The sequence below is a fragment of the Podarcis vaucheri genome (genome assembly GCF_965113315.1).
Source record: "Podarcis vaucheri genome assembly, chromosome: 10".
Lineage (NCBI taxonomy): Eukaryota > Metazoa > Chordata > Lepidosauria > Squamata > Lacertidae > Podarcis > Podarcis vaucheri.
In genome coordinates this window covers 3,118,616-3,169,449 of record NC_138748.1, presented here as the reverse complement: position 1 = coordinate 3,169,449, position 50,834 = coordinate 3,118,616, and the positions used below count along the sequence as shown (strand labels likewise).

General features: G+C 44.4%; 2 protein-coding genes across 4 annotated transcripts; both read right to left on the bottom strand.

The window, feature by feature from the left end:
• Positions 1-1,219: 1,219 nt before the first annotated feature.
• Positions 1,220-34,142, bottom strand: MCM10 (minichromosome maintenance 10 replication initiation factor). The gene is made up of 20 exons (XM_082240113.1): positions 34,068-34,142; positions 33,140-33,186; positions 32,062-32,379; positions 31,261-31,365; positions 23,742-23,870; positions 22,720-22,891; positions 21,931-22,096; positions 21,207-21,374; positions 19,218-19,334; positions 18,064-18,263; positions 17,471-17,571; positions 14,644-14,748; positions 14,441-14,558; positions 11,072-11,300; positions 9,777-9,915; positions 8,694-8,812; positions 7,038-7,151; positions 3,573-3,718; positions 2,816-2,858; positions 1,220-1,984 (listed from the first exon to the last, which is right to left on the bottom strand). Exons 2-20 carry the CDS (start codon positions 33,144-33,146, stop codon positions 1,901-1,903), a joined length of 2,580 nt encoding a protein of 859 aa, XP_082096239.1. The 5' UTR covers positions 33,147-33,186; positions 34,068-34,142; the 3' UTR covers positions 1,220-1,900.
• Positions 34,143-34,599: 457 nt separating this feature from the next.
• Positions 34,600-50,290, bottom strand: OPTN (optineurin). Of its 3 annotated transcripts, none has more exons than XM_082240130.1 (14): positions 50,150-50,290; positions 49,266-49,442; positions 47,924-48,126; positions 46,802-46,966; positions 46,458-46,534; positions 46,174-46,308; positions 44,604-44,685; positions 43,773-43,888; positions 43,490-43,642; positions 42,793-42,886; positions 39,379-39,537; positions 38,008-38,138; positions 37,745-37,794; positions 34,600-35,809 (listed from the first exon to the last, which is right to left on the bottom strand). In XM_082240130.1, exons 2-14 carry the CDS (start codon positions 49,429-49,431, stop codon positions 35,685-35,687), a joined length of 1,656 nt encoding a protein of 551 aa, XP_082096256.1. In that variant the 5' UTR covers positions 49,432-49,442; positions 50,150-50,290; the 3' UTR covers positions 34,600-35,684. The 3 variants fall into 3 exon arrangements, with proteins under 3 accessions (XP_082096256.1, XP_082096254.1, XP_082096255.1); XM_082240128.1 differs by having other exon boundaries at positions 37,721-37,794; positions 50,150-50,288; XM_082240129.1 differs by having other exon boundaries at positions 37,721-37,794; positions 49,266-49,433; positions 50,150-50,223.
• Positions 50,291-50,834: the final 544 nt, after the last annotated feature.

The following is a 50,834-nucleotide window of genomic DNA, read 5'->3' as shown; positions in this document are numbered from 1 at the left end:
CTGCTAGGTTGGCAGGAGCAGGAACCGAGCAACGGGAGCTCACCCCGTTGCGGGGATTTGAACTGCCAACCTTCTGATCGGCAAGCCCAAGAGTCCTAGTGGTTTAGACCACAGCGCTACCCGCGTCCCATAATTATGGTACAGTGGTGCCTCGCAAGACGAAATTAATTCGTTCCGCGAGTTTTGTCGTCTTGCGATTTTTTTCGTCTTGCGAAGCACGGTGTCGGAAAAGTTTTGGAAAAGCTTCAAAAATCACCAAAGTCTTCAAAAACCTCAAAAAAGGCTACCACACCGTGTGCTATGAGTTGCTCCTTGAAGTCAAGTCGCAACTGTATTAACGGTGTTAAGAAAAAGGAAACAAACTTGCAAGACGTTTCCATCTTGCGAAGCAGCTCAAAAAACAAAAAACCCTTTCGTTTTGGGAGTTTTCTGTCTTGCGAGGTACCACTGTACTTGAGGGCAAAGCAAGTCATTCTGCCTCGTTCAAAACTTCCAAAAGAAAGAGGCAGGGGAAGTAAGAAACTCAAAGCACCTCAACACAGAATTTTATGGGTGTTTATTGTAAAGAATCTATGTTGGGCTGTTTAGGCCCAATGCTGCATATACACCAGACTCCAATACAACCTGGTGACATTTTCAATCACAGCACTGTGGTTAATGGTTAAGATATTTACCGTTTTCAAGAGATTCCAGTAACAATAAGATGCCAAGAAACTGTACGCCACTGGTTCACTAAACAAAATACACTAGTGATTGAAGGAAACACTTTTGATATTCGCAGTACATATGGGCACAATTGAAAGGGAAGCAAATTAATTAGCGATAACTGATGAATAGATAAGAACGTTTCTAAGCCACATCTCAAAGTCCCTCTCTACATAATGTCACAAGGGAAGACAGAAGAGCCAACTTGGCATACATTCAGAAAAAAGTCCTTTGTTTTATGAGGTTTTAGCTCCATTTCACACAGCCGTATCTTCTAATTTGGGGGATTCCATTGTTTCTTGCTGTGTTTAATAAGAAACCTTATAGCCATTTGGAGAGAAGAAATACAGGTTTTTCTGACTGCTTCCACAGAAGATCATGTTTTTGCAGCAGACCGTTCACAGTCTGAAACAGCCTGTACCCCTCTAAACTATTGATAAAAGATTCCAGCCCAAATTTAGAAGAATTTTTAAACGTTAAGCTAGATAAAAAAGTTTTAAAAGCAAAGGCAATAAAAACAAGGTAACTTGCCTCACTAAAAATCACAAACTACTTTCCCCTTCAACAGGAAAATTATTCTAGGTGGGTATTTGTGGAAATTCGTTAGTGTGGAGAGCATATTACAAATATATAAACAGTCACACAGTTTGGTGTAAGTTCTAGAAATAAAAAGGACTATTTAATGCTGATATCGCTCTCTAGACATGGGCCTAGTCTGGTCAATATTTCTTGTGGCACATTGGAGGTAGTGTCAGATAATACAGCTGAATTTGGCTACAGTTACATTAGCAGAAACTGCAGTTTCAAAGAGGCACCCTCTAATTCCTTGGAAAACATGCAACACGCAGTCTAGGAAAATAGCTCTGTCTTCTGACATCAAGTGACAAGCAATTCCTAAAGAATGACGGGTCCACGCATTCAACATTACAGACTGAGCAAAGGCAGCCCAAAGCAAAGGATCATTCAGACTTCATGAAGGAAAGGTGGTTGGGGGTCTCTAGGGCTGAATCCTGGCCACATCCACCTCACTGAACTGGATGGGGCTTACCGTCAGGTAAGTGGGGTTACTACTGCAGTCTGTGTCTTTCAGAAGGAACTCCTCGGTCATTCTGAAACGCAGAGCTACTTGCACCTTACCAGACATGAGAGATAAATTCAAAAGGCAAGTGTAAATGAGAGAAAGAACTTTTCATAGCTATTTTATACTGCTGAGGAATCGCGGTTGTTCTTCCCCTCTTGGTAAAAGAGTTTCTGCACCAATCTTGGGACCTTTCTTCTCCTAGAAAGGAGAAACGTGCAATGAGGTTGTGTCCAATATGGTAGAATAAAAGCCAGCTCAATAAATAATTCTCAATAAATTATCAAGAAGCAAAACACAGGGATACAATCTTCTTCACCTGCTATGCAATCCTCATTCATTTCAGTGAGGCTCACACAGGAGAACACCCCAGGGGATTATAGATATAAGCCAACTAGTATAGGAGGACAATTCCAAAGATGGAACTCCTCTCCCCCTTCCTCAGCTCAGCTCCCAGCCCAGGCCCAATGGAGAGGACTACTCAGCTCTTCCCTCAGGCGTAATCGCTGTGCATATTCCAGGAGTTTTACTTGAAAAGCAGTACATAAAGATAAGGTTCTTAGGATGAGCTGCAGCCTGCAAGGGCCATTGGGGAGGGGGAACTGAAGTGTATGGGGCCATTTCTGGGAGGGTCCCAGCACACAGGGAGGCCTAATCCTTCCCTCCTCAGATGCAATTAGGATTTCCCCCAGCGCCAATCAAGCTTGTAAAGGTTGAGCTCTCAGAAGCATCATTGGGTCCCAGGAGGTTTTTCTAAAAGCTCAGTTGCTCTGGGGCAGGGGCAGGAAGAAGAAACAGATGAGGGAAGGAGGGGAGGGGAAAGGAAAATGGAACGGGTGGCTGTGTGTGGGTGGGTGGGTGGGGTGACTGTCTCTGGCTCCAGCCACACCCGCCACTGGCATGCCACCCCTAAGTATGTTCCTAATGAGGGACCCTTGGGCTGATAAAAGGGACAAAGTGGGACTAAATGGAAAAAAATAAAATAAACCACAGCTTCTTAATGTAGGTAGACAGTCTTGGGTTTACTCTTACCTTGAGCATTCCATCACGTTCCCATTTAAAGAGACCACAATTGCTGAAAAGGGAAGACAGAAAAATCAGGGTTGCTTCAGTAGCTGTTGGTAGCAGTGCTGCACCAAACTGTTTTAAGGTTTCATTTCCTACATGAACGTTACCATTTAAGTGCCCCCCCCCCATTCCACTGCTCTGGGCATTATCTTCATGCCTCTTCATAGCCATTTCTCATTGGAAAGGACTGCCTAGACCACTGGTCTCAAACTTTTCTCTCTGGGTCGCATTGGCAGAATAAAATCTGCTTGCATCACATCCAATGTTTTATTGACAAGAAAGACAGTTGGAAAACACAACTAGGATTGTCCACGGTATCACCTGAGGCTATTGCTCTCATTTTAAAAGGATATCTATCCATATTCTGCATATTAAAAAATTATTTTGATACTACACTATACTGCACTGAAATGTTTAAATGCTTCTTTGATTGTCCTTGAATCTTCCAGCCACTCTTGCCATCCTCTCCTGCCACACCAGGGTGGCATTCCTGAACCCTTTGAGGGCCACTGGTCTAGACAAATGGTGAAGTGAGCTCTTGCCCACCCAACAAAAATAAACAAAATGAATAAACCAGACCACTATTACTTAGCAAGTCTTTTCAGAGTCTACAGCCAGGGATGAGAGATGCACGTTGACAAACCTTTGCAGATAGACTGCAGTAGGGTTGAGAGATTGTGCAACGGTCTGCTTGAGAAGGGGAGAATGCAGCTCCTCTTACCTGCAGTGTTTTTTCGGCAGCTTGTCAAGAGATATGGCTCTATTTCCACACTGACACTTGAAAAATCGCTTTACACCATCATGCCAGTGATAGTCATGATTTTGTTCCACACATGAATCCAGGAGCTTGAAATAGGTATACTTGCACTTGTGTAAAAGGAAGAGAGAGGGAAATAAAGAGTCACACACACTTTCTCCAACTTCTTCAAAGTCACTGTTGTAGTGAAAACCCAGTCCTCTGCTGTGGCAGAAGAGCAAATTACTCTGCAAACCAGAGGGAAGCAGCTATATTGTACACCTGAGAGGACATCCCATTTGAACTCTTTGCTTCTGCTCCCCCAACACTGGTCCCTCTTCCTCTTTAAGACCACCTCTGTCGCCACAGTGTAAATCCGGGCAAAATGCAGATCGCACAATAGCTATCTGCATCAATGGTGAAACTCACCAAAGGATCAGGGCATTTTAATGATGGAAAAGAGGTCCATCTTCTGCAAGTCTTAAATACAAATATGCAGCCACATCACCAGCAATTAATACAATGAAATGCTGTGTGCTGGGTTTGTTGTTCTTACGGCAGCCCTGTTTAGGGAAGCTTTTAATGTTTGATGGATGACTGTATTTTAATATTTTGTTTTTGTTGGAAGCCGCCCAGAATGGCTGGGGAAGCACAGCCAGTTGGGTGGGGTGGGTATGTATGTATGCATGTATAAATACAGTGGTGCCTCGCAAGACGAAATTAATTCGTTCCGCAAATCTCTTCGTCTTGCGGTTTTTTCGTCTTGCGATGCACGGTTTCCCATAGGAATGCATTGAAAATCAATTAATGCGTTCCTAGGGAAACCGCCTTCAGACCAGGTCCGGGGACAGTCTGTCCCTGGACCTCATCTGAAGGCTGGGGGGGGCAAGGGCTTTTCTTCCCACCCCCAGCATTTTAAAAAACCCCGGGACAGCGGAGGACTTCTCCGCTGTCCGGGGCGATCTTAAAATGCTGGCGGGTGGCATTTTAAAATCGCCCCGGACAGCAGAGGACTTCTCCACTGTCCGGGGGGATTTAAAAGCCCCTGGGAAGGCAGGCGGGGGGACAAAGACTTTCGCCCCCTGCCCGCCTTCAGAAGGTGTTCCCGCCCCCCCTCGCTTCGGAACAGCGTTCCGAAGTGGGGCGGCTGGGGCAGGTGTCCCCGCCCCCCTCCTCGCTTCGGAACAGCGTTCCGAAGTGGGGCGGCTGGGGCAGGTGTCCCCGCCCCCCCTCCCCGCTTCGGAACAGCGTTCCGAAGTGGGGCGGCTGGGGCAGGTGTCCCCGCCCCCCCTCCCCGCTTCGGAACAGCATTCCGAAGTGGGACGGCTGGGGCAGGTGTTCCCGCCCCCCCCTCGGAACAGCGTTTTAAAATGCTGGGGGTCGGGAGCGAAGCGCTGCCGACCCCCAGCATTTTAAAATCTCCCCGTGTCCCGGGGAGGTCTTAAAATGCTGGGGGTCGGGAGCGAACGCTGCCGACCCCCAGCATTTTAAAATCTCCCCGGGACACGGGGAGATTTTAAAATGCTGGGGGTCGGCCCCCCAGCATTTTAAAATCTCCCCGGGACAGAGACTTCTCTGCTGTCCCTTGGAGATTTTAAAATGCTGGGGGTCGGCAGCGAACGCTTCGCTCCCGCCCGCCAGCATTTTAAGATCGCCCGGGGCAGGCGGGGGGGGGGGAGGCAGGCGGGGGGGAGCAAAGACTTTTGCCCCCCGCCGGCCTTCAGAAGAGGTCCTCTTCTGAAGGCCGGCTGTGGGCGAAAGTCTTTGCTCCCGACCGCCAGCATTTCCCTATGGGCTTTCGTCTTGCGATGCAAGCCCATAGGGAAATTCGTCTTGCGAAGCGCCTCCAAAACAGAAAACCCTTTCGTCTTGCGGGTTTTCCGTCTTGCGAGGCATTCGTCTTGCGGGGTACCACTGTAAATTATTATTATTATTACTATTTTGTGTTTTTATGCTATGAACTGACCTGGGGAGCTACAGATGAAGGGTGATATGCAAATTTAATAAATAACAACAACATGCTACACTTGGACAGGGATGAGTTGGCCACTGAAAAGTTTGCTCTCTCACTCTGCCTACCTCAAAAGGTTTCACTATTCTGGGTTATTCGGAAAGACAGGATACCAGTGTGAAAAATACAACCTGGATCTGCTTATCATTGTATTCAACAGGACTTGGCTACCAAGCTTTAGATGGTTATGAGGCTGGAAGTGCTGGACTAGGACCTAGGAGAGCAAGGTTCAAAGCCCACTCTGCCATGCCCTGGGCCAGGAACTATGGCTCTGCCTGCCCTCTCTCACAGGGTGGGTGTGAGGCTAAAATGGGAGAGGAGGGATGGTGCACGTCACCTTCAGCTTCTTGGAGGAAAGATGGGGTGAAAATGTAATAATAAATAAGAGTGGGCTTTTAACGGTGAATATTCCTTTTTGGAGAGCGAACTGACCTGTGCATGAGGCCACAAACCGAGGCGGATCCAACAAGGACATTCTCCCTCCCTGGGACTTCATGTGCTACGAGAGGCACAGGAAAGCTAAAGCTTGTTTCTTGGCACCAACCCACTCTGCTAATGCTATTATTTTTTCAAATGCTATGGCACCTCATGGGAGGATCACTTTCCACTGACCTGAGGCTGCCTTCAAAACTCAGGTCACATCCTGATATGCTTGGGAGATGCAGTTTAAGCCCCTAGCAAGATGCGCTGTGTTTTTGCAGGAGCGTGAGTACATGCAGTGCGGAGCGTGGAGTCCTTGACATGCCTTTTTGGGGTTAAGGATGGGAGGATTGCAGTTCACTTCATATTTTGGAACATACCTACCTATTTTGCCTGCCCATCAGACTCATGCATGGATCAGAATATAGATCTTCAGGTTAAGCCACGTAATTGATGAACCGATTCATGCCTGCATCCATACCTGTGACCCTTCAGATGCTGCTGAAATACAACTCCCATCAGCCCCGGCAAGCATGGCCAATGGTGGGGAGGATGGGAGTAAATGCTATCCAATAATATCTGGAGAGCCACAGGTTCCTCATCCCTGGTCCACACTGTACTTCTGAGATGGCCAGGCGGCTTCCTTCTCCTTTCTTTAAACATGTTGAAGCTGTAAAGAGTGCAACTACCTCCTCCGTGACTGTGACAGAAGGGGGGGAAGGGAAGGGAAGAAGTGGTTTTAAAATGCTTATAAGTCTACAAGGGACACTGCCATCTTTTTGACTGCACAATTTCCAGGAAAGGGACTGCATGTATGATGCAGTCATTTCAAAGCAACCCTTTTTCTGTGCAGCCATGGAGGATGCCATTAGCTGTTCTAAGCAGCTGTAATCATGAAAGGAAAAGGCAGCCCTGAATCCCCTCTTGAGCAGATTTCTCGAGGAAAGGTTTCTGAGGATCAAAATGAATTTTTCATCCAACGCTGATCAAGCTGGACTTCAAGGGGCTGCTTCACTCACCGATTTGCACGTTGCAACACGGCATTTCACTTCTCGGATGCTCCGCATTTTATCTTCCATTTGCTCCTTCTTCACCAGGGGCTCAAAATAGCGTTCCTGTAGCTCAGCCTCAAACTGTGGCAGGAGGAGAGATGAAACTTTAATCTAGATGTGTAAACAGCTAATATAAAACTTGTTAACACTGTAAATGAAACTTTAAAAACCCCCACATAGCTGAAAAAAAGGATTTTCAGAAGCAATAAGCAATTAGCAATTAATTTCAATTGAATCCTCATCCTGAAATTATAAAAAGATTTTTTTAAAAAAAATCACACACACAGTTGTATTTTTTAGCTTGTTCAGACCCCTTCTTGATTTTCATCCCTGAAATGCAGCCACTCTTAGAGCCAGTTCAAATATATTATGTAAATCCACTTGATCTTTCATCACTCAAAAGCCCAACATCTGACAATTTGTAACTGAACCATTCTCCCTCAAAAGGCATTGCACCCGAGGAAATCCAAAAAGCTCTAACTGTGGTATCTACTATGCAATGTCTCATTTGGAGGCAGGTTGTAAGTGTTCAACATGTATGGGTACAAAAAGGGTGCGGACACACAAAAGCCCGCAGAAAATTTCCTGATAAAGGCAACTGTATTAATACACACTTAAAAAGGAAAACTGCAGGGTCTGCTGGATGATGCCTAAGGCAGCATGCATTTCCGAAACAACAGAAGGGAACGGATTCAGTGCTGACTCAGAGGAAGAGTGCCATCTACTGAACAAACAGCAAAACCAGAGGCCTTGTGAAAAGACAAGGGTCGGTTGTTAAAGACAAAAAGCATATATTGGGATATTTAATGGTACTCAAAGCCGAATAAAACAAATAATAAAATAAACCAGGCACCTGCTCCTCCCACTGCAAACATCAACAAATAAGACAAACGTCTGATAACAAAAATGAAGTTGTGTAATCATGTAACAGTGGGGGTGGGGAACCTTTTTCAGCCTGTGGGCCATTCTCCCTCACAGGCACACTTGCCCAGGCCAGAGGTAAAAGTGCAGCAACAGGCAACTCACGCCCACCTCGCAAACAAGAGACATGGTCGCAGTTTAAGGACACATTCCATCCAGGCAAAGCCACTGGAGGAGGGGGAAGAGCAGGGCCACGGAGGGGCATAGTCTGGGAAGGGTCCCAAGGGCCAGACCCTCATTTGGCCCCCTGGGTCTGAGGCCCCCGCCCGCTTTGCAGACTTATGAAGAACTCACATTTTTGCCTTTGTCAGAAAAATGTTTCTCTACATTCAGACTCTTCTTTGGTCAGCAACTACATTTCCCAGAAGTCTGCTTGGCCTTTCAATCAATACTTGCCACATTCTTAAAGCAGACTTCTGGGAAACGCAGTTGAGGGGTCAGATGTGAAGCCCACTGCAGTCTCTTCTCCTGCACTGAAAATGGTCAATGCTGAATTTCTGGTAGTGAATTCTGACACACAATGCAGGCCAGCAGATCAGATCAGAGTAATGCCTCTCTTGCAAAACTGTCAGGCATGTCTCTTGAAGATGACACAGTCCTATTTTCTGCTGCTGGGCAGGATCCTTTCCTCTTTACACGCTCCCAATAGCACCCACATGCAGGCATTCCCAGCCAGTTCCCTTGTATGCGGGAGGGGCTTACCTCCTTAAGGACACCCGTGTGTTTGGATCTAGCATTCAAGATCTCTTGAAATTCATCAGACTCCAAGTATGCAAGCTGCTGGCGTAGTTTCTTTCCGGCAGGTTCTGCTGCATCAACATCTACAAAAACAGAAGAGAAGCTTAGCCATTATTTCCAAAGGATATTCTGCTGCAACAGAAACTAAGGTAATGCATTCCGCTGACAGTAGGTGTTGCATAGATAGTGTGCCATACAAACAGATCTTTTACCTGTGCCTCTCTAATGTGCAGAATTTCGATTTGCTTGACAAAAAAAAGGGCACGCCTTTCTCCACCATGCCCTACTTACCAGATTCCTCAGGGTCATCCGGCTGGAAACTTCTGGAGACAAGGGATACCCCAGATGGGCCTTTGGTTGGATCCAACAGGGAAATTATTTCAACAATATACAGTGAATCTATTACATAACCTGCCAAGATCCTTCATTTCCCCAGTCATTCCAAGGAGCAAACTCTTGCTGCTGTGGGGGTATTTTTGGTCATGCATCTCAGCTGCAACTCTCAGGGTAAACTCAATAGGCTTGCCACTTGACAGCCAATGACTGACAACAGAGGAAAAGGGAATGAGGTAAGTGGGTCTGTCAGCTAGTGGTGGGAAATGAATTTCTAAAAATGGATGAGGAAGAGAGAATTCAAAATTTGTATAAATATCTACTGGCAGGAATATTGAAGCCACGGAAAGCAGCAAATTATGTTGAGGGACTTTATACAAATGTTATGAATCAAGTTAGGAGAAGTCAGGAGAGCTATCCTCTTTTGCTACCTCAATTCTGCTCGTATAGAAACCAGTGATTTCCAGCACAGAAATCTCAGGGATTTCCACAGAGCAGGCATGTAGCCCATAACCACACATTTAAGCGAGACAGGAAAGATGGAAGCCCGCTGCCTGTAGCCTGCGCTGTTTTCTGCCTATTGTCTCAGGGAGAAACTTCAAGCCAAACCATTCAGCTTGACACCAGCTGGTTGAAACATTGGGCTGGACCCAAGTGACTTAATTCTGATGCAAGTCTGGCTATCTTTGTAAAAAGTTTCTACACTTTCCATACCTTGGGACAGAGGGATGTTTTTCTCAGCTCTCTCAGAAATCTCCGGAATGTCTAGACTGGATCGTTTCCTTTTTATGCTGTTTGGGTCCACTTTGGCGAGGACCCGGCCTTTTGCACGTAGTTTATTTATAGCTGCCATCTAAAAGCAACAAAAGAAAGACTCAAGACATGTAGCAAAAGTAAGCAATTAAAACCAGTATGAAAAGCGAGCAAGGATTACTGGAGCTGAATGTCAGTTTGCATTTCTTAGTGTAGAAAGTATTGATTTGATGTGTAATTAATTCAAGAGGGTTCTGGGAGCTTCTCTGTGTGAAAGAAACAAGCATAAGGTTCATGATGTTTGGGTTATTCCTTCAGAGAAGCTGAGTACAGCTGCTTTAAACTGGTCCTATTATCTTTCTCTCAAGGCCATGCTGACTATAATAATAGGCCAGAAGGAGTCTAAGTTTCACTTTCTCTTTCTATCTCTTTTCCTTCTGGTGCAGCGTTCTGTACATAGTATGCTTCGTATTAAGGTTTAGTCTTATTATACTGTAAGCTTAAGTTAAGTCTGCTGCAACTGGATTTCTTATGGACAGTTCCAATCCTGAATGTATTGGATTTGTGACCATTATGCTCATTTGCCTTCAGTAGCAGTAAAGCTCTGCTAGATGAAATATAATTGCCTCTGTCTATTTCTTGGGAACCCGGCAATGTGTTTAAGTTTTTACTCTGCTCACTATACACTGGAATCTGCTCTGGATCAATACTGAGTAGACTTTAAATGTCACTGAAGACCATATAACCCCTTCTCACAGCTCTACTGTGCTTGTGGAAACTAGGCCAGTGCTTGTTCTCCATCACACACAAGTATCACACACCCACAAACACCCCATTGCACAGATCAGACGCCTGCCCCCAATCCTGGGAACTGTAGTTTGTTAAGGCTGCTGTGATAAGTTACAAAACTCACAGAATTACTTTCCTGTTTATCAACTAAATTGGCTAAAAGTCTATTATAACTGAACATACAAGGCAAAAGCTACAATCAAAATAATCATTTTAAAAGAATAAAACCCATCCTATTATTGTCTTTTAGCACAGTGTATGTCCAGTCCTGAAAACTCCCACAGTCCTTTGTGCTGGGCTAAAAAGCTGGCAACCTTATCACAAATCTTTGACAACCCAGTGGTTGGTCTCCAAGCCCACCTGGAATGACGAAGTTACAAGCTAATAGCAGCTTGACTGATCCTTGTACTATGACTCTGCCCCCTACCCATGGGGCAGCAGTTAGGGAGAATTTGAGGAGCTGATACCTTTTTAGCTTCTGCCAAGCCATTCAGTTTGGGCACCGGAGGAGGCAAACTATCAAAGAAGAGAACATCGTCTCCTTCAGAGAAGCCTGTGCCAAGTCTAGGAGTTTCGGGGCTTGACAGTTTGGCAGCTTTGGGAAACTCTGCCGCGGGAGTTGGAGAGCGTAGCACCGCTGGTCCTGAAGAAGGTGGCATTGCTGCCACAGCTGCATGACTTGTATTTTGAAGAAACCTTAAACAAAGGGACAAAATCCATTATCATCTTGCTTGGGGAGGTAGTGTAGGAAAACAGGATTCTCTGACCCAAAAATCCTGTTAAGACTCTGTAGAGCAGGGGCTTTTCAGACTGTTGTGGTGAAACCAGGAGCCCTTCAGAAGCTCATCAGGGTTTCTCAGTGAGAAAACCAGTAATGACAGCCAAGCTTTCCTGAAAGACAGCTGGGCCACCTGCGCAAGGTGCATCTGCACTATTAGGCGTGCCGAGTTTGGAGGCCACACTCTTTCAATTCACACATGCTACCGAGTGCTTTGCAATGCATGGAGGTTTCATGGAAGGTGAGTAGGATGTAGAAAAGGTTCACTAAAGGTAGAAAGCTTGGAAACTACAATGCTAGAGGAAGAGGTTTAAATACTCAAGGTCAGGAGACATCTTGCTTTCATACAGCCAAGGAATCTTTTGGCTTAGCCTTCTCCCAACACATGTCTATGGGGGGTGGGGAGTCTCAACCAAGTAGCGCATAAGCCTCAGGCCAGCTTATAGGTTCATGGCATGTAGGCAGAAAACAACAAGACACCCTGCCTGCCTCCTGAGCCAAAGGCGACATGGCGAGAAGCAGGCCTTTCCACCTCCACCACCAACTGCACACTCCTCTCTCCAAAGAATTTCATCTGCAAGGATTAACAACTGACTTTAAGTAGGGAAGCTTTTCCATAGCTTAGGGTCCTGATCCTCGCCCCCCCAATTATGTTTAGCTACACAAGTCTGCTGGAGCTAGCAGGGTAGTAAAAACATAATTAGTGGTTGGCAAGCTCGCCCATCCTGGATTAAGAAAAAGCCCAGATCATGCTTGGATGGCTGTGGAATGGGCCTGGCAGTGCGCCAAGCGCCCCCAAGTGCCACTTGTAAGCCCACCCCCTTCCACGCCCAAACCTGAGTTTGCCAGTAGGTTTCCCTGGGCCCTGGTACTGTTTGGGGCTGCCAGGAATCATGGGAGATAAATTAGCCCCCCCCCCATGTACCAGGCTCTGTGAATTTGTATCAGACTAGTAACTTCTGCAGACCAATTTGCAAAATATAGAACCACTGACTCTACTGTCCACGGTTTTCAGAAGCAAACAAAAACCATTCACCAACGCACAAAGGTTTGGCTTGAGGTGTGTTTTTTTTTTAAAAAAAGCTTTCTACCAGAAGTTTTTCTCTGAAGGTTTTTTACAGATGGCACTTGAGTACAAAAAGGCTGAACAGAATCCATGATGCTAAAGGCTGTTGGGAGAGCATCAGTCTGCTGACATGTTGCCTTCTTGAGGGTCATGCCCCAAAATCAAATTGAGCAGGATAAATGTTAGAGATTTAATAAGGAAAATTATAGCGTACAGTCTATCATTAGTGCCACTGGCCTTTCTGCTAGATAAAGGCTCTTTACTCGAGGAGGAAGCTGAACAGGTGTCAAGAATCATTGCTTTGATAAACGTAGATTGCTTAGAGATGAAAGATGTCAGATCCTCCATCCAAAGTGGAAGTTCTCTGTGAGCTATGGACTGTCAGAGTTCATAAACTGAAGACAAAGAGTGATCTCCAGCTAAGTCTACTGATTTCACTGGGTTGACTCCAAGCACAGTGGTACCTCAGGTTAAGTACTTAATTCGTTCCGGAGGTCCGTACTTAACCTGAATCACCACTTTAGCTAATGGGGCCTCCTGCTGCCGCGCTGCCGGAGCACGATTTCTGTACTCATCCTGAAGCAAAGTTCTTAACCTGAAGCACTATTTCTGGGTTAGCAGCGTCTGTAACCTGAAGCGTATGTAACCCGAGGTACCGCTGTATGACTTTGCTTGATGCCAGTGTGAAATGTAAACGGAAGTAACATAATCATTTTAGGAAGCAGCAGCAGGGATCCTGATTAGGCATTTTTCTCAGCTCCGCAAGTTTATATCATATTCAGGTAGGGATGGAAAAGACTCAGAGTAGCCATGGGATGTCACCTTGTCCCATCCGAGGCCTCTCTCCAAAATGTTGAATCTTGGGCCACACGTCTGAAATGTGGAAATTCACAAGAGCAGTTGTAGACTGGGGTAGGGAACGGAATGTGGCTGCTCAGCTGGATCCTGCGTTTCCCACCTGCAACACCATTAGATCATCAGGTGACCCATCTTTCCATAGCCATGTGCCCAAATAGGCGGGTGCTGAAGTTATTGACCATCAGCTGATCAGCGCTGACTCCCAAGCTCTGCTGTCTGCAGGAGCAGCTGTGCCACGGAGGTCTCCATGGGGAGTCTGCGCTGTGGCCCAGAGGCCTTGAGGTCAGAACCAATCAGCCGATTGGTGGCGCCAGCAAGGCTCCCTTGCCAAAGAGCCCCTGAGAGCACATCTTAAGGCTCCCCTACCTGCCCCACCTCCCAGGCTACATGTGATGACAGGTGTGGGGCAGGTGAGCATGGTTTGGGTAAACAGCCTTGCAGGCCAAACTGGGACACTTGTTGGGTCTCATTAACCCCAATCCCTGTGATACACAATAAAGGGCCAGATGGACAATAGATCTGGCTTGATAGAAGGCAGATTCCTATGATCCAGTTTGGATTTTACTGGAGGCTTTCCCCCCTTTTGTTCATGATATGCTAACTTCAACTTTCCTTGGTATGCTTCCTTAACATGTTAGTTAGTTTGGAAAATGGAAGGATATTTTTTAATGGTTTTATGGGCTTCTGCGCTGGTTCTTTAAAAAATTGGATTGGATTTTATTCTGTGAGTCATCTTGAGACATCTGCATAAAGGGACCAACAAGTTGAGTAAACAGTAAATATAAATAAAAATGTATTATATATGCTAGATATTTAATATTGGATTTGAAATAGCACAGGGTGAGATCCACCTAAGTCTTACTCAGAGCTGACTCACTTGAATTAATAGATGCTGGATAGCTTAGTTGGTAGAGCATGAGTCTCTTAAAGGTCAGGGCTGTGCATTCAAGCCCCACCTTGGGGAAAAGATCCCTGCATCGCAGGGGTTGGACTAGATGGCTCACATGGTCCCTTCCAACTCTACAGTTCTATGATTCGAAGTTACTGAGCGTATCACACCTGCAGTGAATAACACTGAAAAAGAAGCAGTTTGGGCTACTGAACCGTGTCCTCCCATGACCATCATGGTGTTACCTCTTCTGCATCTCTTCAGACCTCCTTTTCCTGGCTTCCAGCATTTGCTGCTTCTGTTGCTTAATCAGTGCTGAAGCAGAGATGGACTGGAATGCTGGATTTTGCTTCCCAGCAGAAACTGAGGAGGACATAAATAAAGTTGTAGGTGAGTCAGATGTTGCTCAGCAGGAGTCAAATAGGTTGCTTTCCCCCCGCAGACATACCTGGTGCTTTGGCTAGGTGTTTATTCAGGTTCCTTGCTCCAAAAGAGGGCATTGACAATAGTTCTTTGAATTCCTCTGAACATGGCAAAGGTTGTTTTGGCAAACCTGAAACAGAACATGCAATGTAACAATGCAGCAGACTCACAGACGAGTCACAGGTGGTTGATGACGCTGAGTCCTGCTTGCCCTTCAAAGAAAATTCAAAACAAATTTCTAGCCCTCAGGAGATATTTAAAACTGGACAAGTGAACCATCCCTACTAAAACTGCAGAAGCCTGTGAGATAGCTAAATAGATCTCCACTGGTTGGCAACTCTGAGGCAATGTAGCCTCAAGGAACACAACTCGTGTGTTGTGACTAGTCAAAATTATACTACTTGAAGCACACACAAAGAAGCCTAAACCTGGGATGAAAGCAGCACACAGATTAAGAACAGCCTAGGCCAGTGGTGGCGAACCTATGGCACGCGTGTCAGAGAGCTCCTAGCCACTCCTCCCCCGGGGGTGGGGTGGGGGGAGAGGAATAGAGGAAGGCTCCTGCAATGGCGTTGTCAAGCCTGCAGCTCTGCCTCCTGTGGGGGTGGGAGGAGGAGGAGGAGGAGGAGGAGAGGAGGGCTTGCAGGGCACCACAACCAAACCAGAGGCTGCCTCTGGACGGGCTCCGCCTCCCCGCCATCAAGTCTGGTTGTGCCCAACCTGCCTTCCTGCTCTGCTCTTGGGCGCATTTAGAGCCACGCGACACTGGCGTGTGAGCGAGGTGTGGAAGCAGGTGTGACTTCTGATGCTCCATGGCTTCTCTCCAGTCTGTTTCTACTCAGGAGTAAGTTGCCTTAAGTTCAACAGGGTTTAACTCCCAGGTCAGTCAGTAAGCATATAAAGATAGCAAGCTAAGAAGGGATTGCTAGGTTTATATGTTCGCTGGGCTGTCCCACAGAAGCCAACAAAGGAATTCATTCCGTGGAGGCTGCAATCAAATGGCAGCTGAAGAAGTGGCAAAAATATTATTATTATTATTATTATTATTATTATTATTATTATTATTATTATTATTATTATTATACTACATTATTTTTAACCCGCCAGCCTGTCTGGGTTTCCCCAGCCACTCGGGGTGGCTTCCAACAGAATTTTAAAAACAGGGGGGGGGGGGGACTTCAAATGCAAAATACTTTCCTGAACAGGGCTGCCTTCAGATGTCTTCTAAAAGTCAAACAGTTGTTTATTTCTTTGACATCTGATGCAAAGAAGGGCTCATAATGAAGCTCAAGCCTTCTTTCTTTGGGGGGAATATATATATTATTTACACACACACATATTTGTATGTGCGTACACAGACAATTATTATTATCCCAAATTAACAACTGGGAGAGGGTGGCTCTTAGTATAGCCCTCCAGTGTACACTAGTGTAGTGGCCAAAATGGTGGAACCTTCTGGGAAAAGTGTATTTCAGAGGTTTGATGGCTCATAACACCAATTTTTTTTTTTTGAATAATACCAGTGCTTTTTTATGTGGGGACACATACCCCTAAACATTTTGTGAATTTAACAGGAGAAGAAATTCACTGTATTTATTTTTCCCGATTTGAACTGATTTTCTTGAGTCAAAATTAGAGTACTCCTAAACATTTTTAAAGGGAAAAAAAAACACTGAGTTATGTCATAAAATTATATATGAATGGAAAGATAACTTAATGAAGAATGTTATGTAATAACTTTTATGAAGGATTATTTATTACACCAGCAGTCATAAAGAAGAAATGTGAAACACACAGAAAAAATGAGATACAGTCATACCTCTAGTTACGTACAGTGGTGCCCCGCAAGACGAATGCCTCCCAAGACAGAAAACTCGCTAGACGAAAGGGTTTTCCGTTTTGGAGGTGCTTCGCAAAACGAATCTCCTATGGGCTTGCTTCGCAAGACGAAAATGTTTTGCGAGTTCCTGTGGTTTTTTTCCCCCTCCCCCCTTTTTCTAAGCCGCTTATCAGCTGATCCGATAAGCTGCTAAAAGCCGCTAATAGCGCTAATCCGCCAATGGCTTGCTTCGTAAGACGAAAAAACCGCTAGACGAAGAGAATCACAGAACGGGTTCTTTTCGTCTTGCGAGGCACCACTGTACCGCTCTGGTTACGCAACTTTCAGGTTATGAACGTGGCAAACCCAGAAGTGTTTACTTCCGGGTTTGCCTGCGCTTTGCGCAGAAGCAATCTACGCACTTTGCGCATGTGCAGTAGCGGTGCTCTACTTACGGACTTTTCAGGGAGCGAACGGCACCCTGGAATGGATCGCGTTCGCAAGTAGAGGTACCACTGTATATAGGTTAAATTGCCGTCTTGGCACTTTGTGATGAATAAGTGGGTTTTGGGTTGCAGTTTGGGCACTTGATCTCTACAAGTTTGGCCACCACTGGCCTAGGCATACTTTTCAAATTGGGAGCCTGCCTTGGAAATATACTTGTTCTTCCTTAGTCTCTGGAACATCTCCTCCCTCCCCTTTGAAGTATTAACCATCGTATCTTGCTACCTGTGAACCAAAAGTAACCATCATGAACACCAGCCAAGTTTCATTCATGAGCCACAATTTGAAACAGGTTTTGAGGAAACACGGTTAGGGTTGGCCATGGCTTGTACCAGGCTTCAAGTAACACAAAAACCTGACAGAGAAAGGGAGAGGGTGAAAGATTATACATTCCCAAGGCTGGCTCCCAACTGCAAACCATGGTTTACAGAGTCTCCTGAGCAGCCGACTGAGCTATCCATGTTTGACGGATGTTAAAGACATTTTACAGCAAGGGGACATTTTAAGAAAACAGAAGAGAACGTGTTACCCAGTTTCTGCTTGGTCTCCTGTAGAATTGCATCAACTCCTCTTACAACCAAATTGGACAGAGTTGTTTGGATTTTCTTCTTTGGGGCGGCAGCTGCTGCACTGAAGAAGTAAAGCAGAGCGCAACTCAACAGAGGGAATGACACCACCCATATAAGGGGAATCACCGTGGTTGTGATTATACTAGGGTAGTCAAAAACTGTGCCTAATTATCTGTTTTTTTACTATCCAGTTGCATTCTGTGGGCCATTCACAGCATGTAGAGACCAATAAACCAACCACTAAAAACTCCAGCAACACAAAACATTTAACACAATGTGGAGCAGCAGTTAAACATTTTGCAGCAGCACAAGTCCACGGAGTCTTCCATACAAAGGGAAAATTTACTTTTGCCTCTGGCCTTGCTCATCGCCAATCTGTGGCCCCAGAAGGTTGCCCAAGTGAGAATGTGGTTCTTTGGCTGAAAAGGTCCCCCACCCCTGTTTTAAACTGATCTAATAAAGTGAAATTCAGAAAAAAATGCAAGTGAACAACGTTCACATTCATCCGGAAGGGAACTTCCACAGAAGGACACTGAGATGTAGTTTCTCTTACGCTGAAGCTGCATAAGCAGCTGAGGAAACCCCGCCGTAGTAAAAGCCATCCTGACAAAGCCTCTCTTTCAAGCCAAGGCTCCTCTTTGCTGTTCTCTTTGGAGCTCGGGAATCTGAGAAGGTCGACTGCAGGTCCGCCCGCTTTGAACTGAGCCGCCGGTACTGGGACTGGACATGGTACTGGCAATATTCACATTCATTCTGAAGAAAGAGAAAGACGAGGGAGTTCGTCCCTGTGTACTTGTCACAACAGAGCAAAATATGAGAAAAGGAAACATGCTTCTGTTTGCAGACGCATTGGGCTCTAGTGGAAATCAGAAGCTACGGGCAAAACTACGCTTGAAAAAGTAAGGCACCAGTTGTCCCTGAGATGCCTTGCGGAAAACAACTAACAAAAATAATTATAATTAAAATACAAAGAACTATAGCCATTTATGGCAGGCAGGAGTACACAAGGTGGCTTAAATCTCCTCCATGAGAAAAGCTTTGATCAAATTAAAGTCAGTCATCTCTAGTGTGTGCTGCTCCAAACCTGTAGCTACTTTTTGCAGTCTCTCAGGTTCCCGGTAGCACAGGTATTTGTACATGCAAATGGAAAAAGAGAAGAACCCGCAACTGGGAGGAGTGGTATTGATCAAGGGATTTGGGCAGGAAAAATATGGAAGGGAACACATTAGGACTGAGCAGGGAAGATTAGTTTTAGAAATCCTATTACTGTCTTCCTCTGCCCTTTCCCATCAAAACCTGGTAAATTCTCAGTGGAGAGAAAAATAACAGGTGTGACTTTTGGCCATATGTTGGGTGGACAGTTTGGCCCTCCAACACACGTGAGGTCACCATCTCTGCTCTGATATAAAGGGCTACCAATATGGTGGCTGTGGGCACGTACGGTGTGTGCCAACAGAGCCTTTCCTGGTGACCACAGGGTCCCCTCCCCACTCTGAAATCAAGCTTGGAAATAGCATTAGACTCTATGCAACACAGTAGGTTGTGGTGCCCACACCAGCTTGCAAATGTGCCCATCAGCCCCCAAAATAAGCAACCTCTGCTATAAATTGTGACTAGCACAATCACAAAACTAAACTGTAAGCCCTCAGGTGACATCTGAACAAGCTCACACCAAGCACAGTGTAGTGTCAGATGAGCTATACATACCAGGTTAACCATCTGTGCACAGGGCTCGCCATTTTTCTTCCTCGCTTTACAGGTTCCCAAGTCCATAGCCTCCCCCAGAAGTAAGATCTTCTGGGGATGATCGACACACACACACACCTAACCAGAAGAAGTACAACAAGCTTCAGAGAGATGAAGGGACTCGTCTCAGCCAGGGGCATTAGCTTTCACTGGAGGTAATGCTTTAAGTGCCATTAGCAAGTGAAAAATTGTGTCGCTGTGAGAAGTCAGTAGGGGTCCACAAATTTTGACTCTGCTCGGTCACCAGTTGTTTCTAGCAAGCACCAAGGCTCGGCTTTCCCATTTCCTGCTCCGAAAAGATACAGGAAAATGTGTGTTCCTTTTGTTTGCTCCCCAGCAAAGTTGTATTTTTTAAAATAAAAAAATAGATAAATAGATAGATAGATAGAGGGAGGGAGGGAGAATGGTAGATAGGCTGTGTATATTTGTAGCAATGCATCCCCCCTCTTCAAGTCATGGTGGAGTCCCAGCCAAGATGCCGCCTGGTGCTATTTTGAAACAGGGACTCTCTGCTTCTTTTCATTGCCAGCAAGGGCTTCTAAAAAATATTTCAGTCAAAAAACACAGTATTACTCCAATATATACTGGCAGGCACTTGCATCTTCTCCACCTCCACGCCCTCCGCCCGTGGCTTGATAGCTGCCACCAGGTGAAAAGAATGCAGCATTCCCTCAGCCTTGAGCAGGATCTCATTCAGCTGGGCACCTGGATGTGACGGGGATGCCCTGCCAGGAACTATTTGAGATTTAGTCCGAGGACAGACACCATTTTTTCTTTTTCATCAATGTTATCCTTTTCATACACAGCATTCTTTTGAACTGAAAATAGCCAAGGATTCAGTCCAGGGCTCAAGTTAACTTCATGCTATGCCAAGGGTTGTGCCACTTCTTCCTGTGGGAGGATTTTCCACGCACAGGTGCATAATCCTTCCTCTGTGGGTCTATGACATCTGCCTCCCACCCACTGCCTCATTGCTACACCTCATGGTCAGGACAATTGCCATTTCCCAACAAACCCCATACCCTGCTTAACAAAAACCTCAGCAATGAGGCTGGATCAGGTCAGGTCAGATGAGTGAGAGATCCAGTAAAAAAGCAGAGAGTGAAAGCGACCTCTGGATCTGTAGGGCGAGGCATTTGCAAGTAAAGAGAACTGCTTTATAGGATACTTGTTTGCAAATCAAAGCCTTCTGCAAATTTGTTACGGCTCTATTTTCTCTTAGTCAATCTCACGAGCTGCTTCCCGCAGCTAACTGCCACCAGGCCTCATCTCCCGAACAATAACTTGAAGCCAGCCAGTATGATCAGAGCTGCACTGTTCAGCTATGCTATTTGCCTTTACAGAGGTTTCCACAGTGCTATGTATCCTCCGCAAAGGGGATACAAAGACAGAGCCCTTGCTTCCCTCATAGTCAAAGACCCTCCAGGGACTGAGCAGCCATCAAGAGAGGCAAGGGGCTGCTACTTCAAGACGTAGTTAAAGAGAAGCCTTCAAAGACTTCCTGTGTGACAGACGCAACTGTGGCCAAGGAGAAGGAATATTTATATGGGGAGACAGAGAAAACAAAGGATTTCCTCATCTTTTCCACACTGATGTCTATGCAAAGCGTTATACAATATGGTTGAAAGAGTTCCCTATGGAGAAATCAATAAACTGAATGTCAAAAAACCAAAATCACCTGTTTTTAAATACAGTGGTATCTCGGGTTAAGTACTTAATTCGTTCCAGAGGTCCGTACTTAACCTGAAACTGTTCTTAACCTGAAGACCACTTTAGCTAATGGGGCCTCCTGCTGCCGCCGCGCCACCGGAGCACGATTTCTGTTCTCATTCTGAAGCAAAGTTCTTAACCTGAAGCACTATTGCTGGGTTAGTGGCGTCTGTAACCTGAAGCGTATGTAGCCCAAGGTACCACTGTATATATTTTATATAGAGACAGATCTACACACACCTCGTCTGATCCTTCTCTCGGTTTCATGAGATTAGCATTGAGTAGTCCTATGACCATGCCTTGCTCTGTCTTCCAGTGATCTTTGTGAACATCACCAAACAGGAACAATGAGACGCAGCGGCTGAAGTTATGCAGGTCATTCAAGCGCCAGATGCTGAAGGTTCTACCCTGGATATGCAGAGTGGGAGCAAATAAAAAGAACAAAATAACTACAATCCTTTGAGTCAGCCTTAAAATAATTACCATCACCAGAGAACGTTATATGCACAGCAAGATGTCTGCTGTAAAGGTGTTTAATAGCACAATCCTATGCATATTTACGCAGAAGTCCCACTGTGTTCAATGGAGCTTGCTTCCTAGTAAGCATGCTTACGATGACCTGCTTGGGGAAGCAGCTACTTTGAATGCTTTAACCATAGCAGCCACTATGGTTTGTTTTCAGCCAAGCACTGTCCACACTCCATACACTGACCATGTGCTGCATGAGTAAGTACTTTGTTTAATCTGCCAACGTTCAGCTTCACCAGGAATGTGGAGAGGACAGCCCTACCTGTGATGGTGTTTACAGCACCAGTACTGCAACAGGGCAGAGGGCAACATTCCAGGTGCCCAAGAGGGCTGTAGGCTTATTCATACATTAAACAAGAATTTTGAGATGGTAACCAATTTTTTACTTCAACAAAATGTCATACTTGAGAGGACATAACATCATAAAACCATTTACGTTATTGGAGCTCTGAGGCGTGACTTTCTTTATGATGACTCCGAACGTTACCCAGTCTGTTTCCTCAAGGTTTAATGAAGCAAGCTTATCTTGCAATTGAGAAAGTCTAATAAAATTTCGGCCTGTCATTTTTCTTTCCATCTCAACAGAGGATACACGGGGTTTTCTGCAATGAAAACAAGGAGGAAACTATTAGAATGACAAAGGGATAGGGAAGCTTCCATCAAATCCCCTCTGTGGACCTCCACTAAATACCCTGCACTCAGGGCAACAAGAGGGGCTTCATCACTAGTCTGTGTAAACATTTCCAGCCCAGGGAAAGGAGGAGTGTGGAGTTTCAAAAATACACAGAGAGCTCAGAATTGGGTATGGGATGCAAAAATCAGGACACAAAGACATGTTTCTAGTTATTAAGACTAAAATATATATGCATGAAGACAATTCAGTCTCAGAAACTAACTTGTAAGCTTTTCAATGGCCGAAATCTGGTGCTTTGCACAGTCCTTCGCCATGATAAAAAGACGTAAAAGGAAGGGTGCGAAAGACTTTCATTTGCTGTTGCTATTATGTAATCCTGTTTAAGTTTGAATTCAAAAAAGTATTTTTGAAAAAAAAAATATTCAAAAGAAATGATGCACTTAATTTGCAGCTTTCATGCAGAAGTCAAAATCCATAAATCTGTGGTGCCGATTTTAAAAAATAATAATATTAGCAAGGTATCTAAACAGTTTTAGGCCACAAGCTATACTCAAGGAACAAACCCAACATTTCCCCCATAAGCTTGCTGACCTTAGCCTCAGCCCAGAGAAGGTTTCAAAGGAGACTTCTTGACTATTCACACCGGCATTCTTTGGCCCTTGGGATCTCTGACTGGTGCCCAAATCAGGTCTGTTCCCAGTCATGGGCTTCAGAGGCTGAGGCGACAAACCTGAAACTGGTTTTGAAGCATGTCTTTTATTCTCTGTAAGAGGAACAGGGGGAAAATGGAAAAGTCATACCTTGTGAAAAGCACAGTTGAACTTTTTTCAGAAAAATAATCTTTGGCAAAAGCTGTGCGCCATGTCACAGAGCCAAGACAGACAACTAATTCTGCATTAAAATGTTTTCACCTTCCCTTCTGCTGCCAAAAGCTAGCCATTTTGAGCAACAGAAGACAAGCTAGAAGCAGTGGCGGACACAAGAAGTCTTGGTGGCTGTGTGCTACCAGCTGCTGGGGCGCCCAAGAAGGGAGGGCTGCTGTGCTCGTCTCCTCTGTGCAATTTCCCACAGGTACCCAGGGGGTGAGAACTGGAGCTGGACTAGCTGGGCCGAAGTCGGTCCAGCAGGGCTTTCCGGTGTAAACACCATCTCCCTCAGCACCAGTCCCTCTTCAGCAGACACGCCTGTAATTCACACATGTACAGGCTTCCCATGCGCAACACATTTCAAACTCTGCAGGCAGAATTATATCCAGCCTGCCTGGTACATTCTTGCTGCAGAATTCACAAGGTAGTAAGCCCCTTTTCTTTAGAGGTGATCTGGGATTATGTGTCACCTTCTCCATTATAGCTCTATTCCAGAGTAAGTGGTACTAAGCGCCCAGTGTAAGATTCAGGGTTGTTTTCCACTCAGTTGCAATTACTAGCCATGCTGCCAAGACAATACATAAGATCAATTCTTTTGACAACATATCTACATTGGCAGCATCAAAAATATTCAGCAATATTAATTTCGGAAAACAAGCAAAGTAATATTTATCATTTCTGTGAAAATGAAATTCAAAACATTGTGCATCAACTGACATGACTGAGAACAAATATTGACTACTATACCAGACGGTGAAGGTTTCATCTTCTGGCCCTGTCCTGTGTTTGCGGCCAATGCAGGACAGCTGAGCTGGGCTGAGAAACAAGGTGACTCATGAAGCTTCCTTTGCTTTAAGGGGGCAGCAGGAGACTTACCTGGTTAAGAAATGAAAGAATATTTAAAAGACTTGACTTCCGGTAGAGCGCGGACCCGAGGCAGGCGAGGGTTTTTTCGGGAGAGAAAGCCCTAGCTATTTTTGGCCGAAAAAAGGGGGTTTGAGGGCGGAAAACCCCCCGTTGACCTTCCGGAGGGTGTCTGGAGGTCCAAGTTCCCGGCGGAGCCAAAAGCTGATCGTTCGGTCGCCAGGTAGCCCTAGGTGAAGAGTGTGACGGAACGCGCAGCGGGCAATCGGGCAGCCATTGCAGCGGCCAAATAGCGAAGCCCCGAGCCTGCAGGGAATAGCGCTCTGCTCTCAACACAAAGAAATTCGGATTCCAACAATAAGTTTGTAAGACCTGAGGTTTTAAAACAGCAAGGAAGTCTCCGAAAACAAAGAGAAGAATCCGAGCTCAGCGGTTGTCTGGTATCACAAAAGAAAGATGCAGTGTTACCAGCAGAGCTGAAAGCGAAAGTAAGTTGCCGCTAGCGGTTACAGTTGCCGCCTCCCCTGTAACTTTTGACATTAAGTTTCTTTCCAAAGGAATGAGAAGGGGAGTAGCGAAACTTTGGGACAGAACAGAAATCTCAGTGAACACTGAGTTATTGTAAATTGAATATAGAGGGACCACCTGTTGCTGTATCTGCAATTAACTATTTCACTAGGAGGAAGCTCCGGCGCCATATTAACCCGAGGCTAAGAAGAATCTCCGACTCTGACGCTAGACTAAGAGACTTAAAAGACAGTGTGGCTGAGAAGATAAGAGTACTTAGATGTTTCCTTTGGCCGTCTTTTGAGGGTTCACTCCTCCCCTTTGAATAAGACTATCAAAATTAAGGGGCAGAGCTGGAAGAATAGGGGAAATAACCATTTAAAACTTTCCCTCTAAACTTGGCTCTCTGGCCCCATCTTGTGGCTTGAACTAATTACTACACTCCAATGCTGAAACCTCTAATGGAAACCGTATAAAGTTTGTGAACTCAGCTGATTAGAATCTGCTTCAGAGAAACTCCTTCTCCTAACAGCTCACACTTTATGAACTGCTCAGTATAAAGTATATTGACTAGATTTTGGAGCCTATAAATTAGAATCTGGTTTGACTTCTTTTTCTACTTCGACGCCCTCCTCTGGATTATAATTGAACTACATCTGAATCTTACCTGACTTTAGAAATTAGACTTTGGTCTGACAAATCAGTGTACTGTTCAACCAATGCCACGGATGGATTAGCACAATTAGGGGCAAGAAGAAAACAGAAAGATACAGACAGAGGCGATAAATTAACAATTTTTTTTTAACTTCTTTTTTGCTCTTTCTCCCCTTCCCCGGGGGGGGGGGGTAGAAATACTTAATGGAAAGCTTCCGGGTGTGATAAGTTAAAGAAGCAGAAATTGTATCTGTTATATTGATTTTTCTTTTTCTTCTTTAGGCTGAATCTGTTATACTGTTTGCTTCTGGTTGGTACTTCATTAACAATTAATTAGAATTGGGTGGCAACGGTATAGTAAGCAAGTGGTGTTAATACCTGATATCTCAATACCTAAGAAAATGTCACATACACAAAAAAAAGGAGGCGAGGGGGGGGCTCCAACAGAAAGGAGACCCTCAAGGCAAGAAACAGAATTTAGAACAGAAATATTGAAGATGTTTGCAGAAATAAAACAAAGCGAGAAAAATTTAGAGATGAAGTTAGAACAGGTAGATAATAAAATCGGGAAGATGGACAAAAAGATTGAGGAGACAGTTAGTGAACTGAAGGGACAGATCAAAGAGGTTTCAAAGAGAGTGGATGAAGGATTTAAGAAATCAAAGCAGGAAATGAAAGAGTTGAAACGGGAAGAAGATGAAAAATGAGATTGCAGACTTAATTAAAACACAGGAAGAAATGAAAGACTCTATTGCAATGAATGAACTAAAACAGAGAGAAGTGAATTTAAGATTGAGACACATGCCGGAAATACAAAACGAAAATATAAAAGAAAGATTGACAAAGGAAATTGCGCAGTGGATGGACTTACCGGAGGAAGAAGTTGCAAAGAGAATACAAAATGCATTTAGAATGAAAATCAAAACAAATAAGCTAAAGAAATTCCCGGGTGACTGTTTAATAATCTTTAAAGATAGAGAAATGAGAAATTTGGTACTCCAAAGGAATAGAGAGAGAAGATTATACATAGACGGGAATTACATAATTATATTCAAAGACATACCAATAAGACTGTTGAAACGAAGAGAAGCTTACAAACCGCTGGTGCAATTATTTAAGAAAAACAAGATCGACTTTAGATGGGAATTCCCTGAAGGAATTTCGTTCTTCTATAAAGGTGTAAAGAGAAGACTAGTAAGTCCGGAGGAAATAGGAAAATTTACAAGAAGATATAAAGAACTACAACAAGGAGAAGAAGAGGTAAAAGGAGCAGAAGGAGGAGCAAGAAGGAAGGAAGACTCTACATCAGGAGGAGAAGAAGAATTGACCGGGAGAGAATCAGAAGAAGAGGAGGAAGAGGAAGAAGGAGAAAGGACAGAAAAACTTTAAAGTAAACTCAAATCCAAACAGCTAAAAGAATGACGCTAAAACTATGGAACTGGAACATCAATGGAATGAACGATAAGAAGAAACGGAACGGAATTGAACATATCTTGAAAAAGAAAAAGCTGGACATCATATGCTTGCAAGAAACGCACGTGGCAAGAAAGCATAGGAAAATTCTGATCAATAAAAGATTAGGGAACGAATTTATATCCTCGGATAAAGAGAAAAAAAGAGGCGTTGTTCTATATATTCAAAACAAAATCGAATCACACCAATTATTTAAAGATGAAGAAGGGAGAATCATTGCGGTCCAAATTAATTGGCAAGGGGAAAAACTAATAATTGTTGGGATCTATGCACCAAATGGGAACAAGACAGAATTTTTTAGATCGCTCGAAGAGAAGTTATTTGAGTATATGGACCAAAAAATTATACTAATGGGAGATATGAATGGTGTGACTTCAATAGAAATGGATAGATTAAGAAAAACGATGAATAAAGAAGGGAAACTACCCAAAACTTTCTTTACGATGACGAAGAACTGTAACCTGGTAGATATGTGGAGGCTCAGACACCCATTGGAGAAGCAGTTTACCCATCACTCAGAACCAAATCAATCTTTCTCAAGAATAGATCAAATATGGGTCTCGAACGAGTTAACCCCAAGAATACAAAGAATCGAAATACAAGCGAGGGTGATCTCTGATCACAATCCAATAGTAATGGAGTTAAAAAGTTTGGAAGAACGATCTTTTAGGTGGAGACTAAACGATAATTTATGGAATGACCAAAAGTTTGTTGAAAAAGTACAAAGAAACCTAATTGAATTCTTCATGAATAATATGGATAAAGGGACAAAAACGAGTGTGGTGTGGGACGCGAGCAAGGCAGTGATGAGGGGCCTCTGCATCCAACAGAATGTATGGAAAAGGAACAACAAAGAAAGAGCGACAAAAGAGATTCTGAGACAGATTATGAACAATGAACAAAAGTTGATTAAAAAACCCAACAACGTGAAGATAAAACAGGAAATAAAGATTCTCCAAACCCAATTTGCAATGTTAGTTAATAAAGAGGTTGAATGGAACGTGAAAAGATTAAGACAGATAAACTTCGAGTTCGCCAATAAATCAGGAAAATGGCTCGCCTGGCAGGTTAAGAAAAAAAAAGAACAAAACACAATTCACAAAATTGAGTTGAATGGAGAAGAAACATCAGAACCGAAGGAAATTAGGAGAGCGTTTACGGACTTTTATAAGCAACTATACAGAAATAAAGATAGAAATAACAAAAGAAAAATAGAAAGATACTTGAAAGAAAAAATGGTAAGGAAGATCCCGGTAGATCAAAAAGAACAGCTGAATGCACCAATATGTAAGGAAGAGGTAGAAGAAGTTATAAAAGAGTTAAAAAGAGGGAAAGCACCAGGACCGGACGGATTCACTTGCAGCTACTACAAAGAAATGAAAGACATATTAATGGTTCCGTTGATTAAAGTAATGAACAACATCTTAAAAGAAAAAGATATCCCTGGAACATGGAAAGACGCATTTATTACAATAATACCAAAACAAGATTCGGACCTCACACAAGTCAAGAACTATAGACCCATCTCGTTATTAAATATAGACTATAAGATTTTCGCAGGAATTCTAGCTAAGAGATTAAAAAAGATACTAGTAAAGATTATACATAAAGATCAAGAAGGCTTTCTACCCGGCAGACAAATAAGAAATAATATAAGAAGCATAGTGAACGTTATTGAATACCTATCTGATAGATGTGATAAACCAGCAAGTCTAATATTCGTAGATGCGGAGAAAGCCTTCGATAATGTGGTTTGGGAATTTATGTTGAAGAACTTGGAGCTTATGGAGGTGGTTCAAGACTTTTTTAACGGCATCGAAGCAATATATACGGACCAGAAAGCAAGATTGATAGTAAACAACTCTATCACAGAAGAAATAAAGATATGTAAAGGTACAAGGCAGGGCTGCCCACTTTCGCCTCTACTATTCATTGTAGTTTTGGAAGTCCTTCTAAATGCAATTAGACAAAATAGCCAAATTAAAGGGGTGACATTAGGAGTAAATGAATACAAAATCAAGGCCTTCGCGGATGACGTGGTTTTGACGGTGGAAGAACCCATAGAAAGTATAAAAGAGATATTAGATGAGATGGAACAATTCGGAAAAATGGCAGGATTTAGGCTGAATAAGAAAAAGACTAAAATGATAGTAAAAAATATGGATGGCGATAAGATCAAATTATTACAACAAAGAATGGAAATTGAGGTTGTGAAAAAGATTAAATACTTAGGAATATGGCTTTCCGATAGGAACATAGATTTATATCAACTTAACTATATCCCAGTATGGAAAGGTATAAAAAGAGATTTAGAGAGTTGGGCCAGAATGAAATTATCATTCTGGGGAAGAATATCGATGGCAAAAATGATGGTTCTCCCTAAGTTGCTATTCCTATTCCAAACTATACCCATAATTAAAGACACAAAAATATTTAAAGAGTGGCAAAAGGCGATTTCAAGATATGTATGGGAAGGGAAGAAGCCCAGGATTAAATTTAAATTACTAACAGACACAAAAGAAAGAGGTGGCTTCACCCTACCAGATATGAAACTTTATTATGAGGCAGCATGTCTGTGCTGGATTAAAGAATGGGTAAAGCTGGAGAATAAGGAATTATTAGATCTTGAAGGGTTCAACAACAAAGCCGGGTGGCATATGTATTTGTGGAGTGACAAAAAGAAGGCAAATAAGGGATTTACGAATCATATTTTTAGAGGTGCTCTAATAGAGGTATGGAACAGATACAAAAACATATTGGAACCAAAAATCCCGCACTGGTTATCCCCGTTAGAAATGATGTCTGTAAAAAAAGTTAATATGAGAGGGAAATGGGGAAACTATGGAGAAATGGTTACCAAGGAAGGAGGGAAGTGGAAATTAAAACCCTATGATCAAGTTAAGGAGTTAACACACGATTGGCTGCATTACTTTCAGATAAACGAAATGTTTAAAAAGGAGTTGAAGGAAAGAAACTACGTAGAAAAAGAGTCAACTTACCAAAAAGAGATAATAGATAACGAACATAAAATCCTGTCAAAAATGTACAAAATACTACTGGAGTGGCATATGAAGGATGAGGAAGTGAAAGCGGTGATGGTACAATGGGCAAGGGACCTAGGCTATAACATTCAACTAGAGGATTGGGAAAGGTTGTGGAAAGAGAACATTAAATTTACGGCCTGCATTTCACTGAGGGAAAACATGATGAAAATGCTCTACAGATGGTACCTGTCACCCGCCAAATTGGCAAAGATCTATAAGGTGGACAACAAGTGCTGGAAATGTAGACATAAAGAAGGGACTTTCTTCCATCAGTGGTGGGAGTGTAAGAAAGTTAAAAGCTTTTGGGAAGAGATATATAACGAGATGAAAAAGATGCTAAAATATACTTTCGTGAAAAAACCAGAAGCATTTTTATTAGGTATCGTAGGGAAGGATGTCAAAAGAAAGGACTGTAGACTTTTCCAGTACGCGGTGACAGCTGCCAGAATTGTGTTAGCCCAGAAGTGGAAGCAGGAAGGAGTTCCAACGGTGGAAGAGTGGAGAACAAAACTGATAGAATATGCTGAATTGGATAAATTGACAGGGAAAATCAGATATACTAAGGATCAGAAATTTATAAAGGACTGGGAGAAATTTGTGTGTTATTTGGAAAATAATTACGGGGCAAAAATAATGCTAGTGGGATTTAAAGAGGCTTTGTAAAATATCAATAAATATTGTTTAGTAGAGATTATGAGGAAGGATGGAATAACTGGCAATAGGAACAAAAAAGATGGAATGTGTATTAAAAGGTTAACTTTGAATGATGTCAGCAACGTTGATGGAAGTCCAAAAGGAAAATGATTTGTTGTACATATGGTTTTACTTTTATCGTTATTTTCTTTTTTTTTCTGTATATGATATTTTCTTTTTTTGAAACTCTAATAAAAATTATATAAAAAAAAAATATTTAAAAGACTTACAGTGCACTCTTCCACAGATTTACAATATGTAATGGGGTTACTCCCTAGTTAAGTGCATTTAAAGACTGCAGCCCTAATGGCTTCCTTGATAATAAATTATGAACTGACCCAGATGGTGAAACAGAGTGTGCAAACTCAAGTTAGGGTCAGGGGTGGGCAGCCGGTGGCCTTCCAGCAGTTTGCTGGACTCCAACTTCCATCACTCCACTCCCAGCCAGCATGATCAATGGTCAGGGATGATGGTAGCTGGCGTCCAGCAACATCTGAAAGACCTCATGATTGAGTTAGACACAGCCTTACGTTCCCCGGGCATCTGAGCTAGAGCAACAGAGAAGAAACAAGCCTCTTAAATAAAACATCCTGTATATTACTAGCAAACTCAGTTCTACTCCTTATGCAGCCAAAGCAGCAGTGGAGGGATTAGCATGCAATATTTGCTGGCGTACAAAAAGATTATGTTTACTCCCAAATGGAGATGGTACATTTTGAGAGACAAGAAGCATACGTTTCCATATTTTTCAATTGGGATTTTTTGGGCCATCAATGGACCAACCTTTAAGTTCATGGGTAATATGGAAGTCTGGTTATTATCTTGATAATCTCAGGAATGCACCAGCAAGGCTCTAATGTAGTGAATTTAACAACTTGCTCAGGCTGGCTTTTATAAAAATCCACACAATCCAATAGAATGTTTTGATATTAAAGGCTCCAAAGAGATATCACTAAGGATTACCACAATAACCTAGCAATAAGCTTGAGTTTAGATGCTGAACAGCTACATAAAACCAATAATCCAGTTACCAGAACTTTTCTTGCTAGGGGCCATGTCAGCAGGCTGCCCTATTGCTGTCTTTTGCAGTTGCTCCTGGAGTGTCCTCATCTGCTCCCGCAATTTCCTCAGTTCATCTAAGTTGAAAACAATAAATGGACATTTAAAAAGTATCTTATTTAAATACATGGTTAATTAAACAGCCATTTGTCATCAATAAAAATAACTTAGGTAAAAAGTAAAGTGCATAACCAAAAGTCAAATGTTCACCGTGTTCCCTGTAAAGTGCCGAGCTCTCACTCCCCAAGAGCCAGGCTTTGATAGGAGAGATCGCCTGTGATATAATAGACTCCACTGAACACCGCACCATATGGGATTTCTCTCTGATCCCAAACCATCATTTCTGCCGCCTTGAACAATGTGAAATGCTTAACACAGTGGTGTCCAAACTTTTTTCAAAGAGGGCCAGATTTGATGAAGTGAAGGGCCATGAGGGCCAATAAACTGCCACAGGGGACGGCTTGGGCCCCTAGGTCTATCCTTCCTAATCTGTGCCATGACAGAACACAGGGATGTTTGAGTCTTGAGGCCCTTGATTATTTCCCTATCCTCCCACTTGTTTTCAAATCGAAAAGCTAGAAGGCACAGAAGGAAATCTTCCGAGAACAGAGGAGCCTAGAGCACAGAACAGAGGTCCTTCACATGAGGGCAGACTTGGCTAATTAGATTATGCATTGAAAATCTTTTGTATTAGTAGGTATGGTTAAGACAAAAGCCTCAGGTTTGCAAGGTGAGCAACTTTAAACCATCCAAAATGAAATAATGATTTTTACCTTGCAGATGTTGATTGGTCTTCTCCTTTTCGGCTAGAGAATGAGATGTTTCCTGCACAGGTTTCTCCTCCTCTTCCTCAGACAGGTCACCCACATCTCCAAACAACTCAGACACATTTTCTTTGCCGCTACTGGACTCTCCCTCGTCAGCTTCCACTTCCTCGGTATAGGATTCATCATCTTCTGCATCAAACAGCTCATTATATTCGTCCGGCTCTCCATCTGTAGCCACATTAACACCATTCTCCTCACAATCCAGCCCCACAGCTGCCTCATTCTCTTCTAACAGGGAGGCTAGCAGGTCCAAGTTATCATCACCTGGGAGAAAATAAATAAAAAAAAGGATGTCACATAGAGGAGGGAGAAAGGTTGTTTTCTGCTGCTCCAGAGAAGCGGACACGGAGCAATGGATCCAAACTACAAGAAAGAAGATTCCACCTAAACATTAGGAAGAACTTCCTGACAGTAAGAGCTGTTTGACAGTGGAATTTGCTGCCAAGGAGTGTGGTGGAGTCTCCTCCTTTGGAGGTCTTTAAGCAGAGGCTTGGCAACCATACGTCAGGAGTGCTCTGATGGTGTTTCCTGCTTGGCAGGGGGTTGGACTCGATGGCCCTTGTGGTCTCTTCCAACGCTATGATTCTATGAAAGCTTTCTATGAAAAAGGAGCAACTTACCAGGGCTCAGATGAGACTCAACCCCCAGCCCCAATACAATGCAAGTGTGCATCTAATGAGAGCCCTGATTAGAAAACAGACAGTGCTTAATCTTGTTCCACTATTCAAGCCAGCTCAGAAATGATGTTCCGAAAACAAATGGGGATGCAGTTCAGTAGCAGAGCACATCAAATAATTCTGCACAGGAATTCACAAAGTTCAAGTTCTTCAAGCATCCCTCCACGTGCCACAGTACTGCCATTTATCTGGCTGAAAAGAACAGAATGGGACTGCCTCCAAATCAACTGGCAACAACCTTCTCTTCCTGGCTGGTTTGTTCTACCTTGCATATGGAGCAGTGACAACATTTTCAAGCCTGGAAGAAACTGAATGGCTTTAGAAGATTAGACAAATTCAAAACTCACCATCCATATTTTTTCCAACAGAGACTTTACTGGAGAATTCGCGTACCCTAGAGACACATAAGAACAACAATATAAACATGCAATGCCTAATAAATGAAGCTAATTTCTGTGGAGTGCCATAAAATTAAAAGGCTAGCAGAAGGTTAATGTATCACTAACATTCAAAGCAGCAGAGAAGCAGAAGAGAGTATATAATCAATAGCTGCCTTGCCTGGTCCAAGATAACAACCCTTTTCAGCAGAATACACCCCAACAGTCCAATCCCCAGTGTTACTTATTCACAGAAAGCATAAATAAGTACTGTATTTTTCCATGTATAAGGCTAGATTTTTTCCTAAAAAATAATGCCAAAAATTAGGGGTGTCTTATACACGGATACATCTCCCCCCCCCATTTTCTTAAATTGGAATCCCCAAAAATAGACGAAAAACCCCGTCCTCTGCCTTCCCAGCTGGGGGCAGCAATGCTTCTGAATTCCAGCTGCTGGAAACCTCGGGAGGGGAGAGATGCTCTGGTGCTGGGATCCTGCTCCTGGGCTTCCCATAGGAGGCACCTGCTTGGCGGCGGCGACAGGGATCTTCCCCTTGCCTTTCATATTCCAGCGCCGGAGGGGACCCCCGGGGTCATCTAGCCCAGCCCCCTGCTCGATCCCAGGGGCGCCTGCTCCCCCAGCCTCGGGACCCGCGGCAAGAGGCATTCCTGCCCCCGACCCGGAGGCCGCGGGGCCCTCGCAGCGCCAGACCCGGGCGGGGGGGGGCGGCCTAGTCCAGGCACCTGTATTGGCGACGCTGCTTCGTCTGGCGGCCATTGGTGAGCCGCTTTGGGATCTGAACGGGCCCCCCGCCCCCTCCGCTCCGCTCTGGCCAGCGAGGCGCTTCCGGGCCGAGGCGCCCCTGGCCTTCCCGCGCGCGGCCTCCGCCCGCCTCACCTGCCCCGCTCCGACCTCCTTCCTCGCGCCGCGCTCCCGCCAGAATTCCCAGCCGAGGCCCCGCCCCTCGCTGGCGCGCATGCCCGGAAGGGAGGCCGCGGAATCCTAGAGCTAGAAAGGGGCGGGATGAGAAGAGGCGCTCTGCAGGTTGCGAGAGAGAAAGCTTCCGGGCTCCTTCGGGATGGACTGTCCTGATTGGCCAAACCAGTGCTCCGCGTGGCGGAAGCGCCCACGAGTAGAATGGAGAAGCCCGGGATGTTGACAGAGCGCGGGAGAAGGGCTGAGCCTGCGCCGGAAAGACTCTCAGGCCAGCCCTGCCATGGAGTCCACTGGGCATTTCTAGTCGCAGGCAGCGCTTCTTGTCTGGCGCTCCTCAAGGGTCCGCAATATCAGCATCTCTACCCCCCCAAATGTTCAAAGTGTGGCACTCGCTGTAACAACTTGCTTCGAGAAACCTGCTCTGACTCTCCAGAGTCTCTTGCATCAATGTTCCTCCTAGCAAATGTAATGGAAAAACGCCCATACAAACCAGTTTTTGCAACGTAATTTTATTTCTGATGGATTGCTGTTAACTATGAGAACTAATTGAGTATCTCTTCTTCAAGCATAAAATTGCCTCTTTTTCAAAGTTAGGTGAATTTTAAAAAACATTTATTTTTATATTAAACCGGGTTTATCAACATACCAACATGACAATGTTTTTAGGACCAATTAATCTTAGTCTATAGTTTAAAAGAGCAATTGTATCCTTAAGGTGCCTTTGGAGGGACTACATGATTTCCTCTTCAAGTATTCAGTTACTAAAATATACTGTATTATTAAACCCACAATTTAATTTCCCCCGAATAGAATTAAGTGAAACGGCAAATGAAGTCAGATGCACTTTTGCCTCCTTGATATTTCCTAACACAGTTCTCAATTCCATTCCAAAGCTACACAGGCCATCACCTTTATCCTCTTGAAAAGTGCTGGGCATGTGCTGCCTAGGGGCAGACCAAGAACAGCCACATTTGAGCATGTAGCAAGCATGAGTTTTATAAATGGGGCTTTCATAGCCTCTGAACTCAAGAACCAAGTTCTCTAGACGCATCTTTCTTCCCAACTGTGAGAAGAAAAACCCATCACTTTCATCCACATTCTGTATGTATATAAGCACAGATATGTATAGGCAGAGAACATGGACTCTCATGAAGCACCTGAGCTCATGCAGGCAGACAAACAGCTGCATAGGCTCAGCTGCACTGACAGATGCCCAGAAGACTGCTAAAATGGGCACACACACATGTTCACGCACATACATAAATGCACATCCTTTTGATTCTCAAACAATAAAACTACCCAAAGGAGTTTATATTCTACCTCTTATAAATATTTTAGTTCAAATAATCATTACGGTGCTGGCATCCTCAGCTTTAGCCAGCTTAGAAAAAAAGAGGCTAATTGGCTTTTTAAAGGGGGAAACCATTTCCCCCACAAGACATAAAATGAAAACCTAAAAATTCCTGCTGAAATAAATAGAAAAAAGACTATTAAATTTAAAAAATCAGGCTCTTTGCTAAGGACATATTCTGTTTAAAAAGTGCATTTCTCATCTTTGAGAATTGTTGAGGCCAGTGCTTAGATGATACAGTCCATGACATGAATCTGAAGTGTGTCCATATCAGGAAGAATCATTCCACACTTCGGACAAGAATGTATTTGGACACTCCTTTGTTGCTGCTGCCAAACCCGATCTTCTGTTCCTGCAGAGACAAATTTCATTTTTGAGAATGAAAGGAAGAGATGTAATATTAACAAACATCAAGATGGTCAGGTCCTCTTGTTGAAAAGTCAGTGTTGCTCATCTTTTTGCACTCGTGGGCACATAGGGAATTTTGAGAGACAGCTGTGGGCACCAACCCCTCAGGTAACTTTTCTCCTCTCTCCCACAAGTCACTTCCACAGAAAGAATGAGAGAACACACACACACACACACACACACACACACACACACACTTTGCTTTTTCCCACTGGGTCTCAGTAAAAGTCAGATCCAACAGAATTGAAATGGATCCTCTTGAACTTGCATGATTTTACATCATATCTCCCCCGCCCAAAAAAACTACCACAATAACAGTGACCTATGGCATGACTCCTCATGATTCCCCCCCCCCCATGACAATAAAGCAACCAACAAAATTGAGTTGAATGGAGAAGATGTGGGCCATCTAATGTGGGCCATTGACGTTGAGCTCTACCCCGTGTCCGGTCTGATTCAGAATGAGTTTTCCCCCACCGGCGCCCTAGCCGTCTTAACGATTGTTTCATTGCCCTCAGCTCCGAAGAAAACCACGGGGCTGTCCGGGCTCCATGCAATCGGAGAGGGTGTTTCGGAGCCAGACAGTCGATAGCCCTGGTTAACTCCGCATTCCAGCGGGCCACCAGGGAATCAGCTGAAAGGCCATCAACATGGGATAAAGCATCTCCTACCACTCTCTGGAAACCATTTGGATCCATTAAGTGGCGGGGGCAGACCATCTGAATTGGTCCCACCTCACTGCAGAGGGGAAGGGCCGCGGAGAAGTCCAGTTGTACCAGGAAGTGATCTGACCATGGCACTTCTTTAGTTTCACTTTTACTTAGTGTCAGATCTCCAACATCCATAAAGGTGAACGCCAGGTCCAAGGCATGTCCGCGGCTATGGGTTGGGCCAGACTTATTCAGGGACAGCCCCATGGAGGTCATGCTTTCCACGAAGTCCCGAGCGGCCCCTTGTAAGGTTGTGTTGGCATGGATGTTAAAATCTCCTAGGACAACCAAACTAGATGTCTCCGGGAGAACATCCGCCACGACCTGAAGCAGCTTGGGCAGGGAATCCTTGGTGCAGCGGGGAGGCTGGTACACCAAAAGGAATCCTGTCCTGCCCCTATTGCCCAACTTCCAGAACATGCACTCAGAGAACTGGGTCTTCCCAATAGGACGCCTGGTGCAAACTAATGACTTCCTAAAAATCACTGCAACCCCCCCTCCCCGCCCACGTGACCTGGGTTGCTGTGCGTAAGAGAAACCTGGTGGACAAGCAGCGGCAAGGACAGGCCCATCTGCTTCATCCAACCAAGTCTCTGTTACACATGCCAGGTCAAATCCTCCATCCATGATCAAGTCATGGATGGCAGTGGTCTTGTGAATCCTTGACCTGGCATTGCACAGCAGCACCTTCAGGTCATGTGGGTCTCCCTTGCTGATTCCAGTATCCATCCGGTCAAGACCAGACCCAGAGGTAGGGATAGTCCTCAAATAACAACTAAACCTGCCTCCTCGGTAATGAAATGGTCTGGTCACAGTCCTTTATTTCAATGGGTCTACTACTTGGAGTAATCCCTGGAAAAGACCCTGATGTTGGGAAAGATTGAGGGCACAAGGGGAAGGGGATGACAGAGGACCGGATGGTTGGACAGTGTTCTTGAAGCTACTAATGTAAGTTTGACCAAACTGTGGGAGACAGTGGAAGACAGGAGTGCCTGGTGTGCTCTGGTCCATGGGGTCACGAAGAGTCGGACACGACTAAACAACAACAACTTGGAGTAAAAGTTATTTGGATGCCACCCTGAGTTGGCTGTGTGAACCAAGAGCTGTGGTGTGGCAAGTTTCTCAGGCTGCCCTTTTAATTTTACCTCCTTGAGAAAAGTGAGACTGGCCTTGATCTGATGGGAGTCTGTGCCGAGTTTGCATTTCTGCCAGCATATTCCTAGAGAGAGAAAAAAAGAGATTGCTAATGGCATACCCTCATTTTCTATGACTCCCCCCCCCCAAATCAGCATGGCAGTGAAGAACTGAAAATGGAGAGAAAAGATGCAGCCCAATAAACTTATTTTTTAAAAAATAGTCCCACTGTTCTCTCCTCTCACAAAATATTGAAAACGTTTCCGTAGCTAAACATTTCCTCTGATCCATTTCTCACCTTCCGAGATCTTCATGGTCTTGCTTCTCTGTCAGCAAGTATGCTAGCTGGGCAGCCAATTGCTCCTTTTCCTCGTGGATCTTCTCCCGTGCTGCTCGTTCAGCGTGGAAGTCAGAACAATAGAGCTCCATCTAATCAGGGAACAAACAGGAATAAAGATCACAATGTGCTTTAAAAAGAGATAAATGAGTCAATCTGAGTTAATATGCTGCCCTAATCCTGTTCCAAATCAAGGGTGGCTGTACTAGCTAAAGGATTCTGCCTCACTGAGCTTCCTCAGCCATCATCCGCCATGAACCACCATTGGCAGCAACAGCTGCAGGTGTGATCTATGCTTATGATAATATTTTATTCTCTTGCTAGTTGTGCTGTTTTAAGTGTGCATTTTATATTCGACTTCCTCTAGTAATGTTTTCTCTTGAAATCTTTTAAGATAATATTTTAGTTTCTTGTTAATTATGTAGCCTTGAATGTATACTTGTCTGTCTTCAGTATTGTTTTATTTGATCCTTTAATCTAGGTTGTAAACTGGTTTGAGATTTTTTTCTTAAAAAATAAAGCAGTATAGAAATGAAAATTAACAACAACAACAACTCATTTCTTTACACAATCAAGACTTCAGAATTTGGATTACAATCATAGCCAAAAGACTGAATAATCTTAGCACTAATCAGTTGGATTTATTAAAAAGCAGAAAATTGCAATCAACATAAAATGCCTAATTAACTGCATAAAAATATTACAGTCAAACCAAGAACAATAAGCAGTTATTTTCCCCAACCTGTAAAAAGCTTTTGACCATGTAAAATGGTATTTCTTATATAATACTCTTGAATAATTGCCTTGATAAGTATAATATGGGATCACAGTTTAAAAACTGGATTACTTTAATGTAGTACAAACCCTCAAACAACAGTCTATGTAAATGGCTCACTCTCCTCCCAATTTAATTTACAAAGTGATATACGCCAAGGGTGTCCATCCTTATGTACTCAATTATTTTGTTAAGTGGCACACATACACACATGCATATGAGTTTATATTAGCATTTATTTATTTAAGCTTATCTATATATCTAAAGTTTCTAAGATCAATCCTTGTTTGCCTGTTATAATAAATAAAACTTTTTAAAGGGAATAAATAAATAATAATAATTTTATTATTTATACCCTGCCCATCTGGCTAGGTTTCCCCAGCCACTCTGGGCAGCTTACAAAATAAATGGATTATCTTCAATGTTAGTCATACTTAAGAGTAGACCCGCTCAAATGAATGGGCTCAAGTATTTTAAGTCAATTGATTTCATTCTCTCTGCTTAAGAGTGGAGCAGGATTTCACCCACCCACCACATGACAGGTGTCCTTACCATACCTGAGCTCGGAGGATAGCCACGGTTTCCAGTTCTTCCTCCTGCCTGGCAATGGTCTGCTTCATTTCATCTATCTGGAACTGTTTGGCAGCTAGGGCTTCCTCTGCCATATTCAGTCTGTGAATGAGTTCCTCAGCTGTAGCCTTATTGAGCCTTTCAGCCTGCAGCAGGTTTAATCAGGGCGGGGAACACAGTGCAATCAGAAACATCTTATGGCTTCTGGTGGCCTGGCAGTCTAAACCCGTGAATGAGCTGCATCGCAGTGCAAGCAGCTGCTCCCAATGCAAAAATCAGGAGGGGGAAACACTGTGGTCACAGCTTGGTTCTGTGGGGCTCTGCATCCAGTTCTACTACTCCTTTTTTTTATAATAATTTTTATTACATTTTTTCGAAATTATAGAGAAAACAAAAAGAAAGACAGAACAAAAGAAAAAAAGGAAAAGAGAACAGAAAATCTCAACCATTTCGACAACTTATTTCAAATTTCCATTGGACTTCCCCACATCTCCCACATGAATGCATTCTTGATAATAAAATTGTCAGCAAATTATACCCTTATTTCGTGTGTTTCTTTATATTTTCAGTTGCAATTTAAGTTTAAATCTCTTATTCTCCAATTACTCTAAAAATATAGCATAATATCCTTTTTACCCGTTTAAACTTTGATTCTTTCATGAGTGTTATCAGTTTCATAAATAATTAAATTTCATTGCTGGGGCTAACGTTCCAGATCATACGACGTCTTATGTTTCATACAACTTATAATATTTCTGCAAATAGTCTTTAAATTTTTTCCAGTCCTCCTCCATTGCCTCTTCTCCCAAGTCTCGGATCCTTGCAGTCATCTCGGCCAGTTCCATGTAGTTCATCAGTTGCGTCTGCCAGTCCTCCAGTGTGGGCAAATCTTGGGTCTTCCAATGCTTAGCGATAAGAATTCTTGCTGCTGTTGTAGCATACATAAAAAAAGTTCTATCCTTTTTTAACACCTTCTGGCCGACAATGCCCAGAAGGAAGGCCTCTGGTTTCTTGGGGAAGGTGTACATGAACACCTTTTTTAACTCGTTATAAATCATTTCCCAGAAGGCCTTCAATCTTGGACAAGTCCACCAGAGGTGAAAGAATGTCCCTTCAGCCTCCTTACATTTCCAACATTTATTGTCAGACAAATGGTATATCTTAGCAAGCTTGACTGGGGTCATGTACCACCGGTATACCATTTTCATAATGTTTTCTTTCAAGGCATTACATGCCGTAAATTTCATACCGGTGGTCCATAACCTTTCCCAGTCTTCAGACATAATATTGTAACCAATGTCTTGAGCCCATTTTATCATGGCTGACTTAACTGTCTCATCCTGAGTGTTCCATTTAAGCAGCAAGTTGTACATTCTCGATAATACCTTGGTCTTTGGTTCTAGCAACTCTGTCTCAAGTTTCGATTTTTCCACCTGGAATCCTATTTTTTTATCTAGCTTAAAAACCTCATTAATTTGGGCATAGTGTAGCCAATTTTGCACCTTATCCTTTAGTTTTTCAAAGCTCTGCAACCTCCAATTACCTCCAATGTTTTCTATTATTTCCCAATATTTCGGCCAATGTGCCTCCATATTGGCTGTTTTCCGAGCTTTGGCCTCTATTGGTGAGATCCACCTCGGAGTTTTACTTTCCAATAAGTCTTTGTATTTTTTCCAGACCATATATATTGCTTTCCTGACAATATGGTTTTTGAACATTCCATATGTTTTCCCCTTGTCATACCACAAATACGCATGCCAACCTAACGAATTGTTAAAGCCTTCCAGATCTAGGACATCAGTGTTTTCCAATAAGATCCAATCTTTCATCCAGCAGAAGGCCGCAGCTTCATAATATAACCTTAAGTCCGGCAGGGCAAACCCCCCTCTCTCCTTTGCATCAGTTAGTATTTTAAACTTTATTCGGGGCTTTTTGCCCTGCCAGACAAACCTAGAGATATCCCTCTGCCACTTTCCAAAACATTCCACTCTGTCCACGACCTGCAAGGCTTGAAACAGAAACAACATTTTTGGCAAAACGTTCATTTTTATAACTGCAATTCGGCCTAACAAGGATAATTTCAATCTTGACCAAATTTCAAAATCTTTTTTAACCTCTGACCAGCATTTTTCATAATTATCTTTAAATAGATTCAAATTCTTAGAAGACAGATTGACCCCCAGGTATTTCACTTTTTTAACAATGTTTAGTTCTGTTTCCTTCTGAAACCCCTCTGTTTCAATAACCGTCAAATTTTTCCCTAACACCTTAGTTTTTTGTTTGTTCAACTTAAAACCCGCCACCCGACCAAATTTCTGAATCAATTCCAAAACTCTTTTTGTACTAGGTTCTGGCTCCTGTAATGTTAAAACCAAGTCGTCTGCAAATGCTTTCAATTTATATTGTTTCGCTCCGACCCGTATTCCTTGTACCTGCCGATCCTCCCTTATCATATTCAGCAAAACCTCCAGGACCGAAATAAACAACAGAGGGGATAGGGGGCACCCCTGGCGTGTTCCTTTTTCAATATGAAGTTCTTCTGTCACCACATTGTTCACTATCAACTTAGCTTTTTGTTCTGAATAGATTGCCTCTATTCCATTCTCAAACCCCCTTCCCACTCCCATCCCTTCCAAATTTTTCTTCATAAATTTCCAAGAAATGTTGTCAAAGGCCTTCTCCGCATCAATAAAAATTAGCACTGCTTTGGTGTTAATATTTGTTTGTAAAAGTTCCAGAATATCGATAATGTTCCTGGTGTTGTCAAACAAATGTCTACCTGGGAGAAAGCCTGCTTGGTCCTTATGAATTACTTCATTTAGTACTTTTTTAAATCTATTAGCTAAAACATCCGCAAATATTTTGTAATCCACGTTTAGGAGTGAGATGGGTCGGTAGAATGGAAAAGTATGGCTCCACCACTGTTGCAGGTGAAGGAGACCATGATCTCTCCTTAGGATGCCATCATCCTAAGTGCCGTCATCCCCATTTTCTGCTCCCATACCAATAAATGCTCTAAAGCATAAATGCACATGTCATAACCTACCTCTCCCACAGTTATCTTTTATCAATTGCACTTCTTCTTTAGTCTTCTTTCTTTTTTCTCTTCTACACTACTTAAATCAGGGAAGTCTTTATTAACGCTGTGCTAAACCTCAGTACTGTCTAATGTTGCTATTTTTAGTCATTTTTGCTGTTGCATGTTATTATTAAGAATACAAATGGAAGAAAGCACTTTGCACAACACAGCTGGAACCAAGCAGAGCAACTGGGAGATATGGGCACCTCCTGCGTGTTCTGACCCTATTGAACCCCGAAGGAACTTTCACAAAGGGGGTGGAAATGCTGTTCATTCCACTTCCTTACATAGCACTGGGACTATTCTTTAGAGCAAGGCTTACCTCTTTGTCTTTTAGTTCTTCAATTGTCTGCTTTGCTTTGGTCAGTTCAGATACAAGCTTGCTATAAGCATCCTGCAATGTGTTAAATTTCTGTCTGTTGGAAGACAAGTAAGACAGATATGAAAATAAGCAATTTTAGGAAGAAAGGCTTATTTGATGACTTTCTGCTTTGTTCACTTGTGTCCTTCAATGATTTAACAGTTCCTCAATAAAACAGAGATAATTTCTTGGTGTATTAAATTTCAACAACAAAATACATGTAGACTGTGTGGCAGCCTTAGGACCCTTTCACATACTGCACTTCAACAAACCAGGGCTTGCCACAGAATGTACACCAGGACAGGGATCTACAGCAAATCCTCTGACAAGTGTATCATTTTATCATATTCACATTTTCTCTACATATATTGGGGGAGAGGGTAGAGACTGAATGTATACTTGTAAAATGCAATGCAAGAAGAGGCCCTATACCTTTTCTTCACACAATGAATAACCAAGGTAGGGCAATTTCAGTTGGAAACCTAATCAGCACCACAGGTTTCCCTAAAGAGAAGGATTTTTTTTTGCCAGATTCTTCTTTGCAAGCTCAGTTTAGCTGATCAGCAGTGACAATCATGGAGGCGGAAATAGAAGGCGTGCATTGCAGCCACATTTTGAGCCTCACTTTCTCAGCCCCCGCTCCTGAGCCCATACTCACTGCTCTTCGTTTGCTCTGGCTTCCTCCAGCTTGATTTCTGACTGCATGCTCTCCACTTGAAGCTCCAACTTCTTAATGGTGTACAGCAGCTGCTGCTTCTCATCCAGGTCTCCAGCACTTTCACCATGTTGCTGTCTCTCAAAAGCCTGGCACCTGGGAAGGAGATCGTGGGGAACTTCAGCAAGGAGTGAATGGAGGGAGAGAAATGCTCTGCCAGAAACTGGTTGCACCCCTTGAGGGATGCTCTGACTCAAGAAAATATGTAATTCAACAGCACTCTTACTTCTCTTGCAGCTTCTTCTGGATTATCTCAGCATCTTTTAATTTAGCATGTGTCTCCTGAAGTTCTTTGAACAGGGCAGACACTTGTAGGTTTAGAGTCTCTACTTCATCACCCACCTGCAAGAAACACGCAAAACCACCTAAAAACACAGGTTGAGTCCATACACTTACTGCAGACTGAATTAACAATACAGCCCTGCTATTATGCTTCTAGTTTTTTGCATAATTAGTCAGAAAAGCATGTCACTAGTAGCAGATTTGAGTTTAAATATTCTGAACATACACATAAGAAAGAGCCTCTTGTCTGCAGCAGAGGCAAGACAGGCACAAGAGCCATTTCTAGAATGGGGCAAGCAGCTTCTGCAAAACCAATCAACTGTTTCTACCAAGCAAACAATTGTTCCTAGCTTGAGGGAAGATGGATCTCTTTGGGGAGGCCACACAGACCCTGAGCTGCAAGGCATCCACACCGACTCCCCTGACCTCCCTCATTTGGTGTCTACATGGGTAAGGCCAAACCATTGGTGAAATATAGGTGGTGTCACCTCCAGTTCAATGAGGCTGTGGAACTCTGCCTGTCAAGTTTCCCAGAGGCAAGTTTACAGCATCACCCAGAATGTGTGAGATATTCTGAGACCCAATGGTCCAGATCAGCATTTGCATCAGTGGGCAGCTGCCTGCAAATGAAGGCATGAGAAACTTTCGAAAGTTCACTCTGCCCATTGGGTAACGAGCATTCTAGAGCCCATCCGTAGGAAGGACAGGTCTACCCAAAAGCTACCCAGAAACAAGCATGTCTGGCATGGGACATCAATAGATGAGCCACACTTACGCTTTCTGCTCTCTCTTTTACTTCCTCCTCCGCAGGTTCCATCTGAGTGCCTTTCTCTGCAGTTTTATTTTCTAACAGAAGTCTGTGAAACACAAGAAGCCAATCCCAATTTAAACATATTAGTATGTAAGTCATATTGCTATAGATTTGATGGGAAAGGTCATGAGAACATGCGACAGTCAATGCTATTTTCCAGAAGCCCTTCTCCACTCTTAAAGCAAGTGGGATTCATTGTGGAATCTGTTCACTGTCAACACAAGAATACAAGATTGCTGCATTTGGGGGAATGTGTCAAAACCACTCCAGCTGCAGGGCATTCTCTCTTGCAGAGTAGAACAAACAGTTGCCAGTGAACTAAGAGCAATACAGTGGTACCTCTGGATGCGAATGGGATCCGTCCCGGAGCCCTGTTCGCATCCTGAAGCGTCATTTTAAGCGTCTGCGCATGCGCAAGTGGTGGAACCCAGAAGTAACGCGCTCTGTTACTTCCGGGTTGCCGCGGAGCGTAACCTGAAAACACTCAACCTGAAGCACATTTAACCTGAGGTATGACTGTAATTGTTTTTTCATGCTACTAAAACATTTGAAAGGTTTTATATATATATAAAAAGATTGTAAGTAGTATAATGGGGGACGCGGGTGGCGCTGTGGTCCAAACCACTGAGCCTCTTGGGCTTGCTGATCAGAAGATCGGCGGTTCGAATCCCCGCGACGGGGTGAGCTCCTGTTGCTCAGTCCCTGCTCCAGCCAACCTAGATGTTCAAAAGCACAAAGTGCAAGTAGATAAATAGGTACCGCTCTGGCGGGAAGGTAAACAGCATTTCCGTGTACCGCTCTGGTTTCGCCAGAAGCGGCTTAGTCCTGCTGGCCACATGACCCAGAAAAACTGTCTGCGGACAAACGTTGGCTCCCTTGGCCAGTAAAGTGAGATGAGCGCCGCAACCCCAGAGTCGTTCGCGACTGGACTTAACTGTCAGGGGTCCTTTACCTTTTAAAGTAGTATAATGGTTAGAGTTTTGGAGTAGGACTTGGGAGACCAGGGTTAAATCCCCACTCAGCCTTCATGAAACTCGCTGGGTGACCTTGGGCCAGCCACTGCGTCTCAGCCTAGCCTCCTCCTCAGGGTTGTTGTGGAGATTAAATGAGGAGGGGGAGAACCATGTCCACCCCACCTTGAGCTCCTTGGAGAAAAAGGCAGGATATAAATGCCATAAATATAAATATTAAAATCTCTTAACACTTTAGATGCAACTTAGGTTATTAGGGGCTTACAAAAACAGCATTAATTGCCTTACAGTGTAGCTGAACAGATGACAGGGTCAACATGTGTGAAATGCTTAGGGGAAACACTCAGAAATACGATTTTAAGTTCAGGACTTAACAGCCTTGTTTGAGATCATATCTATACATCAAAACACTGAAAATGGATTGTATTCAACGTTAACAGTGCTTAGACCCATTGAAAATAATGGACAAGACCACCTGAGGTCCATTAACCTCAGTAGGTCTCCTCTGAGTATGACTAATGTTGGATTCAACCCAATAATTATAAACTATAGATGGTTGCCACCTTTCCTTCTGCTCCTGGAGCTCCTTTTCCAAGGCTTCTCTCTTCTGGGTCTCGCTCCTGAGGGAATGAAGAAGCTGGCTGACAGTCAACTCTTCGGTTTCCAACTTTTTTTTTGCTTCATCCAGAGATCTGCTCCTGTTTTGACAAAATAGAAGAGAGCAGAGCAGTAGCTGGAGTGCCGCACTTCACTCTTCTTCTTTTAAACCCCTTTCTCTAACAGAAGACTAGGAAGGGTAGCACAAATCAAAAACTACCATTAGGAGCAGCCCAGGAATTCTACTTACACATAGGCAGCTGCATCCCTCGTCGTTTTGCCACGAAGGTCCTGAATTTCTTTCACACCTCCGTTTAATTCTCCTTCCTGTGGAAAATTGGAAGGGGAGAACATGACAACTCTGAATCTGACATGTTGCAGTTATGTGATGCATTGCATTAATCTCCCTCCAACATCAGTGGGCTGACTTCCCACATTTTGAAATAATGAACATTACCACCAGAGGTCGGGGGGGGGGGCACACCATAAGACTATGAAGCCCAGAGATTACCCAACTGCACAACTGCTTCCAGACCAACCGACAGCACCTGCCATGCATTTTTTTCTCTGGGAGAAGGGACAGCTCTCGCTTACGTGCATCCTGATCTCCACAAATGAGTCATCAGTTCCAGTGTTGAGTTTAAGCTGCAGCTCTGAAATGATGGCAACCAGATCGGCCTTCTCAGCCTGCAGCTTCACCACTTGCATCCTCAGCTGCTCCAGCTCCTGGGCCATCTCCTTCTTGGAAACCGTGCATCCCTGGGAGAAGCAGTTGAGACGGAGAGGGTCAGAGAAGCCAGGAGATACAGAAGGAGAGTGCGAAGGACGTGCCACATATTAACTAGGCCCTTTTAAAATGTGATTCTTTTTTTGGGGGGGTTGTTATTGGGTTGTTGTTTTTCTTTTGATTATATATATTGTTGTTTTTCTTTTCATTATATATATTGTGGTTTTATATTTTGATTTTGTTCTGTGAGCTGCCCTGAGACCACTGGGTATAGGGCAGTATATAAATGCAATAAATAATAATAACAAGAATAACTGGACATTGAGTTCATATAAGCCCAAGCTCTCTGCCCCTGCCGCCTTATTTATTTGTATTAAAATTTCTATTCCAGCCATCTAGTGCCTATGTGTTTATCTTCCCCTTTTATAATATTGCAGATTGTAAATCTTATTGTTTTATTCCTTTGATCTGTTTTAAACTTTTGGCATATACAGTTGCACCTTGGTTCTCAAATGCCTTTGTGCTCGTACGTTTTGGCTCCTGAACACTGAAAACCTGGAAGTAAGTGTTCCAGTTTACGACTTTTTTTCAGAAGCTGAACGTCCGACGCAGCTTCCAGTTGAGTACAGGAAGCTCCTGCAGCCAATTGGAAGCTGCGCCTTGGCTTCTGAATGTTTCAGAAGTCAAACAGACTTCCAGAACGGATTACGTTCAAGAACCAAGGTACAACTGTATATATATGTGTGTGTGTCTACACACACACACAAACCAAAACTGCAAGTCATTTCAAAGCATTTTATGTAGTTAGTGACAAATCAATGTAATAAAGAATATGAACTGCACTTACGACTGCAGCCTTGGACAGTTAACTATTCACAGTGTCTCTGCTGTTGTTGTTGTTTGTCCGGCATTAAAAAAAAATTTCTCTAGCTGTGCCAGTTTTTATAGCTGTGCCCCATGCATGCACACATGCTCATAGTTTTATTTACCTTTGTGGACCCTTCCTCTCTCTCTTCCAGAGTCTGGAGTTGCTCTTTCAGGGCTTCATTCTCTACACATTTGGTTGCCAAGCACTGCCTGGCTTCCTTGAATTTAGTTTCATAGAACTCCCGCTCTTCTTTCAGCTTCTCTCTCCATGTGGAAAGCTCCTCAAAGCGATCCTTCATAGCTTGATTACGCTGCCTCATGGCTTCTGTTGGGACATGCCAAAACAGTGCATTAGCATGTATCAATATACTCCAGCTACTCTCCCTCCCCAAACCGGAACCTGGATATAGGAAAAATACACTGAAGAGGGCAGGGCTCGCCCGAGACACTTTGCCACCTGAGGCAAAACACAAAGGGGCTCCCCCTCTCCCCACCAGGGAAGCAGGAGGGGGTGAACAAGTGGGGAATGAAGCTCTACGTCGGGATCTGATGCCCCTGTGGATCCTGCCACCTGATGTGGTTGCCTCACCACACCTAATGGGTGGGCCGGCCCTGGAAGGTTTCATGGATGAAACTGCACTTTTTGCAGTGCTGCCTGGCCCACTAGGGCGAAAGGGGCACTGCTCTGCCAACCTCAGACTGCCTTTGGCCAGCCCCATCTGCCTGCTTTCTTATTTACAACCTGTCCAGGGGGTGGCACTGCCTGTCAGTGATGGCTTTGTAGAACTCAGCAGGTGGGGAGGACAACTGGAATTGGGAAAGAGAGGGCCTCTGAGCACTCACACAATGCTTTGCTAGTGAGTAACTGCAGCTGACGGTCTTAGCATCAAGAACTAAGGGAACACAGACTCATAAGCTAAGACCCCTAGATCCTTTTCACATGTACAACCAGCAAGTCAAGTGTCCCCCATCTTCCTGCCTAAGTGTAGAACCTTACACCTGACCCTACTGAAATACATATTGTTAGTTTTGGCCCAGTTCTCCAACCCCGATTCTGTCTTCTGCAGCACTGGCTACCCCTCCCAGTTTGGTGTCATCTGCAAATTTGATGAGCGCCCCCTCCATACCACCATCCAAGTCATTTATAAAGATGGGCTGTTTGTGAGGTGGGGAAAAAGCACGTTGTTCAGGCCACCTTAAGTCCCACATATATTAACATTCAGACCATGCACCTCTCCAGTGATACCACCATAGAAGCAGGCAGTCTCCACTGACTAGACCCAGATCTGCTTAGCTTCACTGAAGTAGCTGCCTCACGTGCCTCCTGCCCCAAGCTGAGCACTCAGCACTCAGCACTCAGAGGGCAATTGGCTCAAGCAAGCCAAGCATTCAAGGCCAAACAAGTTTACTTCAAGGCCATCTCCGTGAAGCCATGTGGAAGTGCATGCAATGTCAGTTGTTCACCTTTCAGCTCATTGTTCTCGGTAATGAGCTCTTTCATCTGCTGGACCATCTCCTCAACTGTGGACGTGCTGAGCGGGGGAGGCGGCACATTTGGATGCCCATTCTCCACCTCCGTCTTGCTACACCGCCCATTCTCAGCAAGACAGTTTAATGGCTTCTTGGACATTGCTACAGTTACTTTGCAGAGAAAGAAAAAATAGATAATTATAATAATGCACCTTCCATTGGGCTGTGGTTTATATACACGAGAAGTTATTTGGGCCATGAAATTTAGATGAATTGTACTAATTAGTACTCATAGTTCTCATCAGCCCTTCTGTAGACATTGGTCAGAACGATGTTCAGAAGTTTCTGGGCAGGTGTGGCAAGGGGAGGGGGCAGAGCAGGATCACACCGCCTGCCCAGGCCCCACCCAGGCAGGGACTGGGTGTTAGTGAGAAAGGGCTGCATCCTGGGTGTTTGTTTGACTGAGCTGGGAGCCCCGCTGGGCGCAGGCTTTGCAACTGCAGGGAAGATTTCTCATGAACGTTGTACACACAGCCACCGGAGAGGCGCAGCCGGCAATGGAGTGTGCCTCCGGGGGTGACGGCGAACCACTGCTAGCAGCACCAGCGTGATCTCCCTGGGGCGCAAGCCTGGCGACCAGACCCCCTCTCGACCTCGCGGGTGCGCTCCGAGGGAAGCAGAGCTCGGCGCCAGCGGGGCTGCAGGAGGGGCGCCAGACCCCCCCCCGTCGGGCTCTGCCGGGGGTTTCCTCCCTAGCCCGTTTCTCCCCCTGAAGTTCCCCCGCATCTCCCGCCCCCGCCTCCCCCTGGACCCGCCCTGGCCGGGGCTCCGGCGCCTCTCCCCTCGCCGCGGCAGGCTCCGCCCCGGGGCCCCCTCACCAGGCCGCGGCCCCGCAGCTCCTCGGGCCCCAGTTCCGCAGCCGGCGGCGCTCCTCCTCCTCCTCCTCTTCGGGCGGCGACGCGGAAGAGGCGGCGGGAGGGAGGCCGGCCTTGCCCCTCGGGCCGGTCAGCTGACGGAAGCGGCGGCTCCTCGCTCCGGCGCCGGGCGGGCCTTTCTCCTCCGCGCCCGCCAGGGCGGCTCCGTTTCCAGGCCCCGCGCCGCCATCTCCCTTCGCCCGTAACTGGCCGCATTTTGCCTGCCAAGCGCGGCCCCTGGGCGCCCCCTCACCCAGTGGCGTAGCGTGGGGGGTGCAGGGGGGCCGGGCGCACCGGGCGCAACATCTGGGGGTTAGGGGGCGCAAATTACTTGCCTTGCCCCGGGTGCTGACAACCCACGCTACGCCACTGCCCTCACCATTCCTGACTCGACTAAGGGGGAGTCGGGCTGTTTAAAGCCCGTCTGGTTCCCCCCAAGAATCCGGGGAAGTTAGGCGAGCCCCGAGCCAAGGAGCTAGGGAAGGCTTTTTCCAAATGCTTAATGCTCTATTATGTCTTTCTATATGTTGGCATCCGCCCCGAGTGGCTGGAGCAGCCAAGTCCGAGGGAGGAGGATTCTGGCCTCCTGGGGAGCAGGGCTGGCACCTTGAGGGCCTTGGAAGGAAGGTGGGGTATAAGTGCGTATAAT

What these genes read in the sequence shown, in the direction of transcription:
- MCM10 (XM_082240113.1), bottom strand. An exon ending in TTCTCTGGGCTGAGGCTAAG is followed by an intron (nt 22,097 to 22,719) that starts GTCAGCAAGCTT and finishes TTTTCATTGCAG; the next exon opens with AAAACCCCGTGTATCCTCTG. An exon ending in ACACCTAGCCAAAGCACCAG is followed by an intron (nt 14,559 to 14,643) that starts GTATGTCTGCGG and finishes TGTCCTCCTCAG; the next exon opens with TTTCTGCTGGGAAGCAAAAT.
- OPTN (XM_082240128.1), bottom strand. Translation starts at nt 49,431, where the DNA reads ATGTCCAAGAAGCCATTAAACTGTCTTGCTGAGAATGGGCGGTGTAGC. An exon ending in TTGTGGAGATCAGGATGCAC is followed by an intron (nt 46,535 to 46,801) that starts GTAAGCGAGAGC and finishes AATTTTCCACAG; the next exon opens with GAAGGAGAATTAAACGGAGG. An exon ending in CAGAAGAAGCTGCAAGAGAA is followed by an intron (nt 43,643 to 43,772) that starts GTAAGAGTGCTG and finishes TCTCCTTCCCAG; the next exon opens with GTGCCAGGCTTTTGAGAGAC.